This window comes from Neltuma alba, unplaced genomic scaffold (assembly GCF_004799145.2).
Source record: "Neltuma alba isolate B1F8T4 unplaced genomic scaffold, ASM479914v2 tig00011643_pilon, whole genome shotgun sequence".
NCBI classification, from domain to species: Eukaryota; Viridiplantae; Streptophyta; class Magnoliopsida; order Fabales; family Fabaceae; genus Neltuma; species Neltuma alba.
In genome coordinates this window covers 5,493-73,820 of record NW_021636291.1, presented here as the reverse complement: position 1 = coordinate 73,820, position 68,328 = coordinate 5,493, and the positions used below count along the sequence as shown (strand labels likewise).

The 68,328-nt window shown below is 36.5% G+C and overlaps 10 protein-coding genes and 2 pseudogenes across 14 annotated transcripts in view; 9 read left to right on the top strand and 3 right to left on the bottom strand.

The window, feature by feature from the left end:
- Positions 1-986, bottom strand: part of LOC114716125 (uncharacterized) — a 2,509-nt gene extending 1,523 nt beyond the window's left edge. Inside the window, exons 1-2 of one of the 2 annotated variants that reach the window (XM_028901061.1) lie at positions 824-986; positions 347-413 (exon numbers count right to left, since the gene is read on the bottom strand). The gene's annotated coding sequence lies outside the window, so the exon portion shown is untranslated. The remainder of the gene's footprint in view (positions 1-346; positions 414-823) is intronic. The other variant, XM_028901060.1, reaches the window with a different exon arrangement.
- Positions 987-2,325: 1,339 nt separating this feature from the next.
- Positions 2,326-3,793, bottom strand: LOC114716124 (cyclin-dependent kinases regulatory subunit 1). The gene is made up of 4 exons (XM_028901059.1): positions 3,690-3,793; positions 3,479-3,585; positions 3,321-3,381; positions 2,326-2,707 (listed from the first exon to the last, which is right to left on the bottom strand). Exons 2-4 carry the CDS (start codon positions 3,529-3,531, stop codon positions 2,552-2,554), a joined length of 270 nt encoding a protein of 89 aa, XP_028756892.1. The 5' UTR covers positions 3,532-3,585; positions 3,690-3,793; the 3' UTR covers positions 2,326-2,551.
- Positions 3,794-8,505: 4,712 nt separating this feature from the next.
- Positions 8,506-9,496, top strand: LOC114716121 (uncharacterized protein At1g08160-like). The gene has a single exon (XM_028901057.1). It carries the CDS (start codon positions 8,530-8,532, stop codon positions 9,133-9,135), a length of 606 nt encoding a protein of 201 aa, XP_028756890.1. The 5' UTR covers positions 8,506-8,529; the 3' UTR covers positions 9,136-9,496.
- A 3,353-nt stretch (positions 9,497-12,849) lies between these two features.
- On the top strand, positions 12,850-16,146 carry LOC114716120 (uncharacterized; annotated as a pseudogene).
- Positions 15,894-17,796, top strand: LOC114716111 (uncharacterized; annotated as a pseudogene).
- Positions 17,797-22,291: 4,495 nt separating this feature from the next.
- On the bottom strand, positions 22,292-22,612 carry LOC114716110 (cyclin-dependent protein kinase inhibitor SMR1-like). Its single transcript, XM_028901047.1, has one exon. The coding sequence runs from the start codon at positions 22,610-22,612 to the stop codon at positions 22,292-22,294; it is 321 nt and encodes a 106-aa protein (XP_028756880.1).
- Positions 22,613-27,885: 5,273 nt separating this feature from the next.
- Positions 27,886-31,589, top strand: LOC114716115 (serine carboxypeptidase-like 51). Its single transcript, XM_028901050.1, has 13 exons — positions 27,886-28,190; positions 28,319-28,413; positions 28,494-28,601; positions 28,677-28,917; positions 29,005-29,048; positions 29,140-29,207; positions 29,302-29,407; positions 29,508-29,713; positions 29,902-29,971; positions 30,150-30,200; positions 30,477-30,529; positions 30,614-30,749; positions 31,237-31,589. The coding sequence occupies exons 1-13, from the start codon at positions 28,064-28,066 to the stop codon at positions 31,306-31,308; spliced, it is 1,377 nt and encodes a 458-aa protein (XP_028756883.1). The 5' UTR covers positions 27,886-28,063; the 3' UTR covers positions 31,309-31,589.
- A 480-nt stretch (positions 31,590-32,069) lies between these two features.
- On the top strand, positions 32,070-35,728 carry LOC114716116 (serine carboxypeptidase-like 51). 3 transcript variants are annotated; one of them, XM_028901052.1, is made up of 13 exons: positions 32,080-32,566; positions 32,655-32,749; positions 32,865-32,972; positions 33,089-33,329; positions 33,415-33,458; positions 33,533-33,603; positions 33,704-33,809; positions 33,898-34,097; positions 34,187-34,256; positions 34,419-34,469; positions 34,665-34,717; positions 34,850-34,982; positions 35,108-35,728. In XM_028901052.1, the coding sequence occupies exons 1-13, from the start codon at positions 32,440-32,442 to the stop codon at positions 35,180-35,182; spliced, it is 1,374 nt and encodes a 457-aa protein (XP_028756885.1). In that variant the 5' UTR covers positions 32,080-32,439; the 3' UTR covers positions 35,183-35,728. The 3 variants fall into 3 exon arrangements, 2 of the variants coding, with proteins under 2 accessions (XP_028756885.1, XP_028756886.1); XM_028901053.1 differs by having other exon boundaries at positions 32,082-32,566; positions 33,536-33,603; XR_003737591.1 differs by lacking the exon at positions 34,665-34,717 and having other exon boundaries at positions 32,070-32,566.
- A 3,273-nt stretch (positions 35,729-39,001) lies between these two features.
- Positions 39,002-47,097, top strand: LOC114716118 (vacuolar protein sorting-associated protein 41 homolog). The gene is made up of 19 exons (XM_028901055.1): positions 39,002-39,421; positions 39,934-40,203; positions 40,314-40,493; positions 40,680-40,940; positions 41,565-41,697; positions 41,823-41,913; positions 42,079-42,181; positions 42,704-42,807; positions 42,915-43,008; positions 43,105-43,260; positions 43,349-43,411; positions 43,529-43,594; positions 43,999-44,199; positions 45,105-45,182; positions 45,262-45,381; positions 45,508-45,588; positions 45,692-45,777; positions 46,033-46,114; positions 46,236-47,097. The coding sequence occupies exons 1-19, from the start codon at positions 39,161-39,163 to the stop codon at positions 46,686-46,688; spliced, it is 2,883 nt and encodes a 960-aa protein (XP_028756888.1). The 5' UTR covers positions 39,002-39,160; the 3' UTR covers positions 46,689-47,097.
- A 2,469-nt stretch (positions 47,098-49,566) lies between these two features.
- On the top strand, positions 49,567-52,506 carry LOC114716117 (lysosomal Pro-X carboxypeptidase). The gene is made up of 9 exons (XM_028901054.1): positions 49,567-50,014; positions 50,103-50,289; positions 50,387-50,520; positions 50,617-50,729; positions 50,814-51,057; positions 51,493-51,645; positions 51,781-51,860; positions 51,951-52,000; positions 52,139-52,506. Exons 1-9 carry the CDS (start codon positions 49,613-49,615, stop codon positions 52,276-52,278), a joined length of 1,503 nt encoding a protein of 500 aa, XP_028756887.1. The 5' UTR covers positions 49,567-49,612; the 3' UTR covers positions 52,279-52,506.
- Positions 52,507-55,636: 3,130 nt separating this feature from the next.
- LOC114716108 (lysosomal Pro-X carboxypeptidase-like) lies at positions 55,637-59,026 on the top strand. The gene is made up of 11 exons (XM_028901044.1): positions 55,637-55,687; positions 56,432-56,472; positions 56,731-57,052; positions 57,156-57,342; positions 57,469-57,602; positions 57,683-57,795; positions 57,890-58,139; positions 58,248-58,403; positions 58,534-58,613; positions 58,735-58,784; positions 58,878-59,026. Exons 1-11 carry the CDS (start codon positions 55,637-55,639, stop codon positions 59,024-59,026), a joined length of 1,533 nt encoding a protein of 510 aa, XP_028756877.1.
- A 7,085-nt stretch (positions 59,027-66,111) lies between these two features.
- Positions 66,112-68,328, top strand: part of LOC114716109 (protein argonaute 5-like) — a 5,909-nt gene continuing 3,692 nt past the window's right edge. For both annotated transcript variants that reach the window (XM_028901046.1, XM_028901045.1), the window contains exons 1-6: positions 66,112-66,567; positions 67,028-67,245; positions 67,372-67,527; positions 67,635-67,768; positions 67,909-68,015; positions 68,120-68,223. In XM_028901046.1, coding sequence (XP_028756879.1) covers positions 66,217-66,567; positions 67,028-67,245; positions 67,372-67,527; positions 67,635-67,768; positions 67,909-68,015; positions 68,120-68,223 — 1,070 coding nt within the window. In that variant the 5' untranslated portion in view covers positions 66,112-66,216. The remainder of the gene's footprint in view (positions 66,568-67,027; positions 67,246-67,371; positions 67,528-67,634; positions 67,769-67,908; positions 68,016-68,119; positions 68,224-68,328) is intronic.

Below are 68,328 nucleotides of genomic sequence, written 5' to 3'. Positions count from 1 at the left end.
CATCCCACCATGATATGTTATTAGAAAGGAATAGATGTGACAGAGAAGGCTAGTATACCTATTTTCAGCAACTATGCAATGAAACAGTAAACAATGTAAGCCCACTGGCCAAAAAAGAAAATAACGTAAGCCCAGGCATCAATACAAAAAGGCTATCCAATCCCGTTGAAATTGGTTAGGGAGGCGCCGTTGATGAAAGCAAGGGCTGGACAACTAGGAGAGGCAGTTTCAATTAGACCTGGATGCTTTTAAGGATTCAGAAAGCGCATTTCACTGAAACTTAATGTACAAAGAAGCAGCACGGATAGCCGAACAGAGTGCCAAAAAACAACAAATCCAGCATTACCCTTCTAACTTTTGTTCCAAATGCTTTGACGAAGATGCCTTAGTAAGCCAATTAATTCAAGCAACTCCTACAAGTCGCGGAAGAATGACAATTTAAAGTCAAGCTTATAAAGTACCAGACACAACTCGGGGCCAAGTCATTTACCAGATCATGCATAATAATGAACAGAATGCCAATACACAAGAAATCCGGCATAGCACAACAAAACAATCCAAAGCATATAAGCTTCCAGTAATCAGAATGAAGAGTATAATAGCCGATTACGCACAATTGAAGCAAAAACTACTAATCAAACTTTGAAAACTCAATCTTTATTCAAAATTCAAACGATTAAAAGACCACATGCATAGACAAATTAAAATGAAAAATTTAAAACAAAGCAAGAAACGATGCGAGAGCGTCCAACACATGGTTGACAACTACGCGGGGACAAATTCAAATCTAGATTCAAAGCCAGATTTAACAATTCAACCTCACCGGATTTTGAGAGTAGACAAAGCCTAGGGTTTGAAACCTCTCCGATACTTGCCAGAGAACAGCTCAACAGACACGCAGGGCCGACAACGTTGGACGGCGTCCGACGGTGAGCGCGACCAACTGTCGAATGTAACGTCGACGAAGAAAAATGGTCCGGCCAAGTGGGGAATTGCCCACTGTTGTAGAATCCCTTTTTTGGTTTTAAAACTATTTTCCATATATACTTTTTTTCAATTTTCAATTCTTTTCACTAATCCTTACATAAAAACTAAAAATACTAATAAAATAAAATTATAAGAATTAATATTACTAAAATGTAGAATTAAATAATTTAATCTTTTCTTTTACAACATGTAAAATCTATTTTTTCATAAGATTAAATTTGATCCCCTTTTTTTTTTGGGTACAAAGATTAATATTACATCCAATCCTTAATATAAGACTTTGTTTAATTTTTATGTTGATTCTAAATATAAAACCCAAATCTATTTTGTCTTTTATATTTATGCATTTTTTCTAAAGTAATTCTTCTAATAATATAGTTATAACCAAAACAATTGATTAGTAAAAATATTTTTAAAAAAATAACATCAATTTGTTACAAATAACTAACTTAATTTTTTTTAATCTTCTTAAATTAATCATTTAGTTTTTATAATTACGAACCAGAGAGGCGGTAGTTGATACATCAAGCTACATCAATCTCTTGCCACTGTTGGGTTCAGGCGTTGCGGGTCCATTGGTGGCAATTCAGGTTGTTTAGGTGTTAAGCAGTCTGCCTCAAACGTGGAAGATGGTGTTTTGCGATATACCAAAAACATTTAGTGGGCTGATTTCAATCCTTGGGTATGTTTGTTTGGGTTTCCTCTTCTTATTTATTCGTTTTCGGAATTGTATATTTGTACGTCTGATGCCCCCCACTCTCCTGCCTCTCCCTTTTTCTCATGAGGATTCATTTCTTTCCCTTTCTCTCTTTTACAACACGTTGATTTATTTTCAATATATATATTTTTATGTTTGGATACAATCATTAAAAAACACTTCAGATAAAGCGCAAACTTAAACATCGTAGTTAAAGAAAAATTATACCCAAGAATCAAATTCATGAATTAATTATTTATAACACCCCCAAATTTACCATTTATAATGAACAATAAATATTTGTATTTTTTGCCAAAAATATTTATCACTCATATAATAAAAATTAATAATTTATAATTCGAAAAATATTTAACACTTTATTATTTACTATTTAAGTAATACAAATTTATAAGTAAAACAATGAGTTTCGCTACATAACTTGTGAAGTTAATACTTAATAGTTCTTTAAAATAAAAAATTATTTATGTTAATCCTTAAACATAATTCTCTCGTTAAAATTACGCGAGCCAACAATTCAAATAGAAAAAATTCAGCTGGAAAAAGAAAAAAGAAAAAGAGGGTCATACGAGGAAACTATTCAACACAAACCACTAATAATAATAAGATGGCCGATAGTCATTAAAAAAAACATCCAGTGACTATTAGTCCACGAAAGACAAACAAATAGCACATTAGAGGTAGACCAACATGTACCCAATAAGTAAACTGAGATCTATATCAAGATTCTCCACGCAGGAGAATTTTACAACAGTAATAAGACATCGTTCCATAGCATCCATATAACCCGGAAGAAACTTACATAATTTCGACCTTTAATTAATTCGTATTTTCATCTCAAAAGTGAATTCACTTGGCGGCAACCATGTTTTGCTGGGCCTGATTTTCCTGCTGCTGCTGATAGTTCAGGGGCCTCCTGAAAAGCATTATGTGTGGCTCAGGACGATGAATTGCATAGTGAACCCAACCGCGGCTCTGTTGAACCCCAATTGCACGCCACTCATTCTGTGTCATAAAACCAATGTAAATCATTTAAGCCTGCAACCACTTAGTTTCCAGTTGTTGAAGATCACAGATCAAAGACTACAAATACTTAGAAGGCAAATACTTAGACTACAAATACTTAGAAGGCAAATAGCCATACAAATTACTCTTAATATCACTGACACCGAAAATTATAACAGCGGTAACGGTCTTCTGACTTTGAAACCCATATTGTTAGGCCATTGACTTCTTGTACATAAATTAAGAACATTCATTTATTCAATTCTGTTCAAACAGGCCAACCATTTTTCTTTCACTAACCTTTTTCTTATTTCCTGGTTGGAGGGGTTTCTCAACTCTTTCATACATTGGTCCATTCTTTCTTTCTTTAACAGCAATACTAGCCAATAATTATAGTTAGGACACAGGAGTTACCAATGGGCTGAGCATTAATTTCGGTTCTATTTCGAAGCAGGGCTCAGTTGTCAACCCTTTAGATTAACTTAACAACCAAAAACACGTTAACACTATGCAGATACCGCTACTGTTCCGCACTAAATTACGCTGCCTATGAATCGGAAACACGCAATTCAAGCAAGAACTGACAGGCAAAAAGCGAACCCTAAATACTTACTTCGGAGAGAAGCCGATTCTTGGGAAGCAATTTGGCCACTTCAGGAGGCAGGACCACATGCCTAAACAACATAAAATATCCAATTGATGACTCGATAAGTGTCCAAAAGAAACGCGATTGAATAGCGAAGAGAAGATGACAGTGACGGAGATCGATACCTGTACTCGTAAGTATCATCGAAGTATTTCTCAGAGTACTGGATCTGACCCATCTCTCGCTATGAAGGCTTAGTCTGGCACGAGGTCAATGGGTTTCCCGATTCAATCTGCAAATATAAACATCTTTTAGGCAAAATATTTAACTACGAAATTCTCAGAAAAGAAGCAGATGGATAATAATTCAGGGGAAAACGGAGATCAACTCGATTACCGATGAGACTGGAAATGAGGGGTGGCTTCTAATGAAAAGAGGAGGCAAAGGGAATAGTAGGTCAGAAAATAAAACTTAACAGGAACGACTATGTGTTCAGATGGTTAATATATATTGTGTGGATGCTTTTTTTGGAAAAAGAAATTACTAGAAAATAGCAATTAGAAATTAACGGCTAAAATTTGGAGTTTCAAATTTTGAATTCCCGCTTTGAGAACATTCAACACACTGAGGGAGGCCGCGCTCCGCAGCTGATCATCAAACACAACGGTAATATTCTGTTGGGTTGAGTTCAGCAGTATGCTGGGCTTCGGCAAAAATAAAGAAGGGTTGTCTTGGGCTTCCTAGTGTATTTGCCTATGTTCACGTTCTCTCGAGGTTTTTTTTTTTTTGTCTGTACCCCCAGAAAAGGTTTTTTGTGTAATGAAATTCATTTCGATTTTTTGAAAAAAGGGCAAGCACCCCTTCATCGCAATTTTCATGTTAAGAGTTATAAATTCAAAATGGTATTTCTAAGGAGGTATCTAAAAAATTCACAGCCAATTAAGGGGTCACTTGCAAAAATCTATGACTGGGATGCATGGCCTTTAAATTAGAATTAATTGAAAAACATCGTGACCATTAATAGGTGGATTTAAAGTTTAAACGTAAACAAATTTTTCACAAGTGTCTCACAAATATTTTCTATCTTTTTCTATTCTAATTTTCTAATGTCATTAGGCCAAAAAGAAGAGAAGAATTGTGTTCTTGATCCGGGGGAAAAAAATATTAAAGTGTCCGATAGAAAACGCACTAAAATCTCCACAATGAAATCAAAATAATTCAAAATCAGATATCAGCTCAAACAATTTTGTGGCGTTAGTCAGCGAAGCAAATCATTTCTCCCTCATCTTTTATCTTGGCCATGGCTAGCGCACAGTACATCCTCCCAAAAATCTTGTCCCCTGATGCTACTTGAAACCAAACCCAAAAATTGGAAAACTCATTCACAAACCAGGACATGTCAAATGGAGAAAAAAAGTTTGCTTATTATGTATAAAGCATCGCTTGTTAGACCAAAATCGTAGCCCGAAACTGAATTAACTGGCAGGGAACAGCATTGGGATCGATCATTCCATTGAACAATAGAAGAGCATGAAGCCAAGTCTGAGAAGGTTTCATTGTCAGAAAGCAGCATGAGAGCTTCTTCTCTTCACCTTTTCCTTTGTACACATGAGAAAACAGAAACTTGTAGCTCTCTAGCGTGTGCTGTGTGGGAGATGTGTTAAGCTATGTCTGGTCACAACGTTGTGGAGAACTAAAGAAGGAAAAACATGCATGGGGGCCTAACATTCCGTCCTCTGCAGGTTCCCCCTTCTTCTTATGACACTATAATGTAAATAGTATAGATTCTCCTCACATCCATACGATTGCTGTCCAAAACAATGCTTTTGTCTTTCTTGTCCATGTCAACCGACAAATGCAGAATTAGCCCTTCAATTATTTCAGTTTTGACATAACAATCCTCATGAATCTAAACTCTACTCCACAAATTACTTCAATAGCCTGTTACCTTCTGATAAATATAAGTGTGACAGGAAATGAAGTGGGTGAAATATGTTTATCTGAAGTCATACGGTAAACTTAACAGGTGTGCAACTTCGTATCAGACGAAACTTGTACCTACTAAAGAGTGAGACACAAGCACCAGTCTAAATAGTGGAAGAGCAAGATCTAATTCCTTTACAAACTTTTGCTATCTTTAGACAAGGGAAAATTCGAGATCCTGCTCAGTTGGCACAGTGCTGCTCATTCTAGTGTATTTTGTAGAGATTGTTTCTAGTATTATATTCATGGAAAATAATGTTAGACGTCTTAAAACAGGAATATATGTCTGTATTACAAGACTGGCCTGCCAAAAAGTTGACTTTGAAGTGCAATATAGAGTCAGCAAGAGAGGCAAGATTTAGTTCATGTGGGAGCATTGAATGGGGCCAAAAACCAGAGTAGTTTCAAGTTGAAATGGATGTGGCCGGTGCTCGGAATCCGAACCACTACCCGAGGAGGATTATGGTGTTTTTGTTCTATCTTTTATCGATGAAGCCAGCCTACCAAGTGTTGAGCTCCCAGGAACTAGATTCGCCAGGAGATATCTGATTTGGTTTGAATATTGAATCCGCAAAAATTGGTCCAATATTTAAAACCCAATTATTAACCACTAGAAAGCAGAGAAGATATATGCTAGACCACAAGCCAAAAGGCATCCAAAAAATAATGTGAATATAATATATATCTGCCGTGGATTTGGCAAATAAGGTGAAGTGGTGTATTCCTATCAATATCAACACAAGTACAGTGATATCCCAAAAAAATTAAAATGCATGTTAATTCTTTGGAGACTTTTATTCTGGAATATATATAGCAATAGTACATGGAATCCAAACAGGCAAACAAAGGACAAGATCGTTACATAGTGGCCTTGAGGCCATCTTCTGAGTATGCAACTGCATGCAGAAGTACATAGGGGGGAAAAGGCCAAAGTGGATGAAAAGAGAGAAGTTGTGAGCTGGGAACCTTGAAGGGGAAGCGGAAAGGAAGAGAGGGTTCAAGTAAAATGCCAAAGGATACTGAAATTGCCCTGTGAGAGAAAACGAAGGAGATCAGAGAGAAGCATCCCCATTATTGTCTCTCAGAAACAATGAAAGAAGAGGGAGCTCCCACCATGCAGATGAGGAGATGGTGGGAGGCAGAGGAATTGAAAGAAGCTTCAAGTGACCATTGAAGAAGGGGAAGGGGATGAAAGAGGTGAGGGTTGGGAGAGAGAAGAAAGGGTTTATTGGGGGGGGGGGGGTCGCAAGAGTGGACTTCTCTCTCAAGAAAGTAACACCAGAAACGGTATCTTCCAAAGGATATGCGGCGACCACCTTCTTTGCTCCACATCCTCCATATCCCTTTCATTTCACTTCCCCTGTTTTCCTATTCATCAATCATCACCTTTTTCCCCTTCTTTACTGCTAATATTACCAACCCTTTCCCTCGGCCCACGCGCTCTCTTTCAGTCTCTTCATTCACCGCCCTTCCAGAAAAAGAAATGTCTGCTTTTGGGATGTAAATATGTTTTTCCGACATATTTTTTCTTTTGAACTGGATCTGACATATTTTTTAAATACCTTAAAGTTTAATAAACCCCAGTTGTATATTTGTGGTGTTTAAATAAAGCGCGTGTGGTTTGATTAACAGATTAATTTCTGGGCATTAGGAGGTTACAAAGTCATCTTGCTTTCCTTCATCTATTCATTTTTAAAATAAACTAAAGCGGCGGTCTTTCACTGTAGTTATTCTTCATTAAGAAGGAAAATGGGTGGTTTAATAAGCAGGTTCACCCCACGTTCTGATATAGTCATACATGATGGCGTCAAAGAATTGGGCAGAGAATTCGAGGTTGGCTTGTCATGTTGAAATCACCAAGTAATGAAGGAATGAGTACGCAGAGGCAGATACTTGATAAAGGTATAGACACCTGATACGGGGTTTGTTTTGGACTTATCTGATACAGTCTGGGCTTATCAGATGTCCATGAGCGTGATTCGCGACCTAACATATGCAATGGGCGGAGTCCGAATTGAATCTTTAGGCCATGTAATTCAAATCTCTAGCCATTTCTAGTTAGATCTTCAACTTGATGAACTTGGCCTTTTCCTTTCGGGGAAGCTATTTTCCACATACGGGTTGCGAAAATGACACCAACTAAAGGTTGAAAACTTAGAAATGGAATAACTTGGACGCAAAGAAAGAATCATCGTGCACATGAATAAAAGTTTGGAACTTCATTTCCATTTCAATTCCGTGTTTATATTCATTTGAGTAACCAGTTTAATCGTGAAAGGGGGGGGGGATCCCTTCAATTTTGAGATTTTCGTCCACATTCTCTTCCATTCTTCACGAGTTCTGTACGCAAAACTGAGAAACCCAGGCCAAATTAAAATTTGAGAATTACTGCATATATCATATGGTGCTCTGCTCAACCTGAGGAAGCAAGTAACGCATCGGCTTATGAAGAGGTTCCTGGAATACCTTTGGGATAAATCTAGCTAACCCATGCATAATTCTTTCTTTCTTTTTTAACAAAATCCATGCATAATTCAATAAACTACTTTTCGTCCTTAATATAAGACCCATTTAACTAATTTGATTAGATTAAGGAAGTTAAGTAAATTAGTTAATTATAAGAAATATAACATATTTTTCCTAAAACACCATAATCATCTTTCTTAATACTCGTCTCTCTTTTCTACTTGATTATGGTTGAGAGAATATCTATAGAGGTAATTTAGAGAAAATTGATAAATATGAAAAATGGGTTTTATATTTAGGACCAAAACCAACTCAACAATTAGGTCATATATTAAGAACCGGAGGAGTACAATAATACGTTGTTCCTGGAATTCTCTCATGAAGGAACAGTCATCTTCCCTTCTGTCTAATTTTAAAGTTTGAGCCAATATATTCGCGAAATCCATAAAGTTATAATACTAAAGTCTCAAAAACTATAATAAGCTGGCCCTGAACGCTGCTTTTCACTTTATTGCCGACAACAGCTGTTAGGGTCGCAATATTGATTTGCATTCTGTAACATTGAAGGAAAGAACAATCCTATGACCTGAATCCCTAGATGTCTTGAGTTTCATGCACGAAATTCTAAAAGAGAAAAAGTGTCCTATTAAAAATGGTCAAAGTAGTGCAGAATCCCAGATGCTGTCCTGCATTAATTCACCCCAATATATGCACATCTCGCTTACTTCCTCTTCCAAACATTCCTTTCCCTGAATTCTTACCCCCAGACCAGAAGCAGCCTTTTGAAATGGCCCTTCCACAATCACAGGATCAAGCAGCAGCCAGACCAAGACGACCAGGCCTGCTTCGTTATATCGCCGTAGCCATTTTGGCACTGATAGTGCTGGCAGGTATAGTGGTGCTCATTATCTGGCTGGTTGTGAAGCCAAAACGCTTTATGTACAGTGTGGAAGATGCTTCAATCCACAATTTCAACTTAACAGATGCTAATCACCTCTACGCCAACTTCGATTTTAACATAAGAGCGTACAATCCCAACTCCAGGGTCTCCATTTACTATGACACCATGGAGGTGGCTGTGGTGTACGAGGACCAGACACTGGCCACAAATGCAGTTCAGCCATTCATTCAACGTCACAGAAATGTGACTAACCTGAAAGTGAGCCTCACTGCTAAAACTGTGGCCTTGTATGGGTCTTTGCCTAAAGACCTTAAGCTGGAGAGAAGTTCAGGGGATATTGAACTAGACGTATGGATTAAGGCGAGGATTCGGTTCAAGGTAGGGCTGTGGAAGTCAAATGATCGCACCATGAAAATCTTCTGTTCACCTGTGTTGGTCCATTTTTCTAAGTCCAAGAATTTCGAGAGGACCCTCTGCGGTGTAGAACTCTAAGCTAGCCTTCTGGACCCTCTGTGCGCGTAGTTGCCAACTGGGCACGTCGGTCTCTCTTGGTTTGGACATTTCTGGGTTTATAATATGCTGTTTTGCCTTTCTGACTCTCGCCATTGTCCTGTTGTATAAGAGTTGATCTTGTGAATTGTTTTTATCTTCATATTCAATTTGTATTGTTTATGCGGATTTGGATTTTTATTTGTTGTTTGGGCCGATTGATGCTTGTAACAGACCTGGTCACTGGCTAAACCCAAATGTGCAGATGGAAGCCTTTTACGTGTTTTGGGCTTTTTAATGAAAATGCACTGCAAGAATGTAACATCGTTGTAGATGAAAGTCCATTTATGATGACGTGATATGCATATGGTGTCTTATCGAAATCTAAATCACAAGAGTCGAAAGTCAATAAATGTTTGAAACAAACATTTAATAATGCCATTTAATTTAAGGTGGCTTGTGGGAAGTGCATTGGTGCAGTATAGTTGGTAGTTGGCAGTTCGTGGCACCTAAATCCCTTTCGATTTTACCAAGCTTTCAAGTAATGCCGAAAGGAAAGAAGCATCGATCGATCGTTGGCAAGTAAAGCAAAAACTAATATTCAAAGGATGAAAATGAAAATGACTCTTTGGCATCTCCTTGCAATGTTTATTCCTCCCTCTCGTTGTTCCCAACCATATTGACAATATTGTTTCGTCTAAAAAACTTACTGCTTTTCCCCTTCCTTAGGCAGCTGTAAAATTAGAGAAAAATATATCGCTTCTCGTTTTCCCACTCTCACCACCTTTGAAACTTGAAATTCCACTCCTATTGGACAGCCAAAACTAGGATTTTGTGCCTCCCTGAGCTCTTTTCTCAGATCTCTGCATGCATTTAAATACAACATTCCCATGCATGATCAAGTTGCAGAGAAGAACATGGGCTGTAACATCTTGTTGCGCTTACTATTACCAGTTTTTTCTTCCTTTTTTGGGTGTTCTGGCAAAGAAAGTGGCAATTGATGATAGTTGGCCATGGTCCATATGGACCACTACGTTGCTTAACACGCGGGCCATACCGTGTGCAAAAGATGTGGAATTTGATACTCTCAAGGAGTACAGATACTGTTTCATTAGTCGACTTCTTGTTCAATCAGACCCTTTATTCTTTGGCCGAAATTGTTAAATCAAATCTAGATCTATTGGGTTAGATCCAATTGATATTTAGCAGACTTTGCCATGAGACGATTCTACTGTCTTGCTGAGAATTCATGAGCAAACACTTTACTTAGCTTTCAACTCTGTTCAGCAAATCAACCATTCATTATTAGCTAAACCAAAAAAATGATAATAACGATCAGTATTAACAAACACACAACATTTATTATTCAATTAATGCAGCTTAAAATTTTTCGTCTTAAACAAACTCTCGATGGGCTACAGAAACTCTTGCATTATTTCAGAACTAAAAGAAAGCCACGGAAACTATAGCGCGATAATGGGGATTTGTTTCAAGGGGAGTGAGACAGAAGAACATGACATTTTTCCGCACCTTTCGGGATGTGCATGCAACGTGTTCGCAAATATGCCACTCTCAGCTGACAGTAAGTGTAAAATAGATTCGACTCAAACACGGGACCATATTGCACACACATACTGTATCACTTGCCCTTGGTACGAGCTTCAGGAAGCCCTCTCCATTGGAATTTCCGGATCCGTGTACGTACAAGTTTGGTGCCTGATGACAACTTTGTATTCATCAAAGTTGATAGCTTTCGTTCTTCAATTGCCATCACCAACCCCGTCAGTGGATTATGGAAATTAATGAGCCCTGTAAACTCAATTATATTAGTTGCGCTGAAGTTGTCGCCAAGTCAACTCGTTCGTTGAGCTTTTCATTCTACGCGGATTATGGGCCAAGAAACACGATGATAGAATTTAAAGTTTCTTCCTTTCTCTTCCCAGCAGTCTATTAATAAAACAGAGCCGAAGCAGAGTAGGGAGGATGTGATTTAAAAAAGAAAGAAGAAAAGCAGAAGAGGAGTCTCAGGGAAGTTTGGTGATGGGGCTATAAAAATTGAGCCAAACAGGATTTGAATTTGGGGGTTGCTTTGGTTCCAAGAACACTGAAATTCACGAGATAAAGTCATAAAGTTAATATGTTTGTTAAAATAAAGCAAGCTGATGATTAGGTTTGAGTAGCTTTAGGAAGACATATTTATGGGTGGGTATCTTTATAACTTCTTTTCCTTTTAAAACTCTGCAACTAGCTAATTAAGACTGGAGCTCATGAACCAAAATCTGTACCCTTTATCCGTTGATTTGAGGAACTAAAATGCAACGAAGCAAACTACACGAAACAGTCTAAAGCGAGTTATATGAATGCAAAAAATGGGGAATGTGGAGGAGGCGAGCTTTTGGGAACTTCATGATGACTATACTTTCTATGTAGGTTTACTTAAATTAGTCACAGGTCACACCAACTTTAAAGTGGTATTTAAGAGGGTGATCAGGACATCAATTTTACAGGTTCTCAAGTACTCCACGATGATTAATTAGTTGCCTTGCCTCCCTTTTTTGGTTATTCTTATGTTTATTCTTGTCAATACAAAAGAAGGAAAAGCCAAAAGTCGATGTTGCATCGGATGAGATTATCCTAAGAATGACCCCATGATTACAGCCATTTAATAACCAGCCTAATCTCCAGAACCATGAATTTGTTCTCTCTTCTTCATCATCATTGGCACATCTTTATCTTTATTCTCTGTTTTGATGAGGACTTAGTTCTCTGCTTTTCATCCCAACTCTCCCGCTAGCTTTCCTCAAAATTTAAAAGTCAATAAAGATCGACTGAACTCATTTTACGTGTTAGTTAATTTTTCTGGCTCAATAACTAACAAATCAGGAAAAGTTACCTATGACGGTATACATCCCATGCATCTACTTTCTACTCCTAAACACGACTGCTTCATATGCTTCTTATTGTGTTGGGGTTTCATTTTATTTGTATTTTTTTAGTATAAAGTATAAATAACATAACATTTTTTTTACTAAAGCATATGTATTTTTCTATTGGAAACAATCTTATTCAAATAATGCCGGGTACTAAATGGAGACACTTCTTTCTTCTAATAGGGATTCAAACTTTGATTCGTCATGTTGTGAGGACTAGCCTGATTCATTAGAGCCAACTCTTAACATAACATTTTTAAAAGTATCTAAGAATTATACATTTTGCAGTTGCAGATCCAATTTCAACGGTACTGTGTAGTTGGGGAAAAAATGGGCTCCGAATGTACGACTGCGTTGAATGCTGGTGACTAACAGCAAACTTCACGTTGAATTGAAGATTAGGAAATTTCGTCATTACTGCCCCGTAAGCAAAAGAAAGAAAGGATAGGAACCGCCACGTGTCATTAAATGATAACCGATCGCGAAAATTTAGACGTTAGTGTTACGGCGGTTTCTTTGGAAAGTCAGATACCAAATGACAATGTCCCCATTTATTTATTTTATTTGTTAATCGGCGCTCTTCCCTCTTTCCTTCTCTCCCTCTCATGCTTCCATTTACGTTGTCATCTCTCTCTCTCTCTCTCTCTGAGAATTTCTTCACAGCTAGGGTTTCGTTTCCTCCACTTTAAAATCAAAAGCAGAACTTTACTGGTACGTGTTTCTGCTTCAATGTTTATTGGATCGAATGCTTAAGTCATCTGTTTCTGGGTTCTATGGCTGATTGTGGATTCTGATATGTTTTCCATTACCTTTTTCTATTGGAAAATTGAATAGTCAGTATCCCGATTTGAATTCCGCTTGGTTTCCATTGTCTTCTCTCTGGCTGGCTTTTGAGAAAGGTGAGAAAAAATGGTGAGAAATGAATTTTCAAATTCATTGTTCTGGGGACGAACTAAAGAACTCCAGCTCCTTCAATGCAGAGGGTCCAATATCTGTGTTTTGTTCAGTTCTCCTGAGCTTATCGAGTATGAGTTTTTACCAAAATGAGAATCTGAGGTCCGATTTCATGACAAATTCTTAGACGGCGCTAAGGATCGAATAATATAGTCTGCCGTTTATTGAGTCTGTTGATTTCAATCTTACTGTTTGGCGAGTTTCTGTTATGGTGTAGGAATTCGATGACTTCTCGTAAGTCACTTTATGATTTCAAATATATCTGTTTTTTTAATTAAAAATGTTGATGTAATTTACTCTTTCTTTTGCAGGCTGAGGTTTAGGTGGCTTTAGCTCCTTCCATTGGGTAGTCCAATTTTCGTAATTCCTTTCTTGATGATGGGGCTGAGATTCATAAGGGTGATAGCTAGCACTGAGATTTTGATGGCAAATGCAGTGGGGTCAAATCCTCGCAGATATGAAGCGAGCAGTTTCTAGAAGGACTCCTTTGATTCTGCCCATCCTAACTATGCGAATTTTAGTGCACTGGCCTCTAATGGGTTGAAAAGATCTGTGTACTCATTAAAAGGGTAAATTAGAAATGGCTATTGCTGGACTACATAATCTGTCTGTGCTTGACTCTTCTTTTCTTAGGGATTCCCACTCTCAATCCCCTAGGAGGCGAGAAGATGGAGGGAGTGGAAGCACCCGATCTTCCTCAATCTTGCAAATGTGGCGAGAGATTGAGGATGAGCATGTGGTGGGTCAAGTCCAAGGAAGACCTGGCGACGGATTACTTCAGCAAAGGAGTGATGAGTTCATTACTGACCTCTCACAGGCAAGTGTGCCCGGTAGCCATGACACAGGAGAGAGGCATGTGGTAGAAGATTCAATTTTGGGTGAGACTGATTGTGAAACATGGTCACAGTCACAGGGTCAGCTTGAATCTCCTGATGAGCAGGAGGAATTAAACAATTGTAGTTGTGATAATTCTTCTGATCTTGGAGAAGTTGAAAGGGAAAGGGTGAGGCAAATTTTCAGGGAATGGATGAAAAGTGGTGCTGGGGATCAAGCCACAAACATTCCCCAAGGTCATAGCAGTTCAAGATCAGAATGGCTCGGTGAAACTGAGCAGGAGAGGGTGAGAATCATAAGGGAGTGGGTACAATTGAGTAGCCAGCAGAGAGTTATTTCTTCTGGGGACAACAGGGAAGAACAATCAGCTGAATTTGGTACCCAAATAGAGCGAGTTCGTGATGGGTTTGCTGTGAATCAGAGCGAGAGTCAAACTGAGCATATGCGAAGGGGTATCCGTAAATTATGTGGCAGACAGGTTATGCTTGATATGCTTAAGAAGGCCCAGAGGGAAAGACAAAAGAAGTTCAGGAATTGTTGGACCATAGAGCTGTATCTCATTTCCCTCATCGCAACCGCATTCAGGTTTGCCCTTACTAATTATTAATTAATTTAGATTAGATGATTTTGAAGGTACTCCTTCTCGCTGCCTGCACAGCGTGAGCATCAAGATTGGAAACTCTGTTTTTGTGAACTGGATAAAAGATATTTATTTGGCTATTCATCTATCAACTGTTTTAGTTAATCATCTTGGTTTTAAAATAAAATTCATGTTAAATTAGAAGTGAAATAATCTCTTTGTTGGTGTAGCAACTTTAGCTTTTGTTTAGGTATGCAGTACAGAGAGAAAGGAAGATTGAAAGTCGTTTATATATCTGGTGCAATTCAAAAAAATTGTTAAGACATAAATCATTTAAAATTGAAGCAATTTGGGCAACCCAAAGAATAGTTTTGGAACTCTGAATCTGATGCCTGTTACATAGAATTTACATAACCTTTATTTCAAATGATGAATCTCAACTTGCAGTTGATGAGTGGATGTTAAATTTCTCGCAGGCATTGCTCAGGGGTAGGTTCTTGAGAAATGACAGATCAATTGATGTTAACCGGTCCACTTCCATAGCTGAAAGTGAATTAGGCTTACTGAGACAAAAACAGACTGTATCAGGTCTAAGGTAAGTAGTTCTTTCAGCCAGTAATTCAAAGCGAAATTTTATTCTGATTTGTAGTGGTTGTAATGTTTTGTTTGTGCTTCATATCAAATTTGTCAACCTGTTTTTCTGACAGGGAAGGGTTTTTCTCTGGGAAGGACTATTCTGGTAGCAGTCAAGTAACTTGCACTCTTTCAGATACCTCATCTAACAATGGCATTGATAATAATTCAAATGAACAAACTGACTCGGGCAGTTTACATTCAGTCTCAATTGTACATTTTGAACAGTCTGAACCTACTGTTGGAGACAGTGATGGAGTTGGGATCTTAGATGGTCAGAATTTTACACGAGAAATCATTAAGGAAAATGTAGATTGTCAAGATTCCACTGCTCATATAGAAGGAAGGTCATCACAGCTCTTGGAAAATGAGTCAAAAGATTGCCAATCATCATCCAGTGTTGGGATGGGAAGAAGAGATGATTGTGGGCTACATGTTGTTGAAATGACAGTTGAAGATACCACCGATAGACTTATGCAACAGAATTGTCAGATTGGAGTTACAGAACATAGCAATATACAGGGATCTGATGAGGTATATCCTGAAGAATTTGAGCCAAGTGTCATGAGCAATGATGATAATGATCATCAACTCATAGTGATGTTATGGAAGCAATAGCAGCAGACAACGAAAATAGGTCTGTATCTACTGCTCCGGAAGAACAGCAGCAGGAAGAACTTATTGAAAATGAAGGAAGTGATGGGCACCAGAGAAATGGCATAGAGGAAAGTCTGGATGATAATCATCCCAGTGGTACCTCCAATGAGTGGCCTCAAGACATTTTGGGCAATGAAGATGGTGAAAACTCTCATCTACCAGAAGCCCCAGAAATGTGGCAAGAAGATGGTGGCTTTCAGGAGGCGGTGGAAAATTGGTTGGGTGGACCTTCTGATCATGAAGCTGCTCCAGTTGGTAGAATTCATGGCTTTTACTTTCCAGATGATGACAATGTGAATAGCGTGGAACTCAGGGAACTGCTAAATAGGTATGTAAATATGATAGGAGAGCTAATGATGCCCGTTTATAAAATAAAACACCTAAACTAGGACAACTATTGTTTCATCTTGTAGGAGAAGTGTTTCTCTAACCTCCTTCGCAGCAGTTTTCGTGAAAGTCTTGACCAGTTGATACAGTCATATGTTGAAAGGCAAGGTCATGCTCATGTTGAGTGGGAGCTGCAAGAAACAACCCCTTCTTCTGCCTCAGTTGAGCAGGACCTGGAGCAGCCACGTAGGGATCAGATTGTTGGTCAGGAGGATACTATCAACAGTCCACTTGACCAGCCCTCATCACCAACACCTCCTCAACCTCTCTGGGAACGACATTCACATCATGACAATTGGTCACGAGCTGATATGAATAACCAGCGTCTAGGAATTGGGCATTCATTTCCTTTGGTGAGTATAGGGATAATTGGTTCATTTATTCTAATATTATGAAGCCTACTCCTTGGGTCATGCTTAATACAACATTTTACTTCTCCTTTGCTGAATTGTTCATGGCTTGGACTTCTGAATTTTGAGTTTCTGTCCCATTATATTTTATTTTTTTTTTTTTAAAAAAAAACATATTTACGTTGTTTGATTCACTGGCTTTGGCAGGAGTGGGAGATTATCAATGACTTGAGAATTGACATGGTGAGGCTACAGCAAAGAATGAATAATATGCAGAGAATGCTGGAGGCCTGTATGGATATGCAGCTTGAGTTGCAGCGCTCAAATAAGACAGGAGGTTTCTGCAGCCCTAAATCGCTCATCTGGTTCATCAGGTTTGCATTTTATTTTCTTTCACCCTTAACATTCTATATCAATCTCCCAGGGCTTTTCATTCGGGCTCTCTGGGTCTTCTATTGAAGGTTTACTGAGAAAAATAAGTTACATGGATCACAGATGTGCATGACCATGATTCACCTGATGACAAGTCTAAATGGGAATGTGTGAGAAAAGGCCTGTGCTGTATTTGCTGCGAGAGCAATATCGATTCTTTGTTGTACAGGTATTATTCAGTATCCCTTTGACACGTCCATGGCCCATTGGCTGGTGTCTGCACCTGATTATTGTAACCTAAAATACAATTTTGCTTTTGTTGCAGATGCGGGCACATGTGCACATGTTCAAAATGTGCCAATGAGTTGTTCCAAAGTAGGAGAAAGTGTCCAATGTGTCAAGCACCTGTTGTGGAGGTGATACGTGCTTATTCTATACTATAACTTTGACGTGAATATAATGGCCACACTTTTAACACAATACAGGAACCTGACCGGTAGTAGATCCTCGACATTTTCCAGGAATATTTTTTCCCTTCAAATTTCGTGATATCTGTATTTATGCTGAGTGCACAGATGGAACACACTAGCATTTTTTTCCGCCCATGTCTGAAATGAATAAAAATAAATATGCTGTGTAGGAAGTTCCCTTCTTGACGTCTTGTTTAGGAGGGATCTTGGTCATTCATTTCGTGTTTGCTGACTAGAGAAGAGAGGGGGAAAAAGAGAGAGGGGGGGGGGGGGTTGTACAGTGTGACGTGGGGCTTGAAGTTTCGTCGGTTGAACGGGATCGTCAGGGGCCCGCGTATATGTTATCGTGATGATTTATCTTGGAATTCCTTCCTTTTTTGGATGTACGTATGTAGCAGGTTTATTAGTTGATTAGTTGATATGGCCTGACAAATGATTTAGAGCTCATCAGGAAAGGACCTGCGGAACTTATATTATCTAAAATTTTCTTTTGCTGAGCTGGCAGTCTGGCAAGACAACTAATATTGATAAGCCTTTTTCACCCGTCTGACAGTCTCTTGGGACCATTTTAACCTTACATTTATTAAGGTTAAGGAATTAATTGGCACGAACATTCTACCCGCATGATTAAATTAAATTATTATCGGAGATAAAGGCAGGATGGCCAGTGCAATTCCACGTGGGTCATAGCCTTCCTTAGCGTGCGTTATTGATAACGAAGTGTTTTTATTGTTGATGCAAGGTTTGAATTGCCTAAATGTAATTTAGATCATCATTTGAAGTTTTTTAAATTTTTAGACTTTTAGGTGGTAGTTTTGTTTTTTTTTTTACAATCAAAAATAATGTTTATTTTAAATTCAGCATCTCTTAAAGTAAAAAAGTAATTAAAAAAATGTAAATTGAATTAAATCTCAACCATTTTAATCTGAGCGGAAATTTATTCTGCCTTGAGAGTTAACCCCCGCCTCTCACTTTTTGGGATGAGACTATGGAAGGAAGGGAACTAACCTGCGTCCCAAAAGCCAGCCTTTCTCTTAGTACGACATTGTTTTACTCTTATGTTCGAAATGCTTAAACCGATTGGGTTTGCTGTGTTGTATCTTTTTATTTTATTTGTACATTGTTTTTAACAATAACAAACAAAATAATAATACCACCTCTCGTCTTAATTATAAGATTTCGTTTACAGATTAAAAATAAGATCTTATAATTAAAACTGAAAGTAGTAATAAATAATTAAACCGATGGTTCTCGAACTGGAATGGATCATGTGCAACCTGCATTTTGGAAAAATCAATTCATGAAATGCATCTCAGAGTGGTATGCCTGTTTGATAAGAGTATTCCAGCTTCATCTGTAATACAAGAATCGTCCCGTTTTTATTCTCTACATTAGTGCTAAAGTCAAAAAAGTCCGTAAATAAAAAGAAAATAAAAGGAAATTTGTCTCGGCACGTAGTTCATAAGCATCAGGTTCATTAACTGTAATCACAAGCAAAGCGAGGGAACATTGGTGCTCTTGCACGGTATAGTGAAGTGACTGCTACAATATTCCCCAAATACTTCCTCTCTGGAAACTATACACAGCCAAAAAATTTTACAACCAAAATAACAGCTACACTCTATAGACAGCGATGAGTGATCTACGTATTCACACAAAAGCCCTCAAAAGAGCTTCCCTTCTAAAAGCAAGCAAAAGAGAATCAGGCATCGTAAGAAAGATAGGCTATGACAGCTTTGACACCTTCAGCATTGGCATGCTTGCCAAGCTCACCTGGCAAAACCAGTTTCACTGCCCCTTGCATCTCCCTGGAAGACAGAGTTACTTGCCCTGTGTAGTTCTTGAGCCTTGCTGCCTCATCAGCCAGCCTCTCAAACATGTCATTCATCAGATTGTTCAGAATAGCCATGGCCGCTGTTGAAATCTCCATCCCTGGGTGCACTTGTTTCAGCACATTGTACACGCACTTCTCATACCCTTCTCTTCGTCTTCTTCTCTTTCTCTTTCTTCTTCTCTTTTTTCTCTAAGGCCTCTTCTTTCATTTCAGAGCTTTCACAATTTTGGGTATCTTCAGTAGTCACAGAACTTGCTTCAGCCATAAGAGCATCTCCGTGATCCGATCCGCCTGGGCTTCCCTTCATGTTCCCGGCACGCTTTGATGAAGTCATGGTAGAAATGGAAAAACTAAGGCAGTATCTGTGTAAATGTTAAATTTTATTACATATATGTGTCTTGGGGAATTACGAGGTTGACGTCTGTGGGGCAGGTTACAAGTGCCAATCGAAGGAGCAGATACGTGGTTAGTTTCTGCATGGGAAGATTAATTAATGGATCACTATATTGTCCACCCACGGTATAATTATTTTTCCGAATCAATTCACACAAAATGCTGCCCGTCGTTAAATATATTTGATTTCCGGTTAAATCTTGTCCTATTACAAATCTGTATTTGGGGATTAATTAATAGAGCGTACGACAGCTATTCAACCCACAAGCGACGAATAAATTAGTGGCACTAATACCAACGTATGCAGCATATTTATTCCCTTTCTCTTTAATAAGTTTCAAATAAATAATTCACGAATAATAAGCTGCTAATTAAAATTAGTTAAAAGCAATAAATAAGTTAGAAATACAGTTTTATTTTCAAATATACCCTTATAATAAATGAGAAAAAGGATAAAAGTACGGGGAAATATAATAGAAGAAAGTATAATAAAGAAGAGAGAATAAATACTTAAAGGCAAAAATAGAAAAAATACATTAAATGTTAAGACAAATCCAAATTGAAACTTATAAAATGAACCACACCCCTTCCATATTTAAAGCTTATAAGGACTGAAAGGAGTAATACGGTAGAGCGTTTTCTTCCATTTTAACTCTTCAATTTTATTTTACTACCTCTGGTTCTTAATTAAGACCCTCGTTAACTTTTATTTTGATTCTAAATAAAAGATTCAAATCCATTTGTCTCTCATATTTGTATTTTTTTAAAGTAGTCCTAATAATTTTAATTCTAACTAATATACTTGATTAGTAGAGATATTTTAGAAAAGACAACACTCCATTTATTATAAATAACTAACTTAACTTATTTCCTTAATCTACTCATCAATCTATCCCCCGAATATAGCCACAATTACACAAACAAATTTCAATATTTCCAACAACAAGCGTGTTATATCCAGAAATAATTAAAAATCCCTAGTTTCTTTTATTATAAAAAGAAAGAAATATCTAGTAGTTTTAGTATTTGGAAACGGCACTTGATACAGTAGCCGTCAACATTGAAAATGGAATATTCAGCATCGTGCGTATAGCAGAAGGATGTTGTATATGAGAAGGAACAAACACTGAGCATTTGAGAATTATGGGATTGAAAGAATGGAGTGATATCAGTCCATGGCCCCGCTATTGTGGTCGGCGAGAGCGGAATGATCGCCTTCTTATGCAAAATCCCATCTTTGACGAGTTTGTGGTATTTGCATACGGAGGTGCGAGGGAACATGGGAACAAGATTTTTAAGAGGCTTTTATTTTTAAGGATTCAATAAGGTGTTGTTGGGACGTGCCGGAATTGATTTTTCAGTTGACGGCGGCGGCGGGCGGCTGCGGCGGAGCTAAAGGGTAACGGGGAATCTTGCATTTTGCCGCGTCGTTGTTGAATTAATCAGCTTCATCCAGTCGTCTCAGATGATCCACACCTGAATAGCACAAGCTGCTAGTGGAGTAGTAATTACGGGGTTGGGGTTGGGCCTGGAAAGTGTTGCAGGGTTAATTAAATGTTTGAACTAAATCACCCCAAGAGGTTGAGAGCCGCCTGATACGACAAATGATCTAGAGTTATGAACATGGTGAAGGATCATAAATAAGGGCCACCGATCATTAATTGAACTGGACTACAGTGTACTACACTTGCTAGCGGCTACATGAGTTTTTGTTTGTTCATTGTTTTTCCTAAACGGCTGGTGGGAACAAACTTAGCTTGCGTCGAACCTTATCATATTAAACCTTGTTGCAACCTTTTGCAGGAAATGAAGATGTCACGTACAAACATATATACATGAAATGATGGTCGACATTAAGGATCGTGGTAAATATAATATATGTAAAAGTCTTTCTTGAAGGCGTGACGCAAATTAATTAAACTTCGAAGACAACACAGAAGCAAATTAAATTAAATTAAAGCACCATCATATATATATATATATATATATATATATATTGATGCTATAGGATGTTATTGTTTCTGGTATTCTTATAGATGACAGTCCCTTTCAAGCTGATCATGTAATGTGCCGTAGCACGCAATTCGACGTGAAAACAGTTTCGGCTTTCACTGTCGCGGAAAACAGAACAAAACCATTAAAGGTGATTAATTAAGTGTAGAGCTCTGAAAATTTCTCCGGTGATCCCTCTCTGTCATGGTCCATGACTCATGGATTCTTACATCGCCGGATGAGAGAGAGATTGAGGGTTTGTGTGGGTCCCATTGACTAGTGGGACCTACACACCTTACTCACTCTTCACAACAGACAAAGTACAGCTGCAGATCGCGGTAAGACGAAACTGATCAATGAATATTCTTGTCCACAAGAACTCTTGTATTGCGCATGTTCAGCTCTCTCTCTCTCTCTCTCTCTGTGCTGTGGAATTATGGCCGAGCTTCTTCAATGAAATTGCATGCAAACTATTCATTTTGAATGAAGAAAGAAGTCTTTTCAACTTTATTTATTTTCTGCGGAAAGAGATAATCGACGACAGCAAGAATATATAACCCAGCAAACTCATTGAAGCGGTAACATAGCCAGCTAACTCATTACTGACACCAATACAGAGGTCATGACACAGGGAAACAACAAAGCAGAAGTACGAAAATACTAAGAAACAACACGGACAAGCAATACACATATCACATATGACCGACAACTCCGAAAAACCAAAGTCCACAAGCAAGCATAGAACCGCCAGAAAGACTATAACTTGAGCCTGTTTAATTAATTCTGCGCCTCTTGACAACCCTGGATGACTCGCCAGAAGCTCGGAAGAAAGCGTCTATGGTCTCCTGAAGCACGATGACGTACTGAACGGTGTAGAGGCGCTTAGAAGTTGATGAAGGAGCTGGTCTTTTCTTTCTGGGTGCAGGCGGACAGTTGAGAACGCGTATTTGGTTTTCTGGCCTCGTCGGAGTTTTGCACAGCTCGTCGTCCATATCGTTCACCTCCGGTTCTTTGATTGTCAGCTTCGCCATCCGACTTAAAAACTGAGCTTCCAGATCATCTGGCGGCTGCTCTGTGGTATCCGACGTAGACATTGCTGGCTATCTGAAGAAGGACAATATAATTCAAGTACAATTACAAAAACAGAAGGGTGAGAGGGTATAGATAAATAATAACAGAGATATCACAGAAAGAAGAAGGGTAGTGAGAGAGATACAAGGAATCCGTCGGAGGCGCCGCTAGCTACTTCGGATGTCTCTTGTTTTCTCAAATTTGTAATTTGGGTTTGAAACGCACGTACGCACTGTCAGTTATATATAGCTCTTGACAGCATCTCTGCTGAGAGAAGCTTGGAAGTTGACGAGATCGAGGAACTTGTTGGAATTATATGGCTTGCCTGCGTTGCATCTATGGCCATACTCATTACTTTATACTACTATTTATTTTAAAAAACATTTGTTTCTTTCTATTGAATAGTTCAGTTACACATTAATTGAGTATATATTAATTGTATAGAATAGTAATTATATCATTTTATGTTTATCTATATCTAACTTTTTTCTTTCAGTACTTGATAAATATTTAGAAAAATACTTGTTCACCACGTCAAATAAATGCAGTGTGATATTAATGTAGAACTCATCTTTAATGTACATTTATCATCTGTTTTTTTGTTTTTACTGTTGAGTGTGATTCTGGGGAATAGTGAATAAAAGTTTGCTGGCTTTGCTGGAGAGAGAGGCACCGGATTCCTGAGAGAAGATGAGGAGGAAGGAGGAAGAGAGGGAATTTCAGTTTCATGGCTTCTCCCCCTGAAACCGCAATCACATGATGATGAAGCACACCTGTTCGTTCTGAGCCAATGGCGAACTGTAATAACATCTGGCCTTAGCAGTTTCCATTTCACTGTTCAGAAAAGTTCTCTCAATAATAAGAAGCAAATTTTAATGTATTTAATGTCGTGTGCGAACGTGTGTGCGTGGCAAGCCAAGGAGGCCAATGGCAAAATTATCCCAACAAAGACAGTACTATGAAGTACTTAATGGTGTTTCAGTTGGGAAGCTTCTAGTCATTCTATTCTATCTCCCTCCTTATTCTCCTTTAATTTAATCACCATAATATAACCATGAAATTAAGCAAGCTCTTCTCTCTCGCTGGAACTAGCGTCTGTCTTTCTTTGTTGGTTCCGCTTCATCTGTCTTACACATGGGAGTCATAAAATTTCCTCTTGTTATTTAATTTTTATCGGTTAACACTACCTCCTGTAGTCCTGTTCTCAATATGGGGATAGATAACTAATTTGTCAATAAAAAAAATTAGTTGAGTTAGTTATTTATAATAAATAAGTAATTTTTTTAAAAAAATATCTTTATCAATTATATGCCTTTAAATGAAAATATTTTAATATGTGTATTTATCATATGACTCCTTCAAGAAAAATGAATAAATGTCGTAGGAGGCAAAGACAAAGTGAATTGTAATTTTATATTTGTAACTAAATTGAATCACCAACTAACTCTTATATTATGTTTTATTAAATTGCATATAAGTTCATGATCTTTAAAGTTACGTACAGATCATTTTTTTTAAATTTTTCCCCTAAATTTCAATATTTTTGGAAGCACGGCTTCGTTGATTAATCTCTTATTTTATTTTATTTTTTCTGCAAGCAAAACAGGATTTGAGAGATGTATTAAAAAATATAAAAAAATTCGAAAAATACCTTCTCTTCCCTTATGATTTCTTTATGCCACATTTTATTCACCCGCACCTCTCAATTTCACCTGCTTCTTACATGAAATATGGGAAGTCTGCAACGAGGAAGGAATATCAAGATGCATTATTATTACTTGAATCATTAACTATTTATTAATAATAATACTACCTCGTATCATTAATATAAGACCTCGTTTGACTTTTACTTTGATCTTAAATATAAGATCTCAATCCACTTTATTTCTCATATTTATACATTTTTTTTTTCAAAGAACTCCTTCTAATAATGATAGTTATAGCCAATACATTTGATTAGTAAGGATATTTTAGAAAAAATAACATCTATTCATTACAAATAACTAACTTAACTTATTTTTTTAATCTCCTCAAATTAATCAACTAGCTCTTATAATTAGAACCGAAGACAGTATTATGCATGCAAAATTGTCGTGCAACCAAGTCCATCTGGACGCACTATGTGTTTTGTCATTGATTTACAGTATAATTAAACACAAATGAGAAACCCGGAAAATTTTACATAAAACAAGAACGCGAAAATCTCTAGAGTCAATAAGAAATCGAAAACGTGCAATATACAATTAATGAAAAATTAAATATGTTAGTTCAGTTTAAAGTCTAAACAGAATATAACTAGTGGAAATAAATCAATTGCCATGCATATAATACTGAATTACATTACTACTTGGATGATTTATACCGTGGGTGCTCTTGTTGGGGAAAAATCAATTTCTAGTTTTTTTTGTTATTTGGTAAGATCATAAGTCGGGCGAGCATCTAACGTGAGATTTCATATTTACTTCAGAAAAAATACGATAAATATAACTAATATTTTTTCACTTTTCAGAAGTGATATAGAAATTTGTAAGGTTAATAGAGTGGATCTGGTCTCAAATTCCAAAATTTTTTAAAAAAAATGAAAAAAAAAACAATAAGAATAGAGAATCATAAACATTTTTTCATTTGCTTTTTTCTTTTTGGTTAGTTTCTTTTTAAACGTTATAAAAATGGGATAATTAATCCACAACTCCTTATAGTTTCAACTAATTTTGAATTAGTCCTTGTAGTTTTTTTTCTTTTTATCAGGTCCTTATACTTTCACCTGTTTTTAATTAGGTCCTTGTATTTATTTTTCTTTTTATCAAGTCCTTATAGTTCACCTTATTTTTAATTAAATCCTTGAATTTTTTATTCTTTATTTTATATATTCTAATAGTACTATTATATAAACATAAAATAGTATATATTATTTAATATTAGTTTATAAACAATAATATTCTAAAGATATTGAATTATTGTAATGATTTTATTTTTTTCAGCAAAAAAATTAATTGTTCTAAAAAAATTTCTGAATTAAGGTTAATAGAGTGGATCTGGTCTCAAATTCCAAATTTTTTTAAAGAAAATGAAAAAAAAAAAAAACAATAAGAATAGAGAATCATAAACATTTTTTCATTTGCTTTTTTCTTTTGGGTTAGATTTTTAATGCAAAAGCCACTAGTGGGCCTAGTTATTAACCCGACAAAAAGTACTGAGGACGAGGGTGGGAGGCCTATTTGTTTGTGGGTTCAAGATCATGTGTAGCTACCCATCTCCATATCAATGGCCCAAAATCCAAGTTAGCTTCAAGTCTCCCAGCCGACATAACCACTTTTCTTATACCAAAAAAAAAAAAACCCGAATGGCTCTGTTTAGCAGTTTATCCCCCAGAAGGAGTATTAATTTGGATCACATATATGTAACAAAGCCGACGCTTTGTTATTTTCATTATTATCCCCCCCCTCACTTGGGTCGTGAGGCCGAGCACGGAGGACACGTCATCATTCTTCTTCATTTTGTTTGGCCAAAAACCATCATTCTTAATTAAAGAACACTGTTTAAGAAGCATGTGATAGAGAGTGAGGAAGCCTGACAATGACAGCAAGTCAAGTTATAAACAAACAAATGCTCCCAGTCTCCCCCCATCCTAATAACCTTAATTATCTATCATGGTACGCCAAATACCCGCTGGTTGTGTTCTTAATTAATTCTTAACTACTCTTGCGTCCCCACCCTCCCCCCTCTCTTGCCTTTCTGCATTTTCTGCACTTACCATCCTCCTTTGAATGCGCGTAACCATATCCCTGGTCGCCGCTTAATTCTGTCTTATTCATAATTAATCACTTGACAAATTCATTTTGTTCCCTCTTTCCTTCTTAATTGTCATGACTCATGACAACTGTTTTTTTTTGTCCACTGTTGGATTTTGCAGATAATTAAAGTAACCATATTAGATAATTACGCAGCCATTAATGATTTAGGAATAATGATTAGTTAGGATGCCTTTGGTACCGCCATAAATTTTACCAGTCAAAAGTGAAATAAATGTCAGAGTTGTGGCGTAGGAGGACCAACTGCCAAATCTTGAATTGCAGAGGAGGTTATTTCAATACTCTCCCCAAGTGCAAGTACAAATAAGGAGCCTATCATTTAATTATTTGCCCCTTTCACAACAACATTTTCATGCAGACTATAAATGGGGCAGGTCGAGAACTGTTGTTTCACAGAGGATTAAACTTGAGTCTTTTTTTTTTTTCCCTTTCAAATCAAGAAGTTGCATTCTCTGGTTTTATGAGAAGATTATACTATGTGGAACTAAAATGTGAAGTTTCCTACTTTCATGGGATGCACGCCAAGTTGCCAATAGAAAGTGGAGGGATAAGAGTGAGCACTTCGATATATGAATTACAACTACCACGCCATATCATATCCACTGTGCAGAATAAAGACCACTCATTCTCCTATCAACATAACCAAACACTCAGTACACATGCATCTCTGACACCCTGTCATCTGTCTTTTGTTCTGGTGTTCAGGTTAGAATATTATCTCTAACCCCACAAATTATTTATTTTAATCATTCCACTTTGTATTATATTATACTAATGCATCGCATAATCATCATATATTTGACACTATAAACTGCTAATGATGGGCAATGTGACTTCACGACCACTATTGCAAGTCTTCAACTACACCCGGAGAGGGATCAGCCGCAGGGTAATAGTATTTTCCATTTTCCTAGAAATTATAGTATTTTTCCAGCCACGTCCCTTTCTTCAAACGGAATTTAATTTCTATACGCAACTTTTTAGTCCACACTGCCCAATCCTTTAATTTCCATTCCTCAGTAATTTCCTCTCCTATCTTGCCTCGTACTTTTTTTATATATCCACGAGTGAGCTCTGTATCTTTACTCAGAATTTAATTTCTTCACACGAATAACTTACGGCACCGTTGGTCAAAAAACACCCTATCATTTCAGTTCGGAATCTTTTCCTTCTACTGTCTTTGTCATTTTGTATTCTAAAGAAAGGACTTTTTTTTTTTTGCCTGAAAAAAAAGCAACTACATGTAGGTTCTTGTAACGTAAAGAAAGCAACTACAATCTTTTTTTTTTTTTCCTCTTTCAATTTTCCCGATCCTTTTATGACGTGCCTTTTACGGGTTTTCATCCTTCCACTCTCTGTTTAACTCTGTACTTTCTCACACAACAGCCTCTTAGAAAGAGTACCTTCCCGTCAAGGTTACTCTTGCCTGAAAATGAAAAATCCATTTTTTTTTATCCCTTATTTTCTGCTTCTGCTTAAACCAGACTCTTATAATGTTTTCATCTTTTTTGTTGTATGCATTTCGCAAACTGCCAACACATGGCTCCATACTTTTTTTTCTCGGCCAATGATGCACGCTCCATACTTGACTCCTTTTAATCCTCTATCTCCTTTGTTGCCCTTCATTTCACTGATTCTCTGTTATTGCCTCCCTTTCTTCAAATGGAAAAGCTCTGTCTTCTTCTTGTCACTCTGCTGTGTCTTCCTCTGCTATCTCACGGAGGACCAGCGATAGCCTTGAAAACTCAAGATGGATCAGAGGAATGGGGATACGTACAAGTCAGACCCAGTAAGCCAAATCCATTGCATATCTGTAATTATACAATATGTTTTTTTGACTCGTAGGTACAAAGTTGCATCCTTCTTGTCGTAATAGTTCAATTACTCTGTTTTTCACTTTGGAATGTCTTATCACAGAAGCCCACATGTTCTGGTGGCTTTACAGAAGTCCCTATAGAGTTGAAGATCCCTCCAAGCCCTGGCCAATCATCCTTTGGTTGCAGGGGGGACCTGTAAGTATTACTTTAACTAGCTATTAACCGAACAAACAACAAGAGGAAGCCAGAATCTGAGAACTGTGAGCAATGAACAGGGTGCTTCAGGAGTTGGTATTGGAAATTTCGAGGAGGTTGGACCATTGGACACCAATTTGAACCCTCGGAATTCCACTTGGTTGAGAAAAGCAGATCTCCTGTTTGTGGTATAATTTCAGATCCCCTTTGCCCCCTTCTGTGGCCATTCCTCGATTCTCAATGCTTTAGCTGTTATAATATAGGACAATCCAGTTGGAACGGGATATAGTTACGTGGAGGATCAAAAGTTGTTTGTGAAAACAGATCACGAAGCAGCCACTGACTTGACTACGTTGTTGGTTGAGATATTCAGTAAGAATGAAAGCCTTCAACGCAGTCCTCTGTACATCGTAGCAGAGTCTTATGGTGGGAAATTTGCTGCCACTCTTGCATTATCCGCTCTCAAGGCTATTGAAGCCAAGACATTGAAGCTTATTCTTGGAGGTATACTAGCAATTATCCCTTGTTCAGTTTTACATGAATGAGATCAACTAACAACTCATTGATACTGAGTTTGTGTCCTTTCCCCAGGGGTGGCATTAGGGGACAGTTGGATCTCCCCTGAAGATTTTGTGGTAACTACTGGAATTGTCCTCACTTCTTACCTCTCACCCTTTCTTTCTGAGTTCTTGTTTTTTCAACTTTCACCTTATACCCACATTGCAGTTCTCATGGGGTCCTCTTCTAAAAGATGTCTCTCGCCTTGACGACAACGGCATGCAAAAATCAGATGGGTAAGTAGTCGTGTCTCAATTCCCTTCCACCTTGTGAGAGAGATTATGCCATCATCATATCAATTATATCTAACAATAACATTTTAGACAACAGTATAGCTCAGAAGATCAAGCAGCAACTAGAGGATGGCAAATTCGTCGATGCAACCAACTCGTGGAGTGAACTTGAGTCCGTCATCAGCTCTAGCAGCAACAATGTGGTAGTATTCAGTTTTCTTGCTTACCTTTTACTGATTACTCTAGTACTTCACACCATAATGTTTCCCTTAATGTGTTGGGTTTCTTTTCGGGTCATTTTAGGATTTTTATAATTTTCTCTTGGATTCGGGAAGTGATTCAGCAACATTATCAGTAATGAAGTTGGGACTATCGAGAGAAATAGCAATGAGGCAATACTCCAAATATCTTACCTTAAGGAGGGCATCTCCAGGTGGGGGTGCTGATCTTGACACCTTACTAAATGGTGTCATCAAGAAGAAGTTGAAGATAATTCCCGAAAATGTCACGTAAGCCGTTTCCTGACCTCAAATTTCCAAATTTTGGGACTCTACTCATTTTTATTGACATTAAATCTACTCATTTTTATTGACATTAATAGGATATCACGTACTCTGATTTACTTCTTGAAGAAACTCATAAATATAGTTTTAAAATTTTCCATCTTTCTTCACAAGTAGCCCCTGTATGTTGACAGATGGGGAGGGCAATCTGGCGATGTTTTCACATACCTGGAAAGCGATTTTATGAAGCCAAGAATTAATGAGGTGGGATGATATAAATATGGGAACTCTGACTGAGTCATCAATTTACTCTAATTAAGATAATTTGGTTAAACAATATTACAGGAAATTGTTAAACCTGATCATTTTACTTTCTGGGTTTAATTCTAAAGCTTCCCCCCTATTTCTTGTGATATGACATCTTTTAGTTGAAGTTTCTCAGGTAGATGAGCTGCTAGCCAAGGGAGTCAATGTGACCGTGTACAACGGACAAGTAAGATTTTTTTTTTTTCCCCACTCAGCACTTCGGCTATTATTAAATTATGAGAATTGATGATGGCGAAGAATGGTCAGCTTTAATTATTCTCCAAGTTGTCTATCTTTGAAAAAAATGTTGAGCTCAACCAATTAAAGAAGAGTCTTTTTCAAACTTGATGACTGTGACGATCCTGTTTTAATCTTCACGTTCAACCAAATGAGAGTCTTTTTATTAACTTTTTCTATTTTTTTATGTCATTATAGTCAAATAATCTGTCTGTGATTATCGTAGGTTGACCTCATTTGTGCCACTAAAGGGACTGAAGCGTGGATCAGGAAACTCAAGTAACTCCCTTTCTCTCCATAATTTAATTTATCCCCAAGACTTGTTATTATTTCTGATAATATAGCTTCTCGCCACTGTTGTAGGTGGGAAGGGCTTCAAAGTTTCCTGAACAAAGACAGAACACCCCTTTACTGCAGAAATAACGGAAGCACCACCAAAGGCTTTGTCAAGTCATACAAAAACTTGTCCTTTTATTGGATCCTTGGTGCTGGCCATTTTGTAAGTACACATCATCATGCTGGTTGCGTTGTTAATAAATGCATAGGTAATAGGTTTTATTATGCTTCTCATATTTTTGTTACTTTTACCTTCGTGAAGGCAAATTCCCTTTTTTATTTCTCCCTAAAAATCTGAAAAAGTTAATTCACAAAAGCGCGTCACGTTACTCCAATAGACAGTTATATTAATGAAGATAATCATAGGTTCACATGTTCTAAGAATCTAAGTATTGCTGTCAAACCTGGAAAACCTTAAAACTTTAAAAGGAAGCAATGGCAGAAATGGGGTGGGGGGGGGGAGAGGAGTGAATGAAAAGTCAATAACCTACAGATCCCATGATTTCTTTTTTCGGCTAAGAGATTCCATTTAGTTGTGGACTACATGGCAAAATTTTCTGATCCAATCCTGTGTCCTTGGAGAATCAGAAAATAACGTGTCAATGTCTGTTCTTCGTTTTGTCTTACTATTTCTTTGCTCGCTTCCGCAGGTACCCACTGATCAACCCTGTGTGGCATTGAATATGGTGGGCTCTATTACAAACTCACCACAAAGTGAATAATGTAAAACAGGAAAGCTCACGACAAAGAAAAAGGAGATTCAACAAGCAAACAAAAGCAATACCAAGCACACAGCAAGATTTGAAATAACCCAACCCATGGGAGGAAAATTTCTTGTGTATTTTTAATTCCCACTCTTTTCTCCTTCTTCTCTGTATTTTAAATGATAGAAAGCTAAATGCAGCATTCTGGGAGATAAATTCTGCAGTTAATAATTGTGTGGCATTTAGTTGAAAATCCTTGGTGGCAGCAGTAAAAGTAGACGTTGATAGATCGGTCCAAATAGTAAATGTTGATATTGATGTGACGACAGGATCAAAATGGAAACTCATCTTGAGCAGAATAATGCAGAGGAAACCTGTTGTTATCATAGATTGCAGCCACACAAATTTTGTGAATTTAATATGAGCCATCTTAAACTCTCCATACAGTACCGTAAAGCATAGACCTACAATGAACTAATTCCATTTAGCCACGCTTTTGTTATCTCATCTCAACCACAATCTCCTTCTACGCACGTGATCCTGTCTTTATGAACTTTCATCCCCCTTGTTTATCTCTGCTACTTGCAGAAATATCCACACCAAGGCAATGACAAATTAAGAGACAACTATTGGCCCTTGTTTTCTTTTTGTTTTCCCTCACTAGAACGGATACAAATGACATTATATACGTACATACACGATACTGCTCAGACTCAGAGAATGATAGTGTTGCATATTCTAATTCTTGTACGTCTTTGTTCCTTCCAAATATATATATATATATATATATATATATATAAAGAGTTATTTGCAAGAAACTAACATTCTAAAGTTTAATCTTCCTTGGGGCTATAAATTTGAATCTCCTTTTCTGTCATCCACTAATTATCTGTGATGATTTCCTTTTGGTTTGACGTGAGAGTGGAAGAATTATATCTCTCAAAAGTCTAAACTGAGGTGCTGCCTTTATATTTTAACTTCGACTATTAGTTTAGCCTATCTTTGAAATAATTCGTTACTATTTAACTTCTAGTCAAGTATAAGTCGCCTCCAACCTATTAAATCTTCTATTCCTTTCCAAGAAAGCAAGTTTGAAATTACTTGTCATTACTAATACACCTATTCAGTCCCGCAGCTGTACTAAGCATAATGGATAAACAGTGCGCTTTGATCGTCACTTCTCTTATATTGGGACTGTCATTTCTTGCAACAACAGTGACAGCTTTGAGAAGCCATGATGGGTTAGAGGAATGGGGATATGTTGAAGTCAGACCCAGTAAGCGGAATGTTTTATAATTCTGTAATCTGCAACTGCATTCATTTTGCCATATTTCAAACAGTTGTTCTTTGGATTGTTACCACAGAAGCACACTTGTTCTGGTGGCTTTACAGAAGTCCTTACAGAGTAGAAAATCCCTCCAAGCCATGGCCGATCATTCTCTGGTTGCAGGGAGGACCCGTGAGTATCACAACGGAGGCCAAACTAACATAGAAATAAATGCAGATTCTGTCTTTATTCTGAGTTATGATACTGTTCATGCATGTTTCCTCCCAAATTTATGAATTTGTAACAGGGTGCTTCAGGAATTGGGTATGGAAACTTTGAAGAGGTTGGACCTCTAGACGTCAGGTTGAAGCCAAGAAATTCCACCTGGTTGCGAAAAGCAGATCTCTTGTTCGTGGTAATTAACGCAGCCATATTGAAAGAAAACTGTTCGTCTTCTAGCAATTGACTTTATGGTTAAAATTATAGCTTTTCTGATCGAATCGTTGGTTCTTTCGCCGAATAAAAATGTAGGACAATCCAGTGGGAACTGGGTACAGTTATGTGGAGCACACCGAACTTCTCGTGAAAACTGATAAAGAAGCGGCCACTGACTTGACGACTTTGCTGATTAAGATATTCAATAAGAACAAAAGTCTCCAAAAGAGTCCTCTCTACATTGTGGGAGAGTCTTACGGTGGAAAGTTCGCAGCTACTCTGGGATTATCTGCTCTTAAAGCCATTGAAGCCGGCAAATTGTTTGTCAAGCTTGGAGGTAATGAACCCTCCGTGAAAGCCCTTTAGATTTATCAATGCGATGATTCTGTTAGAATAGTTCTTAGAGGCCAGATCTTATGCAGGCGTGGCATTAGGGAATAGTTGGATCTCACCAGAAGATTTCGTGGTATGCGCTTGAATTAATACTCTGCTTACCGTTATATTTTGAGACTCTGCATTTTCAGTGTTTCATGGCCTTGGCAGTTCTCATGGGGTCCCCTTCTCAAAGACGTCTCAAGACTTGATGATCACGGGCTTCGAAGATCCAACAGGTCCTTCTTCGTGGATCCAACCAAAATTTATAAGAGAAAAGCATAATCTGGTTCTATCAAGAGTTTCTCAGTTATCTAACAAACCCATTTTAGAGAACAGAATAGCTCGGAAGATCAAGAAGCAACTAGAGGATGGCCTATTTGTTAACGCAACCGATTCATGGCGCGAACTTGAGGCCGAGATCTTTTCCAGCAGCAACTATATGGTACTGTAATTTCTATTCTATATTTTTTCCCTGAAACCAAGCTAGCTGTGCAAAATTATCATTGCGATTATCATTTGTTTTTGGGAAGGATATCTACAATTTTCTGTTAGATTCTTGGGAGGATGGGTCAGTGTCCTTATCAGGAACGGGGATGAGTTTACTCAAAGGGACTGGAAAGAAACGCTACTCCAAATATTTGTCTTCATTAAGAGTTGGAGATGAAGAAATTGTGAGGTTGTTAAACGGAGAGATCAAGGAAAAGCTGGGGATCATCCCAAAGAATGTGACGTAAGTTTTAAAGGCTAATTATTTCACGGTCTGGGAATCATATTTTAATGTTAAAAATCATGACAAGCTAGAAAATGTGGTGATGACAGATGGCAACTGCAGTCAGATGCTGTGTTCGATAGTTTTGAGGTTGATTTTATGAAACCAAGGATCGATGAGGTACTTGTAATGAGCAGATAAATCTTTCCTTGCATGTTCCATCCATGAGTTCCTCAGTGTTTTTTTTTATAAAAAAAAAATCTTAAAAATAAATGAAGATGTTTTATGGCAGCGTAAGCCTTTCTGGAAATAAAAATTGACAAGTTGTGTTCTGTCTGTCAGGTGGACCAGCTGCTCGCAAAAGGAGTGAAAGTGAATGTGTACAATGGACAAGTAAGTCTCTCTCTCAACAACTCCTGCCTTTACTCACTACCTAATAATGTGTCAAACATTAATTTCATTTGACGAATGGGCCAATTTTCTTTAATAGACACCGGTGAATGATGCCACGTGATGTTTTTTTTTCCCTTGTCTTTGTCTATTTAATTTAATTAGTTTGATAATAATTAATAATTGTAATTGTTGTAGCTTGATGTTATTTGTGCAACCAAGGGAGTTGAAGCTTGGCTTAGGAAGCTCAAGTAACTCTTCTTTTCTCCAGCTAATTCATCCAAAGCAAATTTATTTAGGAAAAGGCTTTATTCAATGTGCCACTTCTTCTTCCTTCTCTCTTTCTTTCGATTTTTATTTTTTATTTTTTGAAAAATGTGCAGGTGGGAAGGGCTTCCAAATTTCTTGAGGAAGGAAAGAACACCACTCTACTGTGGAAGTAACAAAAAGACCAAAGGGTTCGTGAAGTCATACAAGAACCTTCGTTTCTATTGGATTCTTGGTGCTGGCCATATGGTAAGCCATTGAGAGAGAGAAACACACACACACACACACATCCTTTAATTTAAGTCTAACAGCTACCAGCTGTAGAAGTCATGCTTGAGTTGCTTTATTATATTCTTATTTGTACGTAAATGCAGGTACCTAGCGATCAGCCTTGCATGGCCTTAACTATGGCCGGTGGTTTCACGGATTCACCAGCTGCTTCCAGTTAAAAGACAAGCAGATTATCGGCTCCTATATATATAATAAGCTTGACGGCAAGGAACAAACAGAGGACAATAATGAAGAACTTTATCGTCACGGGGCTGCAGCAAACCATTATTTAAGTTCCATTTTCCATGTCTTTTCTTGGTGACTTTAAATATACTGATAAAAAAAAAAAATCTTGTAATGTGGTGTCTCCTTGAACAAGATATAGTACTTGCTGGGTGAAAGAACTGATAAGTCCAGAAATCTGACTGCTACTCCTGAATTCATGCAAAGCAATGCTCTTGACTGAAGAAAGGGCATGTTCTTAGTTCTTAAAAGGAATGAAGCAATATGCAATAATGGCAGATATAGGGGTCAGCTAGGGAGGAAGAGCGAGATACGCATCCTCCTGGAGTTGTCTCCGTCAGAATCCTTCGAACTAGGATTCTGCTATCAAATGTCCAACGTCTGCAGATTCCATATGATTTCCTTTATGTAAGAAATGTGTTGTTTTAAACATTCAAATTCAAATATTTAAGCCAATTAATTTGTACGCAAAAGTTTAAGTACGCGTTGTACTAGTGTTGTGCTGACAAAGTTTAACGGCATATTAATAAAAATTAGTTGTACGTATTGCACAAAATTTTTCTAACGTTTTAAATTATATGAAAACTAACAGGTATAAAACCTAACCAATATTGTTTTTCCTTAAAATTGACATATTATATTCTAGTTAGGTTGTTTGAGCAAGGTTCACGAGGACAAGTAATGAGAGTGCATTCCTCTTTGGCTCGTGAGAAGAACCGACGCGACAATATATCAGATTCTTTTAGATATTGCAGCTAACCATTATGTGGTTACTTTGGTGACAAATTAAGCCCACTTGCTTTTTGCAAAGGACTTGTCGCTTTTGACTCACGTGGCAGGATAACAATCATTAATGTTGTTTATACATTTTATTCCTATGGACAGGTCAATGATAGCATCGTGATCCCATAAATATCAAAGACAAAGGAAAAGGAACTAAACAGTAATTAAAAGCATTGATTATTGGCACCGTAATACACAGTAATGGTGAGTGGAGTGAAAAGGGCTTGCTTTTCTCAGATTGCCTTTGAATAGATGTTGGTTGGCAGAATTAACAGTGCCTCTTGTAATTAATATAAAAACTAATTGATTAATTTGAGTAAACTAAGAAAGTTTGTTAAGTTAGTTACTTGTAATAAATAAGCATTGTTTTCTCTAAAATACCCTTACTAATAATATATACTACCTCCGGTCCTAATTATAAGACCCAGTTGACTAATTTGAAGAGATTAAGGAACTAAGTTAAATTAGTTATTTGTAACAAATAAGTGTTGTCATTCCTAAAATATCCTTGCTAATTAAGTGTATTGGTTAGAACTATCATTATTAGAAGGATTATCTTGGGAAAAAATGCATAAATATGAGAGACAAAATGGATTGGGGTCTTATAATTAGAACCAAACTAAAAGTCAAACAGGGTCTTATATTAAGGACCGGAGGTAGTATTAACTAAAATTATCATTTGATAAAACATTTAATATGTGTAATTATTACAAAAACTATCTTTAAAAAAATAGATAAATATAAGAGATGAAGAGAATTGAAGTTTTATATTTATGATCAAATTAAAAATTAAACTAGTTATTGTATTAAGAACAGAAGGTAATAAGTCACAAAACACGGGTAACATGGTTGTGATTAGTGCGGGAAAAGGGAGTTGAAGCGTGGTTCAAGAAGAATGCTCTGAATCAAAGAAAGGGAAAGACGGGACTAACCTCAATCTGATCAATGGCTGCGTCCTGTTTCTTTATACTACCTCCAATCCTAATTATAAGAGCTAGTTGATTAATTTGAGGAGATTAAAGAAGTAAGTTGAGTTAGTTATTTGTTCTAAATAGGTGTTGTCTTTCCTAAAATATCCTTACTAATCAAGTATATTGATTAGAACTATAATTATTAGAAGGACTATCTTGAAAAAAATTGAGTAAATATGTGAAACAAAGTGGATTGGGGTTTTATATTTAGGACCAAAATAAAAGTCAAATAGGGTCTTATATTAAGGACCGGAGGTAGTATTTGAGTTGCCTCTCCTTTTCTTTTCTTTTTTTTTGCTTTTCATTGGGTTGGAAAATTTTAGGGGGGGAGTTGGGCTGTGGCTTATAAATAATATGGCTTTATATTGATATTGATTTTGTGCATATATTTTACGGGGAAAGTTATCTATAGGTTTTCGGCAAGGAAATTGACTGTAGAAAAGTTTCAAAAAATTAATGATTACAGATCAAACTTTATATTTCTATATTCAATTTTCTGGAATCTACGGGTAATTTTTTTCCCTTCCACATGAGAAACACAAGTTCTTATCATCAGCCAATAAAATATATGGGTCCGTTCAAAAGGAAATAGCTCTCAGGAAAAGAGCTTGTGATTGGGCCCATTACAATAATGGGCCATGACTAAATTTTAACTTCCAACCATAAGTCCCTAGGGCATGTGTCAGCTCTAGGCCCAAAAACAAGATTACACTTGGGTATGTATTTATACCCAAAGGGGGGAAAGGGGGAAATGCCGAAGGTGTTAGTTGCACAAAAGCTATTTTCTTAAGTTGAATTTAAGTAGGAAAAATTATAATTAGGTCCCATGAAAAAGAATTAAATATAAAAAGATCTTTTAAAATCATAAAATTATTTTAAAGTCTCAAAAAAAAATTTTGTAATAAATTTTTTAATTACTAAATTGCCCTTATTATTTTTTTAAAAGTTTGTATTGACAACCGAAAGAGCAGTTGTTGACAACTTAAGGTGCAAGGATTGACAATAACTACTCTTTTAGCTGTCAATACAAATTTAAAAAAAATAGTAATTTGGTAATTAAACAAATAAAATTTATTGTAAAAAATTCTTTTAAGACTTTAGAATAATTTTGTGATTTTAAAGAACTTTTTGTATTTAATTCCCTTGAGTGTGACCAAATTGTAACTTTCAAATCTCAGAAGATAAGAAGGTATTCTTTTGACGACTTAAAAGACATCATAAAAATGACAAAATTATTCTTTCTTGCTAATTCTTATTAGTCAAAGTTATCATCCAAACATATAATAAGTTTTACAAGGCAAAATTACCCTAGTTTATTCAAGGCTTTAATTTTATCTCTAATTTTTTCAATAAAAAGTTCTATGATGATCTTCTAGTCTAATCATTTTTTTTAAATCAAACTTGAAATGTTAGTGTCTGATAATAGTTTGTCAATGTTTAAGATTGCAATCCCACCTCCTATTACTGAGATTAATAATATTAAAATTAGATATCTAAAAATATACTTTATGAAATTAGGGAAAAAAAGATATTATGTAAAATTAAACGATAGAAAATGTACTTTTACAAAAAATATACTACTATTATAGTTTTTTCAGAAAATATAATTTTTAATTCATAAAACTTTAGATCGATTCTCAATCCTTATAATAGCAGGGATTAAGTTGTTCTAGTTAATTTCTCTTTTATTTTATTAGTCTCCAAAGCCAGGTGGAAATGTTAGAGGTTTGGATTAGCTAATAATATTATATATATGAATTAATAGTTTTTTTTGGGCTTGGATATATATAAAAGTTTGTACTATAAAGATGAGATCATATGATTTTTTTTAAAAATAAAGATTTGCCTGGTGTAGAGTGTAGACTAAATAATAAAACAATAGGCGGAGACCGTATTTATAATATAAGTATGCGAGGGCATGGTGCCTCCCCTCATTACTCAGCACGTTTTGCTGTTGTCGCGTAGCCAATTAATACCATTAATTCAGCTAATGCAATATATCCTCCACGCTAACCCGTCCATCATCTGCTTCACCTTCACGAAAAACGAAACCTGGTAAAATAAAAGAGAACTTCTTACCTGACCATTACAGTTTACAGATCAACTCCTTCCTTTAATCCTTCCCTTCCAACTGAACTTGGATTAGAGTAACGATTTAGAATGGCGTCGATTCCGTCTGAGAACGGCGTCGAAGGAGATGACGAGCGAGAAGAGGAGGACGAAGAAGAGGAGGAGGAGGACGAAGAGGAAGAGGAAGGGGAAGATGAAGAGGAGCCTAGGCTTAAGTACCAGAGATTGGGAGGCAGCATACCTTCCTTGTTAGCGAGTGATGCGGCGTCCTGTATCGCGGTTGCCGAGCGGATGATCGCTCTTGGCACCCATGCTGGCACCGTTCATATCCTAGATTTTCTTGGAAATCAGGTGGCTTAACACTCTTTCATCTCATTTCGTCATTTATAGTGGACGATGGGTCTTTTGGATCCAATTTCGTCTGGTGTTGCACTATTTATTCAAAAATCGAGCATTCGTGTCAACGTTGGGGCTTTCTACTATGTTTCCTTTTTTTCTTTTTAACTATTTTTCATTCTTTCTGGAACTTGTTTATGTGTTTTTATAGCGAGTGTTTTCTTCATGAGAGTTAGGCTGTGTAACGTGTGTTACCAGCCTCAAAATGGCTCCTTTCCCTAGCTTTTATTTTAGAATGAGCAAGACTGGTTTGAAGTGCTGTTTCTTCAAGTGATTGTCAAGAATTACGGCTATCATCTCTTGTACAATCAGTCTCAGGGTCCTTAAGAGACTACGCTGTACGCATCATATATTGCATGCAGTGTCATGAATGGAGGATTGCTTGTAGCTTCTGAAATGCCACAGCCAATAGCAGACGTACCATTGTATTGTTCTAAACTCTCTCTAATTGAGTTTCCCTATTACAGGTGAAAGAATTATCGGCTCATGCTGCAGTTGTTAACGACCTTTGCTTCGACATAGAAGGTGAATATATTGGAAGCTGTTCTGATGACGGATCGGTTGTAATAAACGGCCTTTTCACGGATGAGAAAATAAAATTTGAGTATCATCGCCCGTTGAAGGCAATTGCTCTTGACCCAGATTATTCAAGAAAAACATCTAGGAGATTCGTCGCAGGTGGTTTAGCAGGCCATTTATTTCTTAATTCAAAGAAATGGTTAGGCTATCGTGATCAGGTTTGCGATTCTTCTAACCCTTGGCACGCAATTGATCACTAGTCCTTCAATTCATTTTTTATCAACCATGCAAATAACGTCTTCAAAAAAAATAAATAAATAAAAAGCAGGTTCTGCACTCTGGTGAAGGTCCAATACATGCAGTGAAATGGCGAACAAGTCTTGTTGCTTGGGCAAATGATGCAGGAGTGAAGGTTTATGATACCGCCAATGACCAGCGTATAACTTTTATTGAAAGACCACGCAATAGTCCCCGGCCCGAGCTATTGCCTCCTCACCTGGTTTGGCAGGTTTGTCAAATCTCTAAGTAGACATGCATGCTACTGGGACTTGTCATTCTGGCAGGCGGAGTACGCAGCTATTGTTAAATTTATGACTTGTTCTTGTTATTTGAGCTGCTGCATGATCATTGTATAATTCATTGTTGTATTATCTCTTGATAAAACTGAAGTCTGATGTCCTTCAATCACACACAGGACGACACCCTCTTGGTTATCGGGTGGGGTACATCTGTCAAAATTGCATCTATAAGAGCACATCACCATAAAGTAGCCAATGGGACGTACAGGCAAGTTTCCTTGTCTGGTATGAACCAAGTGGATATTATGGCATCTTTCCAAACCACCTATTTCATCTCAGGAATTGCACCCTTTGGTGATGCTTTGGTTGTTCTAGCTTATATTCCTGTGGAAAAGGATGGAGAAAGGGATTTTAGTAGCACTGCTCCTTCACGGCAGGTATGCCATGCTTCTTGCATCCAGAGAAATAATATTCATTGAACTTTCCCGTAGACATTTCACCTCCTACTTATGCTGTCTCTATCTTCTCTTGCCTTTTCGAGTTTCATTTCCTAAGATCACTAAGATGAAGAATTTGAAGCTATGTCCAAATTTTTAAATTTACAGTGGTCATAGTCCTGGTCCATTTTACTGGGACGCAATGGAAGTCTAGATTTTTCGTTGCAAAGGATCAAGTAATGATCTGTCTCATTGGAATTTTAAGATTGCATCATACTTTCATATGAGCTTCGTTACCATGATAACATGATGCTGTTTCTTAGAAACTGTTCAATCACATATAGATTCTGCTATTACATTCTCCATCGTGGTATGGCTCAGATGAATTTTGTTATCCTATTCTTTGGTAATACTGTTAGCTAGCATCATTTACTTTGGAATGGAGAGTCTATCTAGAACTAACTGCATAATGTCCATTGCATTTAAATGCGGAAGTACATGAAATGATAATCACATGTCATAAAAGGCTAGAACTGTGAAGCAATTATGACATCATCATCATCATCTTCATTAAATTTCAAAGTTTGCTGTATTGTTAAGGTGAATAAACATAAGTTTCAACAGGGCAATGCACAAAGACCAGAAGTACGTGTAGTGACATGGAATAATGATGAGCTTTCAACAGATGCCCTACCAGTACATGGCTTTGAGCATTACAAGGCAAAGGACTATTCCCTTGCTCATACTCCCTTCTCAGGTTAACATTTGATTAGCATTGTTTATGATCTGTATTATGTGAATGAAGTGTTTTGCATAGTAATAATAGCAGCAGCTGCAATAACAGCAGTTATCGTAGTAGTAACTCTTTTAATTCAAATTTAGGTAGCAGTTATGCTGGTGGTCAGTGGGCTGCAGGTGATGAGCCTCATTACTACATTGTGTCGCCAAAGGATGTTGTCATCGCAAAACCAAGGTTAATATTTACTTCTTCTACTTATTATACTTAATTTATGGATTGATACATTAATGAAAACAAATGAAATCTGGATTTCAGCTTTAGTTTTTTCCTCAAAAATTATGAAGGAAACTTTCTAAACATATCTGAAATGTTATTGCTATGTTATGTCCTTTTAAATAGAGATGCCGAAGATCATATTACTTGGCTTCTTCAACATGGTTGGCATGAAAAGGCTTTGGCTGTGGTTGAATCTGGTCAAGGACGGAGGGAACTTCTTGATGAGGTACTTGAACTTAAATTATATCAATGTGCCCCCTGCGTTATATGATGATTATCAAGGTCAAATGCATATGCTTATACAGGGAAAAAGTATGTATTGCACAATTGTAAACCATGAGTGTGTGTTTGATTGGAAACCATTTGATCCACATCTTGACCAAAGCAATGTAAGAGTACCTTTGTCTCGATGGTTGCAATAGCCCATTTGTAACAGAAAATCAAACGAAGACTATGTATGTGAACGGAGTCACTTGTTTTTAGTTGATTACATGTATCAATATTTACAATCATGTACTGTTAAGTGCTAGCTATATGTATTTTTGTTCTTTGAGAAAACTTTTAACTCACCATAATTTGTGTGCTTGCATTATATAAATCTTAATCTGCATATCCCCTATGCCTATGCATGTTGGAGAAAATTAAAATTAATTTGATCACTGCTGGAGCAGGATTGGTTGTGATTTCATTGTGATTCTAATCTCTCAAGTCTTTGTATTAGTGGTAATCCTTTTAACTACTTCTGTAGGTGGGTTCTAGGTATCTTGATCATCTGATAGTTGAAATGAAATATGCTGAAGCGGCTTCTTTGTGTCCTAAGTTGCTCCGTGGATCATCTTCAGCATGGGAGAGGTACAACATGCCATTATAACTTGGTCTATACCTTTTTTTGCCTGAATAACTCAGTCTATACTGGTATAATTCGTTTTTATTGACTATCACTAGACTTCTTCCAACAGATGGGTTTTCCACTTTGCTCATCTTCGTCAACTTCCTGTTCTGGTTCCTTATATGCCTATACAGAATCCCAGACTGCGTGACACTGCCTATGAGGTGAATTAATCGCTATTACAATTGGTGCTTATTAGAAGCATCTATGATGAAGTGACATCGCATCAAATATTATTTATTCTGCTAATTGTCCGACAGGTTGCTCTTGTTGCAATGGCTACAAATCCTTCCTATCATAAGAGACTCCTCTCCACTGTGAAGTCCTGGCCATCTGTAATTTATTCTGCACTGCCTGTAATTTCAGCCATAGAACCTCAGATTAATACTTCATCCATGACTGATTCACTCAAGGAGGTTAGTTCGATCAATTATATACGTCTTTTGAATCAGATAACATCTGTTTATATTGCCATTGAATTGTTTCTTTTTTAATTGTGTGCAGGCATTGGCAGAGTTATATGCAATTGATGGGCAATATGAGAAAGCGTTTTCTTTATATGCTGATGTAGGTGGTGTTGATCTGTTTTTCCTATGGCCGGTGGCCAATAAATTGCTTGAATATCATAAAAATTCTCTGGGACTAAGATCTTTTAATCTATTCTACGTTGGTTGAAATTTTCAGCTTATAAAACCAGAAGTGTTTGACTTCATTGATAAACATAATCTACATGATGCAGTTCGGGAGAAGGTATGGTGTGATTTGTGAAATTGGAATTTTATTTTAGAATATTCTCTTTTCTATATATTTTTATTATTTGTAAAGATTCTTATTCCATTTCCCTTCATTGCATTTAATTTAGGCATTCGTACCTGAAGAGCCTTGTGTAGTAAATTAGGATCTGATTATTTGTGCAGCCATATTTCTTGGATATATTGAATGCATACGGACCAATAAATTAACCAACTTAGTGTTATCTAAGATATTCATAATTGGCTGGTATTAGACTCCAACAATCTCACAGTTTCTCAGTTCCTTTAGAAGAAGAACAATTGTTGATTTCTTCTCTTAACAGAATGAGTTGCTCTTCTTTTGGCACTAGTTTTCTTTGCACGATCACTGCACACTTACTTGTCTAATATATGGCTGTTCAGGTTGTCCAATTGATGATTCTTGATTGCAAGCGTGCTGTTTCTCTGTTAATCCAAAACCGGGACTCAATAAGCCCGGCTGAAGTTGTGAAGCAACTTCTCAATGCAAATATTAAGTGTGACCACAGATATTTCTTATATTTATATCTCCATTCATTGTTTGAAGTAAATCCACATGCGGGGAAGGACTTTCATGATATGCAGGTGACTTTTGCTTCTTTCTTTTGAACTTTCCATCCTTTGATTTGGATTCTTAAATGTTGCAATATCTCTATTGATTATATATGAAAGCCATTATGCACAACTTCTGTGAACTAAACCCAAAGTGCTGCTGCATTGTTTACCTTTCAGAAATTATACTGCTACCCTCATCAAGCAACCAGTTCCACCAAGTTTGACGAGAGCTATATAAAACGTTGTAGAAGAAATTTAAGAACCATTACTAAATCATTTTTATTAATGATTTAATGTTAAACTTTACGATAATACTCTTAGATATTGAGTCATGTGGTGATTAAAAAAAATTGTGCATACTGCCCGGATCTAGATCTAGTAAATGTAAGGTGTCACCATGTGACCTTAATGAGAAGGGGTTGTTTTGTAGGCAAGATGGAATATGATGGGAAAGAAAATAGAAAGAGGAGGTGATTTTGTAATTTACAAATGCACGCTCCTGAATAAACAAATAATATTAGAAAAAGATAGACTATGGAATGACTATAGCAGGGGCATAATATATATTACATATTCTTTTTTTCCCGCTGGAAATGGAAGGCTCTCTCTCTTTCCATGTGCTGAACACTCTCTAAGAGTTTCTTTTGCCATGTTCCTTTCATTGCATGAAAACACTTCTGTTTAGTGACCTTTGGCTATTCCTACTATTTACGTTTGCAAACAAGAAGCAATCTCTGGTTATGGCCTGGCTTTACTTTGATCTGGTCCAACTGCTTCATTCTTGGATATATTAGTGAACTTAGTGCTTTATTCTTCTCAATTTGCCTTAAACTCGTTTCTGTTGTACTGCAACTGTCTTCTGCAAGTAAAACAGTTATTTGAAGTTTGTGCATGCATTTTATGGCACTAATATCAAATTTTTGTTACGTTTATAGGTAGAACTTTATGCAGACTGTGATCCCAAGATGCTACTTCCATTTCTTCGTAGCAGTCAACACTATACCCTTGAGAAGGTGTGAGATCAATCAGTTATTAATTTTGAAATTTATGTGCTTTTTTCTTGTGAATCAAAGTCATCATACTGTATTTCAGGCCTACGAAATTTGTGTCAAAAGAAATTTGTTGAGGGAGCAAGTATTCATCCTAGGAAGGATGGGAAATTCAAAGCAAGCCCTGGCTGTCATTATTAATGATTTAGGGGATATAGAGGAGGTATGTCCTTTTTTGCTAATTTAAAGACGTTATTGGGTTTGACCAACATTCAAATCCTGAATAAGTTCAAAGATTTTTTTTTTTTTGGGTGAATTATAACAAGTGAAGCTTTACAATTTTGCACAGGCTGTAGAGTTCGTTACTATGCAGCATGATGATGAACTCTGGGAAGAGCTAATCAAGCAATGTCTTCACAAACCTGAAATGGTATGTGCTGACAACTAAATTGGGGACAGAAGATATGTAAACTCGCCTTGCTTTATACACCTGCTCATGTTCTCTTATTCTAAGCTTGACTTGGTACTGACAGGTGGGCATACTATTGGAGCACACTGTTGGAAATCTTGATCCCCTCTACATTGTGAATAAGGTCCCTAATGGAATGGAAATACCTCGGTGAGTAACGAATATGACCTGACAGGATTTGATATCATCCATTACATATAAACATATTCAAGGAAGAAAAACTGATTATCTGGGCTAGAAATTGAGTAAGCAGATGCCGTGTCTCTCGTTCTAGTCTTAGATCTGCATGTCAATCACCATGTTTTAATTCCAGTTGGGTGATCAGCTCGTGTTGGCTTCTGATGCTAGCTATATTGTGGATCCATATGTTCTTCGCTAACTGTTGTTTCTCGGCTTTTCTTACAGGCTCAGGGATCGGCTGGTTAAAATCATTACTGATTACAGAACCGAAACTTCTCTCAGACATGGGTGCAACGATATTCTGAAGGTACTTTCCCCCCCCCCCCCAAAAAAAACACCCTTTCGCGGTTTAAGGACAAATTTTGAATGTCAATAGCTGGTTACAGCTATAACGAAAATATCTTGCTGACTTGTTGTCATTGAAACAGGCGGACATTGTTAATCTTTTGATTAAATACTACAATGAGGCAAGGCATGGAGTTTATCTAAGTAATGAAGGAGATGAGCCACGACCGAAAAGGAATGATGCTTATGCTTCCCAGGCGGTTGAGAAGTCCTCAACTGTGAGAACCATGGAAGCTAAGTCAAAGACTAGGGGAGGGGGAAGATGTTGTATATGTTTTGACCCCTTTTCCATACAGAATGTATCTGTTATTGTTTTCTTTTGCTGTCATGCGTATCATACGACTTGTCTTATGGATTCTTCCTACAGTAGTAGTAGCAAGAAAGAGATTGAAGCACCTCCTCAAGAGGCAGAAACATATGGTGTTTATAATGATTACGTGGATGATGATGACGACGGCAGCGGCGAAGAAGAAGAAAAAACCAAGTCAGGTGGCCCTCGTATGCGTTGTATATTGTGTACTACTGCTACCAGTTGAGTTTTGTGTATCCTCCGTGTCTTTGCTCAGCGCTTGTGCATGCGTGGTTACATTTTAGTGAGATTGTGCACGTGTGGTTTCTCCCCCCCTTGTTTCAATTTTGTTCCCAATATATCATCAATATAGGTCATACATATTCTTTTTTAATTTTATACTTCAAAAATTTTTCTTGTAAGCTGAAAAGCCGGCGTGTTTCTGGTATGCCTTAACATTGGTTGGCTTGATGCCTTGATCTGTCTTCCAACGTGCGAGTTGTTCTCTCGTTTTATTACAGGTTAAAAGCAGCAGGGCCCACGCATAGGGGGATGAAGCTATATTAGTAATATCTGCCTTTTGTTCTTAATTTTCTACCACCAGATACGATTTGTAATTGAAAGTTGAATAAAAATTGCCATTGATTTTAAAAGCCTCTTTTATGTGGTGTGCTGGGGGTTAAGCTGATGACAATAATATCTTTTTGAAGATTAATAATTCCTTTTTAATTTTTTGTAAGATATCCTGGGTATGGTGAGAGATAAGGGGGAGAATTTTAAAAGAGAAAAGAAATAAACAGGTATTAATTGTACCATAAAGATTAATTTTTGTTATTATAATATACTAAAATATTTTATGTACAGATACAACATAAATGTTAACATATGTCTTTATTACATGGCAGCGATTTTGGCAGATTCCACCGCATGTATGGTGTACATCGTTTTCCATGAAATTATTGAAAAGAATCGAAGGAGGGTAGTTAGAATGGTATGGCTGTGGTTTGAAACCTCAACAGGAGGATAGTGAATGCCAGTATGGGCAGCAGAATGATTTGTGTCCATCGTGCCTCATCTCACCATCACAAAACTGACTCCTCACTCAGCTTTAATTAATTTTAAAGGCACTCCTGTTCATTGGACCATTATGCTTTTCTTGTTCCTTGTTCTTGACAAATCTAAATATAGCAAACATATTAATTGTCACAATAATAAATAACGATGAGAATTTACACGTGACCTACTTTATGTTAGCCCAACCCGTCACCAATGAACAGACATCCCAGCAGATTTGATTGGTCTCTCAATTATCTGCCTTTTATGATAAGTTGATCCCTTAATTTTATGATGTATCTTTTCACTTTTATAATTTAACATTTTTAGTATCGAATGATGATTTTGTGCTTCAATCATTATTATTTTTGAAAATTAAATTTAATATGTTAGTATATAAGAATATTTTGTTAATATTTGAAATTTTAATGTTAGCATTTTTTTTGTTTATATTGTCAAGGACAAAAATACATTTTATAAATTAAGAAGCTAAAATAACATCTTGTTTAAATGTACTCGTTTTTTCAATGAGAATCTCACATACTTCCTTTTGCTTCACTTTGAATCCATAGATTGATAGCATCCCAACTTTTTTGGCATGCGACCTTTCTTGGGGAACACCTATGCATCCACCTTCAAAGTTTGCCTCAATCATTTCCTGATCCATATTTCCAGTCATTACAAATGAGTGGCACATGCTCTCTCAAGAAACACGTACACGTACGCACCTTGACCACGTATTTTCACCATGATTTTCAAAGTGTCATTAACTAACCTTGATATAATACTCCTCCTGTTTTTAATATGACATTTAATTTGAGAATTGATATGTAAGACCTATATATTTATCAATTTTTTTCTAAATTAATCATATTAATATTCTCCAATAATAATCAAGTTGGGGAAAGAGAAAAGAAATTAAAAAAATATGTTTAAAGTATTTTAGAAAAAACATGTCGAATTAGTAAATTAGGTCTAATGTTTTTTCCTTGCTCACTACCCATGCAACTAATTAGAAGAACATTAATCTTCGGAAGATACTATGTAGCTTGTTTGCTTTCGTTTTGTCCCCGACGTCTCGTTTTTCTCAGACAAAAATGACATGTTAACGGCCAAATATAAAATAGACGGCTCAAAAATCGTTCTCCACTATTTCATTGATCAATTAGCTTCCACAATTGATTTTGATTTGTTATGGGCCATCTTTTCCGACTGCCACCTATTTTGTCTCAGGGAAAAAATTGGGCAGGTTTTATACTCTGTTTTACACCTCAAAGTTATCTTCTACGGTTTTTACAGAACTTCCAAAATGGAATTAGTTCATCACGTCAGCTTATTTAACTCATTAATTTGATACGGTTCGGATCAATTTTCTTAAAAAATCGTAATATAATTATATTTATCATAATTTACTTAATATCTTTTTTACCTACTTTTCGTTCTTTAATTTGGTGTTTTAAATGATCAAATCAACCTACTTGACTTGCAAAATGACTTTTGTGGGTATTTATAATTGTAATATTTCTACACAATTATAATATATAATTGTAAAATATGTTTCTATGTAATTATATAAATAATTGGGTTTATGTGTTTTACTTAACCGGATGGTATAGAAGTCGTTTTGTGAGTGGAAGGACAAATTTGATCACTCTTTTGATGCACTAAAATAGGATATAATGATAAAAATTGAAATAATCCTAACAACTAATTAGATAAAATTGATTATTATTCCCCAAAAAAAAGAGAAATGAATGATTAAAACCGAAGATCCTGTAACAAAACAAAAACTGCGAATCTCAACAAAATAACCAAAAAAACAGAAGACACGTCAAATTAAAATATTAAAATATTAATATCCACTAATTATTTTCTAGAAGCTAGGGACTTCCCATCTTGCGAAAATTCACAGCAAATACATTACTGAGAAGACTAACCGCATTAACATCAAAGAGGAGAGAATATCATTATGCTCTCCTCTTGTTTGAAAATTATATGATAAAGGAAAATCAACTCTGCGAATGCTATCCTTATATAACGCGTGTTCGGCTGTTCTTAACTTCATATTCATATCTAACATACAAACAAAACAAGGAGCCATTCTGCTCCTTAATTGCAATGGAACAACCATTGTCATTTCAATGCCTTCTTCTCATCTCTTTCATATTTTCATCTTATTTGACTGCAACACAACAATCTTCAGTAATTCCCAGGTTGAGCCCTATTGGGGACATAACTTTACACGACACTGCAGCCCTGACAGCAGATGATACAGATACAGAGGACTTGAAAACGTTCTATTTCAAACAGACGCTTGATCACTTCAACTATAGGCCAGATAGCTACGCAACATTTTCACAAAGATATCTGATCAATTTCAAGTACTGGGGTGGAGCCAATTCCAGTGCTCCCATATTGGCTTACCTTGGCGCAGAAGAACCCATAGATGATGACCTTAAGGTCATTGGATTTCTCAATGATAACGCCCCTTCCTTTAAGGCGCTCATAGTTTATATAGAGGTATGACATAAACTGATATTTAATAATCCACAGATTCAAAGGTCTAGCATATTCTGATTTTTTTTTTCCTTCTTCCTTTTCGGATCAGCACCGGTACTATGGGAAATCGGTTCCATTTGGATCCTTCGAAGCAGCGTTGAAGAATGCAAAAACTAGAGGGTATTTCAACTCTGCTCAAGCTATTGCAGATTATGCAGCAGTCCTCATACATATAAAGAAGACACAGAAGGCACAGAAGTCCCCAGTGATTGTTATTGGGGGATCGTATGGTGGAAGTAAGCTCCTCAAGTAATCTTAACAGTTTTCCACATACATAAATGTTCTGCCATTTGCTTGAGTTAAAAAATAATAATAATAATTCTCGGTCTGCAGTGCTTGCTTCATGGTTTAGACTCAAATATCCTCACGTGGCTCTTGGTGCGCTTGCCTCATCAGCTCCAATTCTCTATTTTGATAACATCACACCATCCAATGGTTACTATTCTGTTGTCACGAGAGATTTTCGAGTAATATACCATGCTATTCTGTTTCCACCTTGCGAATTTTTACACCAAATGCATTAAAAAGAAGCTTCAATGACGATCTGATGTGTATCTTTGCAGGAAGCAAGTGAAACTTGCTATGAAACTATCCTCAAATCCTGGCCTGAAATCGACAGAGTAGCTTCTGAGGCAGATGGCCTTTCCATCCTTAGTCAGCGGTTCAACACTTGCCGGTACAAACACTGCGTCATTGTCCTCAAGCTTTTAGTCCATTAACTCACCTCCTGATTAATTATTGCACTGGAACATTTTTGTAGTCCTCTGAACTCATCTTCTGAGTTGAAAGACTACCTGGAAACGATGTATGCTACTGCAGCTCAATATAATAAACCACCAAAGTATCCAGTTACTGTGATATGTGGTGGCATTGATGAAGCCACCTTTGGAAGTGATATTCTCAGCAAGATATATGCAGGTGTAGTGGCGTATAGAGGTAACGCTACATGTAAAGTCAATGGCCCCATCAATGTGACTGAGACTTCTGTCGGTTGGAGATGGCAGGTTATTTCGCTTACTAAGTAATCACAACTTGACATTTTTATACGCTTTCGCTTCCAAATACCTAACTGTCTAATTTGGGAATGGCATTCTATAAGATAACACAATATAACTAACGAAATGCAGTAACTTCCAAAGTATGTTCATTCCCACAAAAGTTTGAATTTCAACTGATTAAGACAAACTTCCTGAAAGTACACCCCTGAGGCTAAATAGTAAGCCACAATAGCCAAGGTTTAGACAATTATTACTAAATTAAAGATCTCGGTTAGTCGCTGCTATGAGTAATTTTGGTCTATAGTACACCTAACACTTCTATCCTAATATTTCCACTTTCATTTACCATTTAAACTTTCATTTGGAATGATGAATAAGAAAACACGTGCATGAATGTTTACATTAGCCTTGTAATGATACGAGACTGCTGTTTACTTATAGACATGCAGTGAGATGGTGATCCCTATAGGGCTTGGAAATGACACAATGTTTCAACCTAGCCCTTTCGATCTCAAGAGCTATGTGAGGGATTGCAAGATGAAATATGGTGTCGCACCTCGGCCTCATTGGATCACTACTTACTATGGAGGCCATGTAAGTTTTTGTGTTGTTCTCTTTGTTAACATTCGTGTAGAGTCGTTCTAAAATGTCTTTTTCTTACATCACCTCCAGTTGTGAGGTATTGACACCTATGAAAGCCTCGTTTCTGGTTTAACTGTTGGCATACAGGATATCAAGTTGGTCCTTCAGAGGTTTGGGAGCAACATCATTTTCTCAAATGGGCTAAGAGATCCATATAGTAGCGGAGGGTTAGCAACCTAAAATCCTAAAACTTTACTGTCTTGATGTTTAGAACTATGATTAAAACTACATTGTGCGAATCTTGTGTTTGTTTTCAGGGTTCTGGACAGCATATCGGACAGTATCGTTGCCGTCCATACAGTCAATGGTATTCTCTTAATCAATTACATCAAATACAAGGATCTCCTATTTTCTATCATTTTCTTTTCCAACATTCAAACAGAAAGACAGAGAAAAAGAAACACTAGGGTGGGTCCCTTTTGATCGAAAAACGTTGATTTTTCAGGATCTCATTGCTTGGATATTCTGCGTGCAATGCCAAGCGATCCAGAATGGTTAGTCAAACAACGAGAGGAAGAGACTCAGATGATTAAAGGGTGGATCACACAGTACTACGCGGATCTTGGCGCGCTCAAAGTGTACTAAATTTGCAATAGAATACGATGCATTAAAATTGTATCATTATTATTATTAACGAAAAGTGCTCTTTTTATCCGTAAAATCAACAATGATTGTCCATGATTTACGGATCGAGGTGTACTGCTCCTTTATCCTTGATTTCTAATGCCAGGGGGGAAAAATAAACAGGTGGCTTTTATATTATCTGGGGAAAAAATGATATAACTATATCTAATTTTAGATGTTTCTGCGTGATAATGGTTCAATTACTTCCTCTCTTTTTTTCCCTTCCTTTTACGCAGAGGCTTTATTTCCAAATTTAAAGGATTTGAAGTCAAAATTGCCCCCCGGGGGGGGGGGGAGCCATTTTTTCTTCCTTTTACGGAGAGGCTTTATTTTCAAATTCAAAGGATTTGAAGTCAAAATTAAGGTGGGGGGGGGGGACTATTTTTTCTTCCTTTTACATAGAGGATATTTTCAAATTTAAAGAATTTGAAGTCAAAATTGGGGGGATAGTCTTCTGTATTTTAACAGTATCTCCTATTCTTAATATAAAAACTCGTTTGACTTTTATTTTAATCCTAAATATATGACCCCAATCCACTTTGTCTTTTATATTTATCTATTATTTTCTCAAGGTAATCCTTGTAATAATGATAATTCTAACCAATACACTTGATTAACAGGGATATTTTAGAAAAGACAACACCTATTTATTACAAATAATTAACTTAATTAGTTTTTTTAATCTACTTAAATTAGTTAACTAACTCTTATATCAAGGATTAGAAGTAGTAAGAGAGTATTAAAGTTTATCCACATGGTCCAAATAATTTTATTTAAAAAAGAAAGAAAGAAAAAGTAGTTTTATATTAAAATTGAACTAAATGTTTTTATTTATATGTGCGTATGGAGATACTGGGATGAATGATTTGACAGGGTTCAAGATAAATATCCGAGAACAGTTTTGTATTGGCTTGCATGAAAGATTTTTTTTAAATGATTATTTACTTAAATTTTCAGGTCTTTTTTTGGGTTAAATTTCTGGGGTTTTTTCTTATTTACTTGGTTTAGTTGGTTAATGGGTCACATTTTAGTGAACGATTCTTCAAGATTGTCTCAACAACATGTGATTTTGGATCAAGTTCGGACGAAGGAATGTGATGAGCGACATTTATAGATGCTGCAGAAACTGATGAAGGCAGCATGGTACAGTAGAGAAACCGATGATGTTCATGTGTTGTTTTGGTTTTTTTGTTGTTGCGAAAATTGATATCCAGAGACTTAATTAACAGGCCTATTCAATTTGGTATCATTGAAAGGCAGGATGTTGTAGCCCAAATGACGCCATAGACTTCCTTCTTCTTCTTCTTTTTTGACCTGGCCATAGACTTCGTTTTAAACATAAGATTATGAGTTGAAATGTGAAATATTCAAATTTACTATAGTGGTTGGCGCTTGGCAGTGTTATCCCCCTTTAAATTTGCCTTGTATTTAATTTTTGTTTTATCAATGATATGTTTGATCATTATCAGCAATATTCTGATAAGATGGCACTTATTCTAGGAAACACGAGTGAAATTTCGCTCTATTTGAAGAATGAGTCATGTCGGAGTGTTTGGATCTTAATAAAAAAACACTTTTTTAAAAAGTATTTTTATATAAATCAAGATAAAATTCTTTTCACATACTTAGTTAGAATTACTTTTAAAAATTTTCAACCAAAGACTCTCAAATCACAGCAGTTTTAAAATTTATTGGTAGGTAACGAGAATGCCTCTAAATATGACCACAGAACGCACTCGGAATCAAAATGTGAAGAGTATATGATAGTGAGTCAACGGATGAAAGATGGATGAGACTGTGGGATCAAAAAGCGTTCCCACTTGGGGTGGTTCGATTATGCCGAGAGCGTTCCCACTTGACAATGGCTTTCTTTAATGGCACCAGCGGGGCCATGCTCCCATGTGATTCACACAAAGCATCCTGTGCGCTGTTCCCTCTCCAAATTTAAAAAGCTGCTTTCACTTTGTTCCCTGTTAACTTGTATCTGTATTATTCTTGCTGGTTTTAAGTTTAAGGGGTTCATCATTACCATAAAGAACAGTTTGCAATTTAATGGGAAAATTAAAGTCAGCTGCATAGCCTAATCCAATGTGACTGATTCATTTTTAAATAGGAATATAGAGGCTGATGAACTTTTCACAGCATATACATTTATAAGTGGCCACTTTGATTAATTCATAATCATAACCCCCCCCCCCACAACTTGTAGTACTTAATTAACCTCTAATTATCTGTTTACCCGTAGGCTTCTTTCTGTTGTCTGTTCACACCTGAGATTAGATTCAACCACCATCAATTATTCCAAACGCATTATATTATCAGCATGTTCCTGCTGAATCCATTAGTTGACTAATTATAAAGCTCGCTTACTTTTAATCCGTAAAATGAGGTCCTTTATTTTAATAATAAAATTAAAAATACCATCCCCACGTGGTTTCTGGATCGCATCGGTTTTGTAGTTATCCATCTCCAACTTCTGCCTCGTAAGTCGTAACAATGTTTTGGCTTCATCCATCAAATTTCCAGACCAAAATCACCAGAAGAACGAGAGGTGTTTGGGTAAAAACGGAATTATAGTTTTAAGAATAATTTTAAGATGTATAAAATAAATATGTGAAGAAATTTATTTTGATTTACGAAAAATATTTAAAAAAAATATTTTTACGGTTTTCCAAACATCTCTAAATAGATTAAAAGTCTTTTTAAATAGTTTTTTAATCATTTTTCTATAATTAGATTATATGTGGACGAAAATCATTAAAACGTTTAGTTATAGAATAATGATATCCGTTTTTTTAACCCTGTTTTCGCACAAAATTTGATGATAATAAAAACCATTGAAAAATCTTCAAGTGAACATAACCAGTATTCAATTAGGCTCGAAAGAATTAGCTTCGGGTCTTCGATGATAGTAATATAATGCAAAAGGAAAAAAGAGGTTAATTAGGAAAAAAAATGCATTATTTATTTTCCTTATTTTTTTTTACAGCATTACGTGAGATGACAATAATTTTCAACAGAACTTGTTGGGTATCAATTTTTCAGAAGAATTTCATTGATATGTAATATATAAAGCCATTTTTCTTTTTCTTTTTATTTATTTTTGAAAAAAGATAGATCAATTGAATTGAGATTCATCAAGGTCAATCAACATTAAGACTTGAGCATACGTCTTCACGGGATAAAAATACGTCATTATCAATTTGGACCAACTTAAGCCTTTTTCCAATAATTTAAAAGCTATAATTGTTAATTTGTAATAAAATATTGAATTATAGTATACAAACTTTATACTAAAAATATGTATGTATTGGCATTGATGCCTTTAACAAAATCAGTACCTGTGGTATTTTATTTTGCCACACGCTCGGCCTCGATTTAATTTAATGGGCTACAGAGATTATTCATGAAAAATGACGACGTGTATCCAAAGCACTCGCTCCGATTTTATTGATATCCTTATGTGATTAAAGAACCGATCACAACTTGATCACAAAAAAAAAAAAAGATCAACTAATCACAACTATAATTTAAATTTGTTGTAATCAAATTCATGACTGCTGCATCATCCCATCTTTCATTTCTTTGCTTTCTGAAACTGCAATGCACCTTCATGACTTTTTAAAAAATGATTATTTTTTATAAAAAGATGATTACTCTAATTAAAACCAAAAACCATGGGGATTGGCGATAGTGGATCTTGTAGGTAGCTACATAGCTATATCCTATACACAACTATTTTATGTTAAAGTGGAATAGCACCTTCTTAGCATAATCCTTTTCCTCATTTTTAATTAATTAATTAGTTAAGCAATGACTTGACTGAATTAATATGAAACTAGAGCTGATTAGAGTTATTTTGGATATTTATGACTATTATTTTATTATGATTTTTGTCTAATATATTAGGATATTTTAATTGAATTATAATACTTAAAATATCTTATCAAATTTTAGATTAATTAGTTAGATTTCTGTGTCATTATCTTTTTAGAATAATTTTATATTTTATTTATTTTTTATAAACCTAGGGTTCAAAGCCTAATTTGTCAATCTCTTCCTTCTTTCTCTTTGTGACTCCCTCTTTCTTTCTTTTTTTTGATTAAAACATAAGTATCCTCCTATCAGAAGCAATCTTATTCGAAACACTGTCGGGTACTAAATTTAGACATATCTCCCAAGCGGGATTTGAATCTTGGTTCGTCACATTATGAGAGACTAGTTTCTTCTATTAGACCTAGGTCTTATTAGTTCTGACTCCCTCTTTTTGCATGTATATAAGCATGCGCTTCGCTAGGCTACCTTCAACCTTAGTTGAAACGCCCAAGATTGGGCCATGGCTAACCTTATGTGCTCGTTCCAACGGTTTTCCTGGTTCTTCCTAATCTTCTTCCTTTGTGTTGATGCTCTCAGCATTAATCCGAGGTTAGGAATTGCAAGGAAAATCGGTAAACAACGTAAAAAACCACAAACCTCGTCTTCCTCGAATTCGGTTGAGGAGGTCGAGACATTCTACTACACCCAAAGACTGGATCACTTCAACTACAGACCTGACAGCTACGCCACTTTTCAACAAAGGTATATGATAAATTCCAAGTACTGGGCTGGACCTAAATCAAGCGCACCCATTTTTGCATACCTTGGCGCCGAAGAGCCTGTGGACGAGGATATTAATGTCGTTGGATTTCTCAGAGAAAACGCCCCTCAATTCAGTTCTCTTATTGTTTATATTGAGGTATGTGATCAGACCAACTCAGATCATATAACTTGGGATAAGTTCAATTAATTTGTGTTGTTTAATTACATATAATATATATATATATATGGCTTCTGAGCAGCATAGATACTACGGGAAATCCATACCGTTTGGGTCCCTGAAAAAAGCGATGAAGAATGCAAATACTCGAGGCTATTTCAACTCAGCCCAAGCTATAGCAGACTATGCTGCTGTGCTTTTACACGTAAAGGAACGTTTGTCTGCCCACACTTCTCCCATCATCGTTATCGGAGGATCCTATGGTGGAAGTAGGCGGCCACACACAACTTATTATTTTTCTTCAACTATCGTTCAATTACACACACACACACACACACACACACACATATGAGGAACTGACTTCATCTGGTTAATTTTCTGGTTCTTATATGCAGTGCTTGCCTCGTGGTTCAGGCTAAAGTATCCCCACATTGCACTCGGTGCTCTGGCCTCATCAGCGCCAATTCTTTACTTCAATAGCGTCGCCCCACAAGCCGGATACTATTACATCGTCACCAAGGATTTTAAAGTAATTTGCGTCATTATTTTATTAACAAATACAAGATTAAAAAAAATAATGATGTATTAATATTCTGAGCGGTATTGCAGGAAGCTAGTGAGAGCTGCTACCAAACTATACGTAAATCATGGTCTGAGATTGACAAAGTTTCTAAGATGCCTAACGGTCTTTCAATTCTCAGCAAGACATTTAAAACTTGCAGGTTCGTAAGTTTTCTTCTCCACCGTAGATTACAGATGTTTTGATTTCTCACTCTCTCTCACTAAAAAATGTTTTTTTCCCTCGTGTTATTTCAGCAAACTGGACAACAGTTTTGAACTGAAGGATTACTTGGATTCAATATACGCTGATGCAGCTCAGTATAATGAACCTCCGGATTACCCAGTCAGTGTGATCTGTGAAGCCATTGACGCAGCAGCAAAGAAAACAGATACTCTTGGCCAAATATTTGAAGGAGTAGTTGTGGCTCATCACGGAAACAAGTCCTGCTATGACACAAACGAATTCAATCTTCCCACCGAAACTGACATAGGATGGAGATGGCAGGTTAAGATTCCAATTAATAAGAAACATGATAAAGCCCCATATATAATACTCTGTATATACATATGCTTAGAGTCTTTTGAGCGAATTAATTAACGAAATTATGAACAGAGTTGTAGCGAGATGGTGATGCCAATCGGTCATGATAGGGACGATACAATGTTCCCACCAGCACCTTTCGATATGAAGAGCTTTGTGAATGAATGCAGAAGCTTGTATGGCGTTCTTCCACGACCTCATTGGGTGACAACTTATTATGGGGGTCCTGTACGCACGTTCATATTTTTTTAATAATCACGTTTCGTTTAAATTAATTAATGTCTTCTTTTTTGGTCGTTTTCATTTAATTACTCCATGCTTTTCTCATATGTCGTCTTCGTCGTCGTCGAATCTCTAGGATTTGAAACTGATCCTCCATAGATTTGCCAGCAACATTATCTTCTCCAATGGACTGAGAGATCCGTACAGTTCTGGAGGGTACAGCTAGTGATAAAAAAAACAATAATTTTCTTCCGCCGATTGATCTTCTTTGTGATTGATATCAGTTTGCTTCAATTAGTGACCTTTGATTTTATTTTTTTTTTGGAATGACTCGCAGGGTGTTGGAAGATATATCAGATAGTATCCTCGCCGTGTCCACAGTCAACGGTATTCCTTCACCCTTACGACCAATATATATACACATTTAATGCTTTTTGTAACATGCACGAAATGATATTCATTGAGAGAAAAAAATGGCAGGATCTCATTGCCTGGACATACTTGAAGAGCAACCAAGTGATCCAGAATGGCTGGTGAAGCAGAGAAAGACTGAGATCAAGATAATAAAGGGCTGGATCGCCGAGTACCAAGCTGATGAAGTTGCATTAAATAAACAAGTTCATCAGTAACACAACATATATGTAGGCTCTGAAGCTCTGATGAGCGAATTGAGAAGGGGATGTTATAATATTACATGATGATAAAGGAGATATATAAGAACAATAATGTGTTTAGTGTTGAAGGAAATGATGGTGTAAGGAACAAAAGTGAGATGAAGGAAACGTCAAGGGTTTCAAAATAGTGGGTGGCACAATGAGTGGCGAAATAACTATAATGGTTATTTAGACTTGTGTCTTTCTTACGCGGACTCCACCTCCCATCCATATGCGTGCTTTTGAATAAGGGAAAAATGGGAATAAATCCTCATTACAAATTTAATTGGTAAATAATCCATAGGATGATTAATTACACAAACGAAGATTAGTTGCACAAAGTGAAGATGGTTTGCATAAAATTATTTGAATATAAGGTATTAGTTTGCACATAGAGAAGATGACTTGCACATAAGACAATTTTATTTATATAAAAAGAAATTGAGTTACGCATCACAAAAAAAAAAAAATTATTACACACACAAGAAGATAAATTGCACATAAAAGTATCACTTTATTCCTTATTATAGGTCACTTGTATCCTAAAAGTTTATTTGAAAATATAAGTTACTTGTAGTATAATTAATGATATTTTTTCAATTTTATTCCCATTAATTTAATAAAAAATTAATTAATCTCTCTGTCCATCTCTCTCTCAACTTTTAATAAGAGTAAATATGAAAAAAGAAATGGTTAATTTAATGTATTTCTTGATTTACGTTACGGGTTTGAAACATAAGTGACTTATAATAAGAAACAGAGTGGTAGCTAAGTCGCACAAAGTCCTTAAATTCTATTTGTCAATTAAATTTTTAAGGAGAAATTTATCGGTAATTTTTCCTTTAAATAACTATTATAGTTATTTAAAAATTAATTAAATTTTTAAATAAAATTAATAAGATTTAAGAATTTCTTTGGGGAATATTTTATAATAAGATGGGAGGAATATATGTTGGTGTTTGAGAGGGGGACAGAAGGCCGTTATGCTTCCTTGCAGCGAGCACGCACTAACGAAGTTGTGTGGGGGAATACTCTATAATGCCACACCTATTCCAAACACTAGCTTTGTCGTGACCAAAATAAATAAATAAACGCAGACTTGCCCTCTTATTTTGTGCACGTGTCTGTTGGGGATATTAAGCCTATTTAATTACCCAATGAGAGTGAAATCCTACACTTGGGTCGGCTACGTGATGTGATGCGAGGAAATTTGAAGAATAATTTATATATGTGTTGACGTTGATGCCTCGTGCCTGTGTCATAAAGGTTTGCTGAATGGATTGCCCAGTGAATAACGAATTACATTATTTGTTCATTTTGAGAGCATATATAATTTTACTGCGTAGACGGCGACGCAGAACAAAAATGGTAGCAATTTTTAATTTTTTATTGCGTACTCACTCACCATGAGAAGTGTCTTCACATTATTTATGTCTTCATCTTTAATTAGTATTCTTTTTGAATATTTTAACTACTCTTCTGATTACAAAAAAAAAGAAGTATTTAGCTACAAAATTCAAAATTTTGATATTTGGAAGGGGGGCTGAGTTAAGTTATAAAAGAAATGCAATAAAAATATAAATATTTTACCTTTTCTTTTGACTAAACTTTCTCAACCTAGCAGTATTCGTTGAAAAAATCCTACTTATTCAGTATATAGATAAGTATTTGATATATGAGATTTCAGTGATATTTCCATCCCTCTAAACAAGCAATAGCTGTATGGAAGACTTGCAGCATCTTCGCTTTTTTTTCTATAGGCAGATGGTTAGTTAGGAAAAACAATCATTATAGCGACTTGTCGAAAATATATACGCCATATAAATCGTTTAACAAGTTATCATTTCATAACTCATTAATTAATTGCGCTGTTTATTTTTCATGCCCCAAAAACTACACGGAACGGTACAAATCATAAAGAAGGAGAAAAGAAAAAAGAAAAAAGTGGCAACTTGCAAATCTTACCATTCTTGTGGATCAGGGTTTCATCAGTTATTAAAGGCCCATGAGAAACTATGGCCATAGCGCTCTCCATATCTGCGTGGTGATATGTATCCCAAAAAAGTGTACGGCAAAGTTGATATAGGGCCTGGGCTGCTTTTGCCACCAGCTCATATAATTTGTCAGAAATCCATGCAACAATAAGTAGTATAACAAATTATCAATAGGAGGAAGGGGTTAAAACCTCAAAACATAGTAAACCGAAGTTTAAATTTTCATTGAGAGAAGTATCCGATAGTATTTCAGACAAAATTGGCTACAAAAGAAGGATACTCATACAAGGCAAAAAGAAAAAAAAAATATAGGAAAATAAGTCATGAGAAGAAAAAAAGGGGATGAAAACAAATCTGGTTCTCAAAATTCACATAACAGACACACTATATATTGATAGCTTACAAACTACATGGCCTTTTCCAAACATTTCTGGCAAGTGCTCTTCGGTAAGTTTTTCTTAAACGGGAGTGCAGGACCAGCCTATGTTGAAGGCAATGGGGACGCTTGCCCATATAATCCCTGGCTTTTATTATTGCTCTCCCGACCATGTATTTCAAGGCACCGTGTTCTTTCACGTTAAAGGCCAAAAATTGTTTTTCCAAACGTATAAAAAAATAATAAAATATATTTAAGCTTCTCAGATAAAATTATGGACTCTGATTAAGGCATTCTTTAATTTTTCATTTTTACACTTTCATCAGATTATTTAAGTATACTAAAAATGATGTTCAAGTTGATTTAAAAGGGTGCTTGAATAAAAACCAAACAATGATTTCAAAAATAGTTTTACGGTATATAAAGTAAATACGTGAATGAGTTTGTCTCGATTTGTAAAAAAATATTTTTCAGAAATATTTTTATGTAATGCCAAATAAAAAAGTACTTTTCAAAATCACTTTTTATAATTTGAGATAAATTTCTCTACATATTTATTTCGTATATTATAAAAATATTTTTAAAACTATAGTTTTATTTTTATCCAAATATCCTCTTAACAAATATTAGATATGCTAATCCCACTTACAGATCCGTCAAAGCATGGGGAAGCCTTGTCGCTAGTGAAGTCGACATCCAATGAACGATATGATTACCTTCGGCTCTTGGCTAAACATCTCCATACGCCTGTTATTTTATTTTTTTCTCTTTTCTCTTTTGATACAAAAAAGGGCTTGTAGCCCACACACAAATAGAAAACCCAGTGGGGACAATCACAGGCTCTCATCAAGCATCCATGATAGTACTTCCAGACAAACTTTCCTTTGCTAAAGCATCGGCAACTCCATTTTGTAGCCTTGACGTATGTGTGATTTTCAACCTCAAGAATACTCCAGATTGCCTCGGATTTGTGTCCTCATCAAACTTCCCGTGTCATCAATGGGTACAGTGTTGATCACATCCACCAGATCCCTGGCGTCAGATTCCAGCATGACATTCCCAAAACCAAGGTCCCACGCAAGCATTAGCCCTTTAAAGATTACCCATCCCTCTGCTTTAAAAACTGTGCAATTTCCCAAAAAAAAGAGTGAAGCCAGTTATCCGAGCACCACGGCCATTCATTATAACTCGCCCGCAACCTGCTCGATTAGAAGATACAGCATCATTAACATTTAGTTTTATCCAAGCCACCAGTGGGGTCCCCACCCTGCTTATATTTAATTGATGCTACTGCTTTTTCATGCTTAATATAGTGTCTATTTAATTAACTTAATTAGCTTAAAAATTAATCAGTTATAAAAATATTATCTTTTTTTAATTATAAAGATTCATTTCTAAACTACAAACAAACACTATAATCATCTTTCTTAATATTTTTTCTCCTCTCTAACTTGATTATAGTTGAGGAAATATGTATAAGGTAATTTAAAGGAAAAAAAATAAACATAAAAATAGGCCTAACCGTTAGAACTGAATTCAACTCAACAATTAAGTTTTATATTTAAGAAGAGGAGGAATACTTATTAGAAGTTTTGTTATTATTATTATATTTATAAAAATGATATTGAAGAAATTTAGTGGGAAAGTAATAACAGTAAAAGAATCCTCACATTAAATCCAGCAGCTAAAGGCTCAAGGCCAATGCTGATTGTTTAAATAACAGAGTAACATCATTAATGCCATGCAGCAAAGGCCGGGTTTTTAATTTTTTGTGTGTTTATCATTATTATTTTTGCCAACATTTTATGTATTTGTACACATCTTCTTCAACAGTGCCTTTCCCTTTCAACAACAAACAAGCTCGTATATCATCTTAAAAGGTGCTGGATCATACAAGGATAGGAACCGCACTCGACAGATTGCCTGCGTCAATTTTTATCAATTTTAAATTAAAGGCATGAACAAATCTTCACCTAGAAGTTTCTTTGTACCTACTCCCCAACGCAGGGGTCAATCCGCCTCCTCATCGAACTTGCCAAACCCTCATTGTCAATCAACTCAACGTCCACGGAGTGGGGCCTCTGTATTATGACTTTTTCTTTCCCCTTGACTCAAATAGTTCCTTTTCATGCCTAAAAGAAAAGGATTGTCTTTTTTTTCTTTTTTTCTTTTAATAATTCCATGCTTTAGAAACTAAATAAGTCATATTATTCATCCCTGTAAAATGTACAATGTGGCATAAATATTGTTATATTTATTGATGATTTATTTATTATTTATAAATGTTTTGTTATATCAATTAATAGGAATAAGAGATGGCCAATTACCAATAGGAATTACGAGGAAGCATACAGGCAGCGGAAAACCGTCTAAAAAGGCTAAAAGGTTGACTCATGAACAGCGAAGTTCGGATCATGCGGGGTGATGGGTCATGGGAATTAGAAACCCAAAGTGGTAATTTAGAATAAAAATCAAATTATCAAATTAATCATAAAAGGAAATTTTAAACATTAATTTGGCATCATCACCATAAGACTTGAACATTTTTAAGCAGCAAGAAAGACGAAACAAATAAACAAAGGAACGCACAGCGACGATTAATTAATGGCTGAAAGCATGTGCTCTGCTAGTATTTGTAATTGTAATACGACGTAGACGAAGAAGCGTAATGAAAGTCGTCAGAGAATTAATGGTCAAAAAAATAAAGAAGAGTCGTCAAAGAACTGAAAACGAACGAGGGAGATTGGGAAAGTTCGTCCGTACGAGGAGGTTGTGTGGGACCATCATAGAGAGAGGTCCAATCAGGAGGAGGTGATGTGGGAGGGAGAATTGGATTCCGATTTCCTAAGAAAGGCGGAATCAAAAGGGAGGGAGGGAGGAAAGCAAGTGCAGTAAGCAATGGGATTCGTTGGTCGTTGGGTTATAGGGATAAGTGAAAACGCGTAATTCAGATGACAAAGCATAAAGGGCGATTCTTTTAGTTTTTTTTCTTCCCAATTCAGTCTGATGAAGGAGCAAAAAAAGTCTGGGGAAGGAGCATCGAGGAAGTTTCGGTTTCCTCCAGTCCTAAGCGATGTTTAGTCAGCCAAACTGAGCTGATTGGCTGAAGACGGAGGATGCCAGGGAACTTTGCTTTTTAAGTTCAGTAATAATAATAATAAATAAATAAATAATAATAAAAAGTACTACTTCAGTAATAAACATAAATTTTGGGGGAGGGGGGATGGAATAAAGAAACACAACAATGAAAAGGGGGAGAGAGAAAAGGTGAGAGTGGGTTTTGTGAGGGAGAGGGAGAACGAGGGAGTGGGAGGCAAGGAAGGAATACGAATGCGAGGGAGATGTGGGGTGCGGTGCTGACATCCGTACTTAGAAAACATCGGGGTGGTGATCACGGCCCCATCTGCAGCGGCGGCTCCTTCTAGGCTTTTTAATTCCGGATTGTCGCCTACGCTCTGAGCTCTCCCCCCTTCCACGCGCTATGCCTGCTTTGCTCACCCGTTCCCATCTCCCCCCCCTTTCTTTTTAGCCACTGCCGCTCCTCCTCCTCTTTCTCCTCTCTTGTATTTTCAATAACTCCTATTATACCATAACAGTAATAAATATTCAAAATCACTTGTTTTTATTTGCATATTAAAATAAAATAATCACTTTGTTATTTCTTGCAATATCAATATACTCCTATGAAAGTAATTTACTTAAAATACAATAAAAATAACATAGCATCTATAATACAGTATTTCATGTCTTTTTTCCCCCCACGACAGCGTCCCATAATTCCACTTCGGCTAATGGACAGGTTAAAAGGCGGAATTAAAGAGCCTGCGGGTCTGTGATTGCCATTTGCCATTTGTCATTTGGGACGATTCGGGGGTATTTGGATAGAAGCCGAACCATAGTTTCAGAAGTGTTTTTACAGATTACGAAGTAAATATGTGAAGGAAGTTACCTCGTTTTGCAGAAAAGTGATTCTGAAACTGTGGTTTTAGTTTTGCCAAACACCCTCTCAGTTTCTGGGAATGCGTCTCCTGCCTCACTCTATTCTTATTGTCTACTATTCTGCTACCCTCCTGTAACGTCCTACCCATTCCCCGCATACAATTTATTTGTCGCCCCTCGTAAGAGTTTAAACATAAAAATAAATTTGTAATATTTATATTTACTCAATAACTATGAGAGCCGTTACAGCTCTTACATTTTCTGAATTATTATTCCTCTATTCTACATTATTATTTTATAAACAAATAAAATAAAATTGAGACTGAACTCCATGATTTTTCATTTGTCATCATTCATTTTCACATTCACATTATATCATATTCCCTGTAATAAAATATAAAATTATCCAAACTATAATTTTCCCCATGTGAGAGAGTGAGAATATTCTAGAAGAAGATACACTTCTGCACATTTGGAAAGCTGGACTATAATTTTAAAAATATTTTCTTAATATATTAAATAAATACATAAAAATGTTTTTTAAAAGCTGTTTTTGTACGTTCCCAGACACCACGGCGAGGCCACCCGCAGAGAGAGAGAGAGTCACATTTGATATTTCCACGTCCCTCATTTTTTGCTTTCCACTTTACACGTCCGCGATTATTGGGTTTTATTTCCCTTCTCGTTTATGAACACTCAAATCGTCGCTGAAGTTTCTTCACTGGTCTCCTTCGTCTTCCCTCTCTGTCCATGCAGGTTGGACCTTCCTGTTCTTTACACTATTCACTCCTCGCGATCTTCACCAAAATCACACACTCTCTCCCACAGCTTTCTTGTGACTCCAGTTTTCCATCACAATGCCTCGTCGTGGTCGTGGAAAGCAACCAGAAGTTCGCCCCCATCAATCGTCCCCGACCGCATCCCAATCTGCCCCCGGTCGAGATGTTGCTGGAGGCAGGCCGCAAGCCGGACCCGGACGTGGCGCTGCATCTGTATCCGCGACGCCTCCTCCTCCGACTGCGGCCGTTACTCAAGATGCTCCGAGTGCTGAGTTGGGGCGTTTAACGTTGCAGACTCCGGCTCCCTCATCGTCAAAGGCCACGAGATTTGCTGACCGACCAGATTTTGGTAGAATGGGGAAAAGAATTCAAGTTCGTGCAAATCACTTTCTCGTTGAGGTGGCTGATAAGGATCTTCATCACTACGATGTCAGTAAAACCGACACCTTATGTTTTAATCGAATGAAATACTTCGGTGATTATTTTTGCTCAGTGGCTTGTCTTCATAGGACTCTAAAAAATGCAAGTCTGTTCTGTTTCCTTGTTTATTTGTTTATATGCTTCATTAGTTTGTTCGCATTTCATCTCACTTTTCTGTTCCTTGTGTGCTATTGATGCTGACGAGTGGTCTGTAGGTGGAAAAATTTGTGCGTATTTTCTCAGTCTCTTATAATTGACGATCGCTTTGCTTATCTGGTTGCTATAATACATCCTGCATTTGTACTACCGTTGTTCTCTGTTTGATTATTAATTCATTTTTTGAAAGTTTTTACTTGGATGTTTACATTATGTCTGGTCACCGCTGCGTTTTATTACATATCTCCGGTAACTGGAAGGGCTCTGTTCCTTATACGTCTTTGGGAGGCTGACGATTTGATTTTGGGATTAGGTATCTATATCTCCAGAAATTACTTCGAAAAAGATCTCTAGGAATGTCATGAATCAACTAGTCCAGCTGTACAGGGAGTCACACCTGAACAAGCGAACACCAGCTTATGATGGCCGGAAGAGTCTTTATACAGCAGGCCCTTTGCCGTTCTCGTCAAAGGAATTCGTGGTTAAGTTGGTAGATAGCGATGAACAAGCCAGTTCTTCCGGTTCAACGAGGTGTGTTTTTTCAAGCGCCTGGATTGATTAATCCGACTGTTTTTTTTTTCTTTTTTAAATAAATCCGACTTTGTCGCACGATACAATGTTTATTTCGTAAATGTCTAATTCCTTTTTGAAACACAGGAACAAACGTGAGCGCGAGTTTAAGGTCACGATTCGTTATGCTTCCAAGGCTGATCTTCACCATTTGCAGCAGTTTCTAAGATGTCGACAGCTGGACAATCCACAAGAAACAATTCAAGCACTCGATGTTGTCCTCAGGGCATCACCATCTGAGAAGTGAGTGCATTACTTTATCTATATTTTTTTCCCTGCCATGTGTGCATTCTAGTGTCAATCTATGGCTTCTCTTTATTGAAGTTACCTCGTCAACTTTTCGCCTGTAGGTATACTGTTGTCGGTAGATCTTTTTTCTCACCAAGCTTGGGTCAGACTGGCGAGCTTGGTGATGGAATAGAATATTGGAGAGGATATTATCAAAGCATCCGGCCGACCCAGATGGGACTTTCCCTTAATATTGGTTCTGCTTCATTTCATGTTCATATGTTTTATCCATTAATTGAATTAATTATTAATTACTGATATCTATATGGTGATTCGTGTTCAGATTTTAAGTTAGTTTCCTGTCTTTGACCAGTAGTGATAATCCTTTTGTTGCAGATGTATCAGCAAGGGCATTTTATGAAGACATCTTTGTGACTGACTTTATTGCAAAGCACTTTAATTTTAATTTTTCAAGGCGTCTGTCTGATCAAGACAGAATTAAGGTATTTATATCCTGATTCTATGATGTTGATTTTAGCGTATATGTGTTTTGTGCCACAAATTGATGCTTAATTAATGCTCTTGTGTCCTCTTCTGTCACACTCAGATTAAGAAAGCCTTAAGAGGAGTGAAGGTAGAATTCACTAATGGTCAGTGTACTAGAAGTTACAAAATTACTGGAATCTCCAAAGAACCACTGAGCGAGTTGATGTGAGCTTGTATTTTAGCTTTTTTTCATTGCTTTTATCATTTATTTTATCTTGTGGCTTTGATAAATTGATTGTTCACTTCATAAAAGCAAAGTAAGTCACACTT

What these genes read in the sequence shown, in the direction of transcription:
- LOC114716124 (XM_028901059.1), bottom strand. Translation starts at nt 3,531, where the DNA reads ATGGGTCAGATCCAGTACTCTGAGAAATACTTCGATGATACTTACGAG. An exon ending in GATGATACTTACGAGTACAG is followed by an intron (nt 3,382 to 3,478) that starts GTATCGATCTCC and finishes TATGTTGTTTAG; the next exon opens with GCATGTGGTCCTGCCTCCTG. An exon ending in AGAATCGGCTTCTCTCCGAA is followed by an intron (nt 2,708 to 3,320) that starts GTAAGTATTTAG and finishes TTTATGACACAG; the next exon opens with AATGAGTGGCGTGCAATTGG.
- LOC114716108 (XM_028901044.1), top strand. Translation starts at nt 55,637, where the DNA reads ATGCCTTTAACAAAATCAGTACCTGTGGTATTTTATTTTGCCACACGC. An exon ending in ACATAGGATGGAGATGGCAG is followed by an intron (nt 58,140 to 58,247) that starts GTTAAGATTCCA and finishes AATTATGAACAG; the next exon opens with AGTTGTAGCGAGATGGTGAT. An exon ending in CAACTTATTATGGGGGTCCT is followed by an intron (nt 58,404 to 58,533) that starts GTACGCACGTTC and finishes TCGAATCTCTAG; the next exon opens with GATTTGAAACTGATCCTCCA.
- LOC114716115 (XM_028901050.1), top strand. Translation starts at nt 28,064, where the DNA reads ATGGAAAAGCTCTGTCTTCTTCTTGTCACTCTGCTGTGTCTTCCTCTG. An exon ending in GGCATGCAAAAATCAGATGG is followed by an intron (nt 29,208 to 29,301) that starts GTAAGTAGTCGT and finishes TTTAGACAACAG; the next exon opens with TATAGCTCAGAAGATCAAGC. An exon ending in GCTCTAGCAGCAACAATGTG is followed by an intron (nt 29,408 to 29,507) that starts GTAGTATTCAGT and finishes GGGTCATTTTAG; the next exon opens with GATTTTTATAATTTTCTCTT.
- LOC114716110 (XM_028901047.1), bottom strand. Translation starts at nt 22,612, where the DNA reads ATGTCTACGTCGGATACCACAGAGCAGCCGCCAGATGATCTGGAAGCT.
- LOC114716118 (XM_028901055.1), top strand. Translation starts at nt 39,161, where the DNA reads ATGGCGTCGATTCCGTCTGAGAACGGCGTCGAAGGAGATGACGAGCGA. An exon ending in TGACTGATTCACTCAAGGAG is followed by an intron (nt 43,261 to 43,348) that starts GTTAGTTCGATC and finishes AATTGTGTGCAG; the next exon opens with GCATTGGCAGAGTTATATGC. An exon ending in ATGATGCAGTTCGGGAGAAG is followed by an intron (nt 43,595 to 43,998) that starts GTATGGTGTGAT and finishes ATGGCTGTTCAG; the next exon opens with GTTGTCCAATTGATGATTCT.
- LOC114716121 (XM_028901057.1), top strand. Translation starts at nt 8,530, where the DNA reads ATGGCCCTTCCACAATCACAGGATCAAGCAGCAGCCAGACCAAGACGA.
- LOC114716117 (XM_028901054.1), top strand. Translation starts at nt 49,613, where the DNA reads ATGGAACAACCATTGTCATTTCAATGCCTTCTTCTCATCTCTTTCATA. An exon ending in CTACTTACTATGGAGGCCAT is followed by an intron (nt 51,646 to 51,780) that starts GTAAGTTTTTGT and finishes GTTGGCATACAG; the next exon opens with GATATCAAGTTGGTCCTTCA. An exon ending in GATCCATATAGTAGCGGAGG is followed by an intron (nt 51,861 to 51,950) that starts GTTAGCAACCTA and finishes GTTTGTTTTCAG; the next exon opens with GGTTCTGGACAGCATATCGG.
- LOC114716116 (XM_028901052.1), top strand. Translation starts at nt 32,440, where the DNA reads ATGGATAAACAGTGCGCTTTGATCGTCACTTCTCTTATATTGGGACTG. An exon ending in TTTCCAGCAGCAACTATATG is followed by an intron (nt 33,810 to 33,897) that starts GTACTGTAATTT and finishes GTTTTTGGGAAG; the next exon opens with GATATCTACAATTTTCTGTT. An exon ending in ATCATCCCAAAGAATGTGAC is followed by an intron (nt 34,098 to 34,186) that starts GTAAGTTTTAAA and finishes TGGTGATGACAG; the next exon opens with ATGGCAACTGCAGTCAGATG.